Below are 72,089 nucleotides of genomic sequence, written 5' to 3'. Positions count from 1 at the left end.
AAAGTTGGTAAAAATTGATTTTCGACTCAAATATCTTTTCAAAAATTTGTAATATTGGCTTTAAACTAATTTTATCTTATAAGAAATAGTGTTTTCAACATTCGGTAAAATTTTGAAAGAAATCGAATTGACAGTTTTTTTACAAAAAATAAATCTCTAAAAAAAACAATACAAAAACTTGGTAAAAATGTACTTTCGACTCAAATAGTTTTTCAAAAATTAAAAATATTGGCTCCAAAATTATTTTATTTCACAGAAAATATTGTTTTCGATATGCAGAAATTTTTGTATAAAAATCCAACAGTCCGTTTTTTCATAAAAAATAAAATCTACAAAAAATAGTACGCAAATTTAGTAAAAATTGATACGAGTACATATAGACAAACTTTTAAGCAAGACAAATCGACAGACAGGATGGGGAGTTATCAGTGTGGGTCGCATCCCAGCCTCATTTTTCATTTTGGTAACGGTGGCATTTGTAATCTGTCAAAATTAGCTGCCATTTGAAGGGTCATATATAAAGCTGATTTTTTCATTTACGATAACCGTTCACTTAATAATCGAACAGTGTCGAATGTCATTAAAGCTTTCTACAAAAGTTGTGATTTAAACGTGGGCACTTTTCACGCAGATTCAAAGAGAGTGGAAGTGATGTCGTAAGGATTATGCATCACGTAATACACGCTCAGTCGAAAATATTGCTGCTACATGTGCCAGTGTTGCTGATAAAAAATAAATTGGGTGGCGAAACAGTCCGTTGAGAACTAGGGCCTAGTGACTTACAACTCTCAATCTTCTTTCCTGTTTGCGAGTACTGTTGTCAGGGAGGGGGGAACCTACATTTTTAGGCCGAATACGAACCGCAAATTTGAGAAACCACTTTTTCATGACAAGAATTACTCTTGGAGAATTCGTCAATTCTTCGCAAGAGGCAGTACCGGTGAAAAAACTTTAGATGGCATAGGCAGCGATCGAACCCAAGACCTCTGGCATGACAGTCCGACGAACTAACTATCATGCCACGGGTACTACAGTGTTGCTGATAATCCGGATAAATCGATTTCCCGTTGGATTTCGAGGAAAATTGTGCGTGTTTGTCATATGGATGATGACTTGAAAGATATTTGGTTCCGGTAAGAAGTTAGATTAACTTCTGTAGAGTTACGCAACTCTCGTGGCATTTAATCAAAAATGTTCGAATTATGTACGAGATAGAGCCCGAAATAGGCTTAAAAATCGTTTGGACAACGTACAGAAATTGAGCACTTTTTACATCAATTTTAGGAATATTCATCAAAGTATCGAAAAGTAAAAATACAATATTTCAACCTGCGTTCCTTAGAAATCATTACACAACAGTACTGACCTAGTTAAGTTTTACCTGAAGAGCAGTTGCATGCGACATTGTCATACACCTTACTACACTTTGTCCTAAAATTTTAGACATCAACAAACAATCGTTTGTTGCATTACCTAGAGTTCAAAAGGGTTGAAAAATTGAGTCATACAAAGCGTGTTTCCGGCAGAAATCCAAATATAAACAAAACTCGCACCCTGATACTTTTATAGTTAGAACTTTTCTTTTATTTATTCTGAAGAATTTTTAAGGACAACCGGAAGATAGGAAACATCAAGAGCTATAAACAAAAAAGGGAATACAGGACAAAAATATAGGAGTGCCAAGTTGTGCACTTGCTCGGTAGTTGGAGTTGGAGTACACATAACAACGCTTGATAAAATCGGGACATCTGGTATATTTTTATACTCAAACTGTTACTTTCGGCAGCGTTGGAGTCGTAAGCGGTATTTCGTGTTAAGCATTGAACAAAATCCTGTGAGATCCCTTTTTTAATATTTAACCACAGGTTGGGTGAGGACAAACATATAGGTAAACAAATAAGTTCAAACCACTTCAAATAAAACATTTCTTTCTTCTGGATTTGTCATTAATTAAAACTGATTCTAAAAAAAGAAGATAGAATCACTCCAAGAAACTAATTATGATCCATCATCCTATAGATACTCTACAAAAGCAGAGATTAGGAAAAAAATTAACATCTTACTAACATTTTTATTTGTTGCATACTTTTATGATGTGTGTACAAAGCATCATTGTTTTCTAAAGGGTGACACAAAAAAAATATGTATGTAATAAAAATAGCACAATGAAATTATATTTTTCCAAAGGTTTTTGGTGGCTTGAGTACCAATCCGTCCTCAGAATCACTCTATCAGGTCCAAAACTTTCAAGATACTACCTTTTAAAACTAGAAAAAGTATCTCATTAGGCTTTTTGATACTATGTTAATTAATTAAATACTTTTTTTTTTAATAAAAATTGTTGTTAGTTTCTAATTATAAAATACCTCCTTAAAGCATTTTCCTTTCAGTATCTTGTAATTACTTTTAGAAAAATCGTCATTAATTGTTAGCGTTCACCTATCTTACGTAAACCTTAAAGTAACTCTGAGATATTTTTTGTTAAAACGGGTTTTAACACAAAATTGTATAGAAGTACTTTTCTGTTCTTGTGACGAATTCCGAATTGTTCGGTTTAACGAGGTTATTAGATCAATTCAAGTTTTTGAAAAAAATTGAGCACCAAAGATAGGTGAAAAACGTATAATGTAAACTATAAGTGTGTACCTACAAGGCAAAGGTTTCGTCGGTCCAAAGAGTTATTGAAATTAGAAATAACCGTGTTTCATGGATTGATAGCCACTAAGATCAACTTTAGTCATTTTTATTATTAATCTGAAAATGTCGAAATCGGTGTTTTGAGAAAACACTTTCCAAGACAAGAACTACTATTGGAAGTGCTTTAGATGTTAAGTACAGTCAAGGACAGTCTTACGAACCAACCATCACGCCTCGGGTAATACTTAAGGATTACATCCGTATTAAATTGTGTCATTACAGCTGCTGTATTACCTGTAAGGTGCTGGTTAGTGCGTTGGACTGTCATGTCATGGGTTAAATCCCTGCCTGCGCCATATAAATTTTAATTTCACGGGCACTGCCTCTTGCTAGGAACTGACAATCCTCCAAGAGTAGTTCTTGTCATTAATATTGCTTTCTCAAATTAGCCGTTCGGATTCGGCTCAAAACTGTAGTTAACTAACATCCATGATAACATTACTTGAACTTATTAATGGTTGAGAGTTGTAAGTCACTAGGCTCTATTACTCAATGGACTGTTTCGGCGCCTAGTTTTATATTTTGTAAGGATTGAATTGGCTATGTCATAGAGCCGCATCGAACAAAAAAAATAATCAAACCATTTTCTTTTATAAGTTGAAAGTCTAACATTAACGAAAATGGATCAATTAACTTTCGAACAGCACAAACAAAATGGTTCAAACCTACTACAAAAAAGGGGATTCTCCCACACCCATATATCATGCTTTAAGACAAGATTATCGTTTACATAATCGTCAAGAAATTTAAAGAGACTGATGTTTTTTCAGGTAAAATTTAAACTCTTGAGCACTTCAAAACCAATATTCGTCAAGTTATGGCTGAGATACCGCCCAATATCTGTCAAAAAGTGGTTGAAAATTACTAATGATAAATTTATACCTTTTTCGTTGACTTGAAAGCTGAATTTGATACAATTGATAGAAAAACGCTGTTCTATAAACTTTACAACTAGGGTGTTCATCCAAGTTTGTTAAAGCACTAGAAAAACTTTACAACAAAACGACAGCTAGCGTTCATAATAGATGTAGCAAACCAAAAGAGATCCAAATAAATCGAGGACTACGTCAAGGATGTAATCTCGGCCCATTGTTATTTGCGTTATTTCTTGATGACTTTGGTTGATTGGCTTCCTTGTGGAGTGGAGTTTGAAAGCTTAAAAATAAAAGTAATCATGCTGATGACATTGTCATTTTGGCAGATTCTCCAGCTTCACTGCAGCTTATGATCAATAGGCTAAATGATTATTGTAAAAAATGGGGACTGGAAGTAAATTCTGCAAAATCTAAGATAATGGTATTCCAAAATGGTGCAGGTCGGGGACTGGAAGTAAATTCTGCAAAATCTAAGATAATGGTATTCCAAAATGGTGCAGGTCGGACCGCAAGAGGAGAAAACTGGAGATATGATGGAGAAAGATTGGAAGTAGTTAAGGATTATGTTTATTTGGGAATGACTCTCACGTTTAATTTGAATATGGACAAACACCTTAAAGCCAAGGATATTTGCTCGAACTGGAAGAAAATTTTAAAAAATAACAACATATCAACAAACGCCAAATATGAAGTTTTCAAGGCAACTGCAAAAGCAGTTCTAATTTATGGAGCACAGATCTGGGGTGTTCGGAAATACGAAATTGTTGAAAATTTGCTTCGATTCTTCCTTAGAAAAGTATTTCTTCTCCCTCTTAGTACGCCTAAGTAAATGTATCATTTTGAAACAGGGCTTTCGACACTCTTTGTATTAACATTGAAGCTGAGTGCAGACTATTTGATACAGGTGATTAATATGGACCGAAAGCGATTTCCAAATATTATGTTAAGAAGTGTCATGCGTCGAAAAACTGGATTCTACAAGGATTGGATTGATCTTGCTGCAAATTGTGGTATTATTTTAGAACTGGAACTATTTTTAAAGTAAGAGATGAACTTCTTAACCTTAATTGTATGCCACACAGAAACGATTTGGATAATATTTGCTACTTTTGCAATATGGGACATAGGAGTGAACAAAAACACTATCCACTTCATCGGTGTATGTCCAATATTAAAGGAGCTAAGGAGACTCTTTTTTCGAAAAAGCTATCTTAGCCACAATGAAAAAGTAAGTTACCTAAATGGAGAAGATTGGTTGCTGATCCAAAAATATACCACCGAGGCGTTGACCTATAGAAGAAGAAGCATAGATAAACATTTTTAAACTACCTTTTTTGTATTTTTTCTTTAAATTTTGTAAACAAATTTAAAGTAAGCAATTTTAGTTTTCCAGTAAAAGTAATTTTGTTTCGACTAAACTTAAAGTCACAACCAATCTCCTTTTAATTGTTTGTTTGAATTAAAAGTTAATTTTGCTGCAAGTCAATAAGTAACTATTATTTGAAAAAACTAAAAATTATATGATTTTAAATTGAATATAAAATTAAGCAGACGACATTTTTGTCATGGCTTATTATTTATTCCTTAAACCAAAAAATGTATGTAACAAGAAACTTAAAATTATTGAATAAAAATATTTATCTATCTATCATATTCGTTGGTAGCTCTCATGTGAATAGTCCCTTAGAGATACTTGTGAGCGAGATTCTTCGAATACCCACCTCATACATTTCTTTGTGGTGCCTTCGAAAAATATAGAAAAAAAATAATGTCATTGCTTAATACCGAATTACTCATTATACAAAGGTTTTTAATCTTTAAAATGGGCTACATTTGTTTAAAACCTAGTATTTATATGGTATTGACACTGTGCATTTAAATACCTCTAGTTTTAAAGCATCTTTCACATGAGCTACGAACTGCGAACTGTTAGTATATTTTGACTTTTCTTTGACATGAGCTTTATTTCTATTTGCAGAAAGCGACGAATTGTCAATTTTGTATCCATATTTTCCTCAGCCGTGAATTTTCACATAAAAAACAAGAGTGTTATAATTTTGAGATTAAGTTGCGCACGATGGTATGTGAAACTTCAATACAGTTTGACAGTTAGTAGCAACCATGAATTGCAACGTTACTACCAAATTCTTTACATAAAAATATCTTGTCTTAGAGAACAAAATGCAAATTTTATCATCCTAACATTAGTGTCAATTGGTTTCTTATAATTTAAATGTGTTTTTGTTTGAAATTGACTTTTTAAAATGTCTAAAATTACGTTTGTTCGTGCTTAATAAAAGCCATGAAACAAGTTTTAAAAGCATTATTCACATGAGCACCACCAACTACCAACGAATTAACGAATATGCGTCGATTTTGACATTTCTTTCACATGAGAGTTTTTAATTCGTCGCGAATGAAGTCTGAAAAGGAACCACAGCCAAACAGTCAAACACTATTCACCACCGAAACCAAAACAAAACAGGTCAAGTACGCGTGATTATTTTATTCGTTGCGAGTGTGGATAATGTCGAACGCGAATAAAGTTTGACAGTTCGTATCAACTTTTATTTTTCTCCTCGACGAATAAATTAGTTTTCTCAAATTTATTAATATATGATATTGAAAAGTAAAAGTATGCATCATAAATGAAATAGAAACTATATTGCTATCGTTTTGTTAAGGATTTGTGTGGAAATATGTCTTCAAACGTATATGAACTCACATTTTGTAAGTCAGTCGTCGTTCATTTGTCCCGCTCATGTGAATACTGCTATAAGATACTTGCGTTTGCAAATTTAAAAAAATGTTTGTATGTTATTTAACAATGATGTTATTAATATACGAAGGTGTTTCATCGGTAGAATTAAAAATACTCCATTTACCAAGATGGGAATCTTTCCTTCGTTTCACTCTCCAAAATCAATTTGTTAACATTGTTGTATTTGTAATTTAGACAATTAGTCGACAAATAGATGCGAAAACAAACAAAAACGATGCCGTTGGTTAGCGGCACTTTGCAAAGCAAAAACAAAATGGAGAGGTTAATACGTTTTTTCAATTTTTTTTCTTTTTAACTTCCCATAGGAAGTTATTGTAATGGGTCCGATTTCTCAAATTGAAAATTTTGACATTTCTCCATGTTTCAAGTTCCCTAGAGTCGAAATAAAAGATTTTTAGAAAGATTTCTGTGCATGCGTGTGTACGTACGTTCGTACGTCCGTACGTTCGCGACGTTTTTTTCGTCGTCAATAGCTCAAGAACCAGAAGAGATATCAATTTTAAATAAATTTTGTTATACAAATAATAAGACAGAAAGATGCAGAAAGGGCTCTCAAGAAAATTGCTTGGGTGGTTTTTTTACCATAGCAGTTTGAAAAAAAGGTAAAAAAATTGGTTTACCCTAAATATCTTACGAACCAAAAACGCTAGGGACTTGAATTGAATTTTATATAATATATTGTAACGTGATATCAAAGAAGTATATTTTTTTGGAAAAAAATCCATTTAACGTTTTTTTTATAAATCAAAAAAGCTGAAAAAAAATGTGTCACCTCCAAAATTTTACGACTAAAATATGATTTCATATCCAAAACAAGTTTTTGCAAAAAAGAATAATGGTTTTGAAAAATCTAAAAAAACATTACTCAAAGTTCGTTAAAATTGAATATCGATTCAAATATCTTTTCAAAAACTTGAAATTTAGGCTTCAAACTTATTTTATCTTATAAGTAATGTTGTTTTCAACATTCTGAAAAATGTTGAGAAAAATCGAATTCATAGTTTTTTTGGCAGAAAATAAAAACCTAAACAAAATTAATAAAAGTTGTTTTTTTCATAAAAAATAAAATCTACAAAAAATTGTACGCAAATTTGGTAAAAATTGATAGGATACATATAGAAAAACTTTTAAGCAAGACAAATCAACGGACTGGATAGGAAGTTATCAGTGTGGGCGCATCCAAGCCTCTTTGTACCTTTTTCGATGAAAGCCAATAATAATTAAGGTTTGTTCATTAAAGAAATTTCCGCTTTAGCTAACCTTCATCAACTTTTTAGAAAAAAATAAGCATTGAAAGCAGCCAATTATTTGATAGCATATTTAATTGTTAACATTTTAAAATGTCTAGAAATGTTCGTATGTTACAAAATGCGAAATTTTATGCATAAGCATAGAAGATACAATTTTTTAGGCAAGAAGTATGCATTTTGGAGCGTTCACAGATTTATTTTCTATTGAGTGTTCGGTTTCCCCATACTGGAATAAAAAAGTTAACTAAATCTCTTTTAGTTGGTATTGTAACCATATTGCCTATTTCTATTCCTTAAAGATGCTTTACACAAAGCAACTTATTTTTAAAATGTTGTTCCCTCTAATTTGTATTCCAAAATCTAACTACAAACAAAATTCTAACTCTAACATAGTCCCTCAAAAAGAAATTTTCAGGAATATTTCTGCAACAAAACTAAAATTTGGTCTTGCAATTATCGAACTGCTTATAGATAATAAAAATACTAATCTAATTGAAGAACCTGAACTAGCTTAAGTGGGAAATCGAACTTCACAAGTATGTTTCTCCTAGCATTCTCTGTACGAAAAAAAAATACAGAGGTAGGTAGGTTGAAATGGCGATCTCAGGGCAACCTAGCCTGAGATCCAATTAGCGCTGTAGTGCGCCGTTTTGATAGCAAAAACACGTTTGACCTTTGATTGAAAGGGATAGATTGATAGAGAAGCTTCATAGCGATTATGTAAGAGCCATTTTGTCGCATTGAGAAAAAAGATTAGGTCTCTAATCCTTGTATCAGATAGCTCATCGAGAAGATCGTTTGTACGGGTTTTGTTATAGGTGGGCCATATCTTCCTAGATATAATGCAGTTGGGTAAATTGCTCCATCTTCGGTTTGATTCAGTTTGGTACATACATAGAAAAGATTTTACCCTTCATAGCACCAAGAGGAATGTTAACCATTTCCGCAAGCGAGTTATGAAGGGCCGATCCTTGCCTATCTAGCTCGTCAGCCCGTTCATTTCCCACGATACCACTATGGCCCGGAACCCAGATCAGGGTGACACTGAGGTTAATATTCAGGTTTGCAAGCTCATCGCGACATTGCTGGAACAATTTAGATGAGGATATGGCCGAGTTAATGGCTTTGACAGCTGCCTGACTGTCTGTAAATATAGCCACATTTCGGTTTTGGTTTTGTTTAAGTATCTTACATGCCTCCCTTATTGCCAGCAGTTCAGCCTGAAAAACGCTAGCAAAATCAGGAAGCCTAAAGGATTTGGCTACATTTAGGGACTCAGAAAAGATCCCAGAACCAACTCCGCACTCCATCTTTGAGCCGTCAGTAAAGATGGTTGTGTCGAAACCTATCGACATGATATCATCCTCCCAATCTTCTCTCGATGGAAAATAACCTTAAAACCCTTACTAAGGTTTAAAGTAGGAGTGCAGTAGTCAGTGTCTACCGAGATAATATCTGAGGGAATCAATTTTGTTGTGTTGCTGTTACCGTAAGGTTTTGACGACCAGCTATTTGATTCCTTCAGCCTAATAGCGCTGCAGGAAACTATGTATTTAATAAAAAGGTCGATTGGTAGAAGATTCAAAATAACGTTTAAGGCGTCCGTTGGGAAAAAAAATACGGAGACACCCGTCTATTGTTTCCACCTAAACTTCTAACGCCGCAAAAAAAATGCTCTAAGCAATCTACAGCTGATAAAATTTGTCTGTTTTCTGTTTAAAAAAGTATTGAGTTAAACTTTTGTCCATTTACAATTATACTTAACCAGTTCCAGCGCATATTGCGTTCGTTAATAATTTAAGTGAACAAAATACAGCACTAAAAAATCATTAAATATGTATTTGGTCAATTTTATTTAAATTAATTAACATTTACAACATTTATTTGGATTGAAATTTAAAAGCTATACAAATCTTCCAATTTAAGACCATGTCAGCACTTCAGATTCCGTTGATTAGGATTGTTTCGTTTTTTGAACGAAATCCAAAATGAAGCATTTAGATGTGTCTGAGGACTAAAATGAAGCATTTGGCATCATTTAACGCACACTTTCTCACATTTAGTGTGCAGTTAGCTTGTAGGCAAACAGAAATGTCAGTCTGCGATTCCCATCTTGTTAAATGGAGTATTTTTGTTTACAATGGACTATATTTGTTTAAAATCAAGTATTCAGATGGTGTTCACACCGCGTATTTTAAAGCCCTCTAATTTTAATCAAAGAAATGGCGCACAATTTCAGACGATTTACTGAAATGTTAGCGTCATTTTTAGCAATTTACTAAGCTTAAAAGATGATTTATCAAATTTGAAACGATTTTAATATCTTACTATCTCGTAACAATTTATTGAAGTTAAAATCACGTACAATTATTTTATAAGAGAAGTGGTCGAGTCAATAGTTGGGAATTCCAATGAATAGGTCCGCTTAAGCGTATTTGCTTTGTTTATTTTCACGAACTGTCTTTTTGAGACATCTGTGGATGCTCGTTTTGTAATAAAAGGCAACTAGCAATTTACTAGTTAGCAAAATGGAAAGAAAGGTTTAAAATTCTGGACTACTCTAATAAACTGCTAAATATTAAGCCAATTGCTAACCAGTAAACAGTTAAATCATCAATAAGAGGTTGTTTAAAATTTTGCGCCAATGTACTTAAACGTCATGCTGTATATCTATTACAAAACGCTAATGGCAACACTTCCCAAGTATTTCATTTAGTTTCTTATGCTGAATAAAAGTTTTACCACATTGTATTTATAAAGTGACGTCACATTCATCTGTTTCTCTTTCGAGAGAAAATACAAATTTTCATTTAATTTGATAGTTTTTCCAAGTTTTTATTTTTTCCATATTCTTTTCACTTTAAAACTCTTATTCCTAATGCGTAATTTTGAAATATAGTTCTTAGTATAAGTAAAAAATAATAATAAATTATGATTGTGACGTCACTGAAATACCAATATGGCTACTTGAGTGTACATGCCAAACACTACCTGTATATCTCTTTTCTGTTCATCGAAGAGTTAATTCACCCCTAATGGTCTTTCTCGCTCTCACCTTAATAACAAACACCGTTTATCTCGCTCTCTCAATGAATATGTCAGCACAAATCGAGAGCCAAACGAAAAATCCATCGTCTTCAATTTTCAAACACAATTTGCCTACTATTTTGCCTGCTAGCCTATGAATTGACGCGCGCCCTGGTACAACACCGCGACGATGTTGCCGCATTCTACAGATAAGTGCAGGAACAAAAACCAATACAAAAAAGCGGATCCGATTGTTGGCGGCAAGGCAGATACCGCTGCTTCTGGGTTCTGGTTGGCATCGCACAGCGCAGCTGATTTCTTGATTCTTGGGATTCGGAAAAGGGGATGACGCAGTCAAAGCGCGAAGCATGTTTTGGCTCTTCGTTGTCGTTGATATGAATTGGCCTTGGCAAGCAGCTGAAACTTGAGCATTCAGAAAAAAATTGTACTGTAAATAAATTGCTGTGGGGTTGAAATAGTTCACTATACGAAAATAAAAACAAGCACTTTTATTGATTTGATTCTTTTTTAAATAATTATGTTAATTCGAAAACGACGCCATTAACTGGAACAAAGGAATTATGAAGACTGACTGCTGAGCAAAATTCTGTAGTGATTTCAGTGAAAATGTGCACTTTTCTTACACTTCATTCACAATAAAAATTGGATTCTGAAGAATGCTGGAAAAGTTAAAAACCAAAGATATTATTAAAATAAATATTAAATAATTATTTGAGTTGGAATTTAGGAGACTGATATGCAAGTGAATATCTAATCACGTTTTGGCTTTGGCTGGCTTTTTCTAGAATTTCCGCTTACATGACAATCTATTGACAATCAATTGCCCATGGGAATGTGGGGCTGCGCTTTACTTGTGTTAAGTGATGCCACTTTCGAGTTCGAATTTTATATTTGGCGCGAAAATGAAAAAGTCTCATTTATTCCATACGCCATAGGTAGGTATATTGTGTTCGATTGAATGACGGTTAGCGTGCGGATCCAAAGTGGCTTAGTTTCTTTTAGAACTTTTTTTGTAAAGAATAATTTTCATAATTTCTGAAAGTGTAATCGAATTTTGTTCTTAACTCTTTCTCATAATCTCCTTGTTGTTTTTCGTTTGACACTATGATCTGTTCCATTTCATGAGTGCAGACGGAGAGTAAAATAAAGTGGGGTTTTCCTGGGATTTCTGTCAAAAGTTGATATTTTATCGTGGCTCATGGAACACGATTTGAATTGATTTTTTTGTCTTTTGTGTAACTTCGAACTGTCAAATTTTAAGCTTAACTTTTTTCACAATTGTGAACCATATAGATTGAGATCAAAAATATATTAATTTATTTTGCCAATGGAAAACCTTATTAAACTACATAAATTCTAATTCGCATAATTTTGATATTTGTGTGTTAACAAGCAACGTTATTTTCGCATAAGAATGGAGATGAGAAATATGTCAGCGATTTTTATAGTCTGGGTATAAATTTCCCGATTTTGTGAAAAGTCGAGGGATACATTTTCTGAAGGATTTTTGTCAATAAGTCCGTATATGCACTTTTTACCTTTTGTTTTAAGTGAGAAAAAAGGCTAGTTTGTTCACAGTGGGTAAGAATTTTAAGAAAACTTTCAAAAGGTTTAGGTTTAATGGCATTATAGTAAACGAAGTAGTCTCGTTAGCTTAATCAAGAATTAAATTAATTTTTAAACTTTGGATTTTGGATAACAAGTGTAACAAATGACCTGCTATGACTGTGATCAAACTAGTCCTTGGGTAGGAAACCAATAAAGGACTTTCGTCTATTACATATAACATATAAAAAATGAGTTGATTTGAGACTTGAGAGTCTTATATCTGAATTACCATTTTAGCAAAAGCAATTAAAAGGTGAAACAAATTGCCACATTTGATTGAGCTCAGTTGCATCATTTGTAGATATCTGATAATTAAGATAGCGGATTTTAATTCCAGACAAATATGTATGGACCGAATTTGGATTGGATCCAGCAAAGCTTGCTTGTGTTAGCCAGCGTATCACTGTTTTTAAGGATATATTATTATAATTTTAGTGAATTATGTTATTTTAAAACTATTTTGCAGCATCCTTTCTAAAATCGATATTAAAGGCCCAACTATAATAGGCATAAGCTAGCATATGCGCGCATAAGTAAACGTGCGAATACAAAGAATCTCAATACGAGTGAACATAATGGATTCTAGCTCTGTTTCGTTCAATTTTCCTCTATATAATACTACTATAACTACTATAATAGACTTAACCATAAGTAAGCTAATGTCAAAAGCTAACGAATAGTTATCAGAAGTTATCGTCAAAACAAAAAGTAACCATAATGGATTCAAGTAAATTAAGCAAATTTGACGTTTGCTTAAGCTCAAGCCATTTAAATGGCTCTTGCGTAATTGCGCTAAAGTTAACGAAACTGAGCAGAACGTCTATTATGGTTAGTGACATATAAGGCTGCGTATTGGTTCGTTCCTTTAAGCTGGCTTAAGCTCGGTTTAGTCTATTAAAGTTGGCCTTTAAGCAAGAGCGATCCCAGGCGCTCGCCGCACAAGTAAAATCTGACATGTAGATACATGAGCAAAATTGCATTATAGCTATCCGCAGTAATTTCACAAACATAAGTGAATTTTCGTTGGGTTTTTGACATAAGCTTATGTTCGCTTATGCCTATTATAGTTGAGCCTTAATAATGAGTGTTAAATTAAAACTATTCAAAGCTTCGATTGCAGCATTTAGTTTAATTAAATTCATGATAATAGTTGTAGTATTGTATAAGATAAATTGAGGGAAAATAAAAAGTGTTTACATGCCCATATTATGTTTCTTTTAATGAAAACTTCATATGGTGCGATCATATCCTTGCATTAAGAAAAGCGTTGTTAACCTTCGGTCACATGGGCACGTTTTTCGAAAACATACAAACTTAAGCAACTTTATTTCCTGGCACCTGGCATGAGATATGGCGATGGCAGTAAAAGATTAAGGTAAAAGGTGAGTATTCAGGCATTTCTTTTTACCTTAACATTTTAGTATTTTTTTAATTGACGCAATAAGAAAAATAACTCCTATCATTTATATATATTATAGAAAGGAATTTGGCATGCACTGTACCACTGTACTTTACCAACATGGATCAAATGAAGGTTATTTAATTTACGGTCTCATTTAAAAAAAAATATTAATTTTGAAATAACAGAACAGAATTCTAAACAAAAACTTTAAATTTTTGTTTGCAAATCGATAAATCTATGGAAACCGCTACTATTAAATAGAGACAACTGAAGGTAGACTTCTTAACGGAAGAGCTGGACAACGTGAAAATAGTAGATTTTACATCATCCAAATTTAAAATAATGAAATAGTTTTTTAATTTGTAAATCCTGAACACACTTTTTCTAATTGAAGGAAAATGGAGTAAAAGTGTAAAACCTGACATAAACCGTGACTGCTTAATGTAAACTCTGCCAAAAATATATTTCTGACATTTAATGACAGCTGCCAAAGGTGGCGTTGGAAGTTCTATACACGAAAGTTCAGGCAAAAAACTGCACAAACTGCTACCCTAGGTGTTGCCGCTATGGTAGTACCATAGATTTTATACACAAAGATGACAGTGTTAAGAAAATTAAATTTAAGTCTCCTTCACACCGTTCAAACTGTTTAACTTACCAATAAAAACAAAAAGTACAAAAATAAAAGTAAATGAGCTTACACTTTAAATCTTTGACAGCTAGCTTGTCAACTAGCATACGTTTTCGAGTACAGTTTAAGAACAGCTGTAGGTATGTAATTTAGCAAACTAACTAATGAGTCTGGTCCAATTTAAAATCTCGTAAACTTTAATCTTGACATTGGCTGCAGACTTCTAACTGTTTTCAAAATACCAATGTTTAGGTAATGAAAAAAATTATTTTGTTTTCATTTCCCAATCATGTACATTTATTAGTGCAGGCATATCTTTAAAGCACAAAATAATTGTAACACTCATATCTAACTCGAAAGTTTGTGTGCACTACCTCTGTTAACAAGAATAGCTCAAAATTCAGGAACACCCATTCCTTCATTTTATTTCAAAGGAACTTAAACAATGTCTCTAGCTTTGAAAGAAAGAACCATGTTTAGCACAGCTAAGTTCCAAAAAAAACAGTTGAAAGAATTTACACGCCGTCTAGACTGGCCATAAATTCATCGCAATAGCAAACACAGAAATCAGACAGCAAAAGAACTGTCAAATTTTGTAGGGTGGCTAAGCATTTCATTAGATACCATTTTTAGTACTTATAGTGAAGAATGTAAATGACAATAGGAATTAAACTTCTCATAATAAAATAAATTAGGACTGTAAATGAAACTAGTTGATGAGTCACAGTTCTTGAAACTGTTAACTTTTCTTTTTTTAGAAACGCAAGCGTTCCTTAAATACCTACTTAAATCTCATCTATGCTCCCTCCATATTCATCGGATAGTTGAATCCATGTATTTTTCTTCAAATCGAGTCTTTAATATTCTAGTCACCATGACTTCAAATTGAGAATAATTATTAACATTTTTATTACTTCGTCCTGAGTTATTTTCCAATCAATCATTAATCAAAAATATAAAATGTTAGCGAATTTGCGCTCGAAAAATCAAATTCAGAAACATCTATCAAAATGACAATTCTTCTTGCTATTCTATGAAAACATACTTTTTATCGCATCCACTGAAAATATAGCTGCGATGGCGGTCTAAACATATCTGCGATAGTGAAAGCATGCTTTAAAGTTTCCTCTGGATTCATCGCTAGTGGAAAACCACATGTTATGATTTTATTGGAAGTTTTTAACTAACTAAAGCAGTATTCACATAAGCGCGACCAACGAACGACGACTGAATTACAAAATGTGAGTTTATATACGTTTGAAGACATATTTCCACACAAGTTTTTAACAAAACGGTAGCACTATAGTTTCTATTTGATTTATGATGCATACTTTTACTCTTCAATATGATATATTAATAAATTTAAGAAAACTAATTTATTCTTCGAGAAACTTGATACGAACTGTCAAACTTTATTCGCGTTCCACATTATCCACACTCGCAACGAATAAAATAATCGTGCGTACTTAACCTAAAAAAATCATTCTTGTTTTGGTTTCGGTGGTGAATGGTGTTTGTCTGTGGTCAAAGTCAAACTTCATTCGCGACAAATTAAAAACTATCATGTGAATGAAATGTCAAAATCGAAGAATATTCGTTCATTCGTTGGCCGTTGGTCGTTGGTCGTGCTCATGTGAATAGTGCTTACCTCAACACTTTAGTACTTTTTGACATTTGTTCAAGTTAACAAAATCAAATGGCCATCTTATCTAGTTATTACAATCAGTAGGAAATTAGTATATCTACTTATGTGTCACAAAAGCGGTGAATATGAAGTTTATATTCTAATTATTTTGAGTATTATTAGCCGTGTTTTATTTGCATTATTTCGGTTAGATCAATTTTGTTGATCAAAAAATTAGTTTTTCTATTTCACACTAGGTAACAATTTGTCTAATAAGGTTTGGTATCACTTCCAACTTTTTCATGAAAACAGTGTTTCCACGTTACCATACAATAATTTTTAAGTATATAAAGAAAAGCTTAATATTTGTTTATTTTGTATGTAATCGATAAAATAGTTGAAATTAAAATATATAAAAATATAATTTAGTGAAATTAAAACTAACAATTGCTAACAAATGTATTTTTCCCTAAAAAAGGAGCAACAAATCTTCGTTGAAAAAAACTATCGAGGGTTAACTCCGGCTTTAACGTCCAATAATATAATTAAAGTTTGATAATCAAAACTGTTTTATTTTCTTCATCTGATCTGGATTGGATCATTGTAATAAAAAAAGAGGCTGGAATGCGACCCACACTGATAACTTCCCATCCCGTCTGTCGATTTGTCTTGCTTAAAAGTTTGTCTATATGCACTCGTATCAATTTTTACCAAATTTGCGTACTATTTTTTGTAGGTTTTATTTTTTATGAAAAAACGGACTGTTCGATTTTTATATCAAAATTACTTAATATCGGAAACAATATTTTATCTGAAATAAGTTTGAAGCCAATATTTTTAATGTTTGAAAAGATATTTGAGTCGAAAGTAAATTTTTACCAAGGATTTGTATTGTTGTTTTTAAGATATTTATTTCTTGTAAAAAAACTGTCAATTCGATTTTTTTTTTAAATTTTATTGAATGTTGAAAACAATATTTCTTATAAGATAAAATTAGTTTAAAGATAATATTTCAAATTTTTGAAAAGATATTTGAGTCGAAAATCATTTTACCAACTTTTGTTATTTTGTTTCCGTTTTTAATTATTTGTAAAAAAATTGTCTATTCGATTTTTTTCAAAATTTTACTGAATGTTGACAACAATATTTAAAAAAAAGAACGTAAATTAAAGCCAATATCCCAAAGTTTTAAAAAGCTATTTGAGTCAAAAATCAATTTTTACCAACTTTAATACATTTTTTTTTAGGTTTTTTATTTTTTGTAAAAAAAACTGTCAATTCGATTTTTCTCACCATTTTCAGAATGTTGAAAACAATATTTCTTATAATATAAAATAAGGTTAAAGCCTAAATTTCAAGTTTTTGAAAAGATATTTGAATCGATATTTAATTTTTACCAACTTTGAGTAATATTTTTTTCGATTTTTATTTTTTTATAAAAAAAAACTGTCACTTTGATCTTCCTCAAAATTTTATCAGTGTTCAAAAACGTTATTCTTCGTTTTACAAAATTGTTTTGAAGATGAAATCATATTTTAGTAGTAAAATTTTCGAGGTGACAAATTTTGTTTTCAGTTTTTTTGATTTATAAAAAAAAACTGTTATATTGATTTTTTTCAAAAAAATATAATTCTTTGATATCACATTACAATTTATTATATAAAATTTAATTCAAGTCTCTAGTGTTTTTGGTTCGTAAGATATTTAGGGTTAACCAAAATGTTCACCTTTTTTTTCAAACTGCTATGGTAAAAAAAACCACCCACGGAATTATAACAAAATTTATTTGAAATCGATATCTCTTCTGGTTCTTGAGCTATGGAGGACGAAAAAACGTCGCGAACGTACGGATGTACGTACACACGCACGCACATACATCTTTCTAAAAATCTTTTATTTCGACTCTAGGGACCTTGAAACGTCGAGAAATGTCAAAATTTTCAATTTGACAAATCGGACCCATTACAATAACTACCTATGGGAAGTTAATAACGCAACTATTAATACACCAAAAGGTTTAAAGCACCATATTAAAGAAGGGCGATCATAAACTATCAAAATAATAAAAACGATACGAAATACGTTACGATACACTACAAAATAGCATGATTCTAATACTCAAATATCTTTAGGCTCTTTCACATGTTTTCTTATTTTTATCAAAATTATGTATGCATAGAGAAAAAACGATTATTTTCATTTCTATAAAGTGTCAACATTGCTTTTTTCCATCTACATTCACCTTCCACTTTCACCCTTCCACTAAAAATATTATTTACTTTTGCCTTAATTCGAATAACATGCCATCTCATTTCAACCCAGCCCATCGTCTTCTATTTAAGACTTGAATACGAACAAACTATATTCTGTTCATATACATTCTCTGCACCCCTCTTTGTCAAAAAGAAGACACATATTATAACGTAAAACAACAAATACAACAAGTATTGTATTTTTTACTCTTCCGCTTAAAGTGCGCAGCGCAGAGCACCGCATCAGCAATTTTTGTATTTCTACTGATTGTGTATTATGTTTGTTGTTTTTGATTCTGATTGCCCGATTTGACAACAACAAAATAGTTGGGGTGCGCGCCTAAAATAACAAAACAACACCAACAAAAATACAATAATAATGACAAAGAAAATGATGATAATAACAACAACAGCAACAGGACACCAACGATAAACGCTGATGCCCTGATACCCGAATTGTGGCATTCGACCAACACAAAACACTGTTTTCGAACATGAAAGGAAAAATGATGCCATGGGGAATGCCTATTTGGTATTATTTTATTGTAGTTGTACGACCTAGAATTTGTTTCTATTAATTAATAATAATCCGCTTTAACCACTTTACAATTTTACATCCTGTTGCCACATTGAAATACATAAGTTTTGAAAAACGTCTAATAATGAATTGTGGTACATTCAATTATTTTTAATTAGATGTTGTTAATTTGATATCAGTCAAGCTTTGTTTGATTTAACGATATAGTCGTATTTATACAGAGCTTCTACCCCTTTTAAAGTAGAATCCGATCCACACTGACAACCTTCTATTGGTGCCCTAAGAAACTTGCAACTAATATTTGGTTTGTAATAACTCAAATTGTAATTTAAAGAACTTCGAAAAGTATGCAATTAATCGCTTAGGTCTCTGCAAATTTGCGTCGAGATATTCGAGATTTTAGGGCAATTTTCTACTATTTTTTGTATAATTTTTTTTTCTGGAGATAATCTGTCAATTGCTTTTTTCAATACAATTTTTATTAAACGTCAAACATATATTTCTTCAATTTATAACATTGTTTTGGAAGTTTTCTTTTTCTTGTTCTTAAAATATCTGTTTCTTTTTAATTTCAGTTCATTATTGTTGTTTGAGAATTGAATTTCTAACTTCTTTTAAATCCATTTTACAGGCTTGTTTTTCTAAATAACAATTTTCTAGATATTGAAAAATTAACTTAGGGATTCCAAAATTTTACAGTTTTCTTTTCGTTTTTCTAAAAAGTAAGTTGTTGATTCATTTTTATTTAAAAAACAAAAAAAAACAAGCATCCGAACATGTACCAGCAGTGACAGTTCGTAAAAATAAACAAGGAAAACCAGACTTAAACGGACCTTTTTATTGGAATTCCCAATTCTAGGCTGGATTTTTCTATCCATTGTCAACTGTAAGATTAATTGACAGATGTCATATGAACTTAGCAAATTGCTTAACGTTAAAGTAGCAATTTCATGGTCTCAACTTAGCAAAATGTTAAGAAATACATAGTAAGATGTTTAAATCGTAGACTGATCTTTTAAATTACTAAAGATGCACATGAGCTACGAACTGCTAACTGTGGATGTTCGCATATTTTGACTTTTCTTTCACATGAGCTTTGTTTCTATTCACAGACTGCAACGAACTGTCAATTTATAATTACACTTTTCAACAAACAAAATAAGAGAGATATAATTTTGAGTTTAAGTTGAGCGCGAACAATTTATTGTTTGCAGTGTGGATTGTATGTGAAACGCGAATAGAGTTTGACAGTTCGTATCAACCACTTTGCAATTCGTTGCCAACAAATTGTTTTTACAAAATTGTCTTGTTTTAGAGAACAAAATGCAAATTTTATTATCCTAACATAAGTGTCAATTGGTTTCTTATAATTTAATTTTATTTTTGTTTGAAATTGACTTTTTGAAACGTGTAAAATTAAGTTTGTTCGTCCATTCGTTCAATCGTTGTTTGCTCTCATGTGCAAGGCTCTTAAAAGTGGTTTTAACTTTTTACAAAATCTATTTAAAAGTTGCTCAATTGTAGTTCCTATACAACACGAGAACGCAACCATATTTCCTTCTAAAAACAATTCTGAAAAATTTTAAAATTTTACAAGTTACCAATATTTTTAATATTTACAATTTATCTGTTCTAAAATTGAAAGCTTTTTGCTAACAAAGAGAACTGAACTGCATATGAACACGTCTAAACAGCGTTAGTTGGAAAGTTCGTCAAAAGAAAAAACAAAATAGACAAACCTCAACTTAAAAACGGACTTGTGAATTTATAATGTCAGCAGCTCAGAAGTTATATGAATGTTATTAAATAAGTCTGTAGAGAATTAGGACGAGTCATTTCAGGGATAGAAGGGACCTACAGTTTTTATGTCGAATCCGAACGTCAAATTTAAGACAGCACTTTTTATGAAAAGAATTACTATTGGAGGATTTTTCAATTTCTTGCCAATCTAGAGACGGTTTCCATAGAAATTTTTTTTGGTATTGCTTTGAAAATTTGACTCAATTGTTACAAAATTACATCAATGAACTTGGGATCTTGAACCGTCGAGAAATGTCAACATATTCCATTCAACAAATCTGGCTTATTAACATAATTTCCTTCATCTGAATATTTTATCGAGTTGAAAAGAGGGTAATATTAGATACAACACGTAAAATAAATTGCTGATAGATTTTAACTCATTGTTTGACGTTTTTACAATGGTGTAAATGTCAAAATAGACATTATGTTCTGTTGGCAGCCTGACCGGGTTTTCCAATCAGTGTCATTATTTTCTATCCTTGATTTTCAGTTGCATTTTATTAAAAAAGAAGTAAACTTATTTTTAAAGAATTTGAATAATTTGTAACTAAGCATGGAGTTGATCATACTGTCAGGATCTGTTTGCTGTCAAAAATTAATATCAAATGGGTAAATGTCATCTATGGCTGAAACACAAACACGCTTTACGAATTCAGCCATAGGAATTCAATGCATGCTATCACAATAAAGTTTCGACCTCACGTTTCATTTGACAATCGTAAGGAAAAGAACGTAATGTAACGTAATGTGACTCCAACCAGAAGCTCTAGTTCAATGATCTGAATATATGCTTTATCAACAGCTTTAAAAAATTTCAACAAACAAAATCTTTACTCTTTGGAGGATTCAAAGCAGCCTCGAAGCAAGGCAACCGTAACGTAGACGAAGCTGAAGCGTGTTTGTGTTTCAGCCATAAATGACATTTACCCATTTGATATTAATTTTTGACAGCAAACAGATCCTGACTCAAGGTCCCTAGAGTCGAAATAAAAGATTTTTAGAAAGATGTCTGTGCGTGCGTGTGTACGTGAGATATCAACTTCCAAAAAATTTTGTTATACAGATAATAAGGCAGAAAGATGCAGAAAGGGCTCTCAAGAAAATTGCGTGGGTGGTTTTTTTTACCATAGCAGTTCGTAAAAATTGAATATCGATTCAAATATCTTTTTAAAAACTTGAAATTTAGGCTTCAAGCTTATTTTATCTTATAAGAAATATTGTTTTCAACATTTTGAAAAATGTTGAGAAAAATCAAATTGACAGTTTTTTACAAAAAATTAAAAAATGAAAACAATATTAACAAAAGTTGATAAAAAATGATTTTCGGCTCAAATATCTTTTAAAAACTTTGAGATAATACCTTCTAACTAATTTTTTCTTATAAGAAATATTTCAATATTAGGACAAATTTTGAGAAAAATCGAATTGAAAGTTTTTTTTACAAAAAATAAAAACCTAAAAAAAATTTATAAAAGTTGGTAAAAATTGATTTTCGACTTAAATATCTCTTCAAAAATTTTAAATATTGGCTTCAAACTAATTTTATCTTATAAGAAATATTGTTTTCAACATTCAGTAATTTTTAAAAATCCAACAGTCCGTTTTTTCATAAAAAATAAAATCTACAAAAAATAGTACGCAATTTGGTAAAAATTGATACGAGTACATATAGGAAAACTTTTAAGCAAGACAAATCGACAGACGGGATGGGAAGTTATCAGTGTGGGTCGCACCCAGCCTTTTTTTATAGAAATGTCATTCAAAGCAACCTCGAAGCAGGCCCATCGTAACGCAGACGAATCCGAAACTGAAGCGTGTTTGTGTTTCAGCCATTATAGTGGCAACTCTTACGATTCTTTTAAAGATGTCGTGTCATTTGCGTTTCAAAGACAAAACGCTGGGAATTGTAACAACGCCTTTCATACAAACCACTTATTTCAGGAAATTATTATGAAGCGCTACAATATCCACATACCTCTCTACACGTCGCATCGTCATATCGAAAGTGTAGTGTATAAACTTCAAACTAAAAGCAAATTTCAACTTTCTGCTATATTACACTACACCATAGTCAATACTTCTCGAAGCCAACGCTCAACCAGTTCTACTCGGCGCGACGCCCGCGCCCATCGTCGCGGTCGTCGGTCCAAAATATCCACATTTTTAATAAAACAACACGTTACGTTTCAAATTTGAAGTCAGAGAAGAAAAATATCATCTCTTTCTTTGCACTTGCATTAATGTTTTTCTCTTTCTACAATCTACATTTCCAAATTAACAAACCACTCCATCTCCTACTAAAATGAGAACGGCACTACTTGCTACCTGCAATGTAGCGTAGAGTGCGGCACGGCAACAGAACGACTAGAATACCTACTTAATTTTCTTATATCCCATCATAAATATCGGTAACGCTGTGCAGCAACGCTGAACGTAAGGTCTATGCGGTACTTGCCGGTATAAGAAATGCTGCCATTTTGGTCGATTTAGTTCTCTACTACTCGCTGCTTCGCCGGTGCTATCATGACATTTCATTATTTCATAATACAAATACGTAAGAGCGGCGGCCGGCGGCGGTGTTACCTTACCGGCTTCACTTCACGTTGAAGTTGTTGCTTGTGCTGATGGTGGCTCGTTGAAAAGCTGAAAGTCCATGACCATGACCACGAAATAATATCATACAACAGCGGCACTCACATTACCAACTCACCTCACTGCCAGGCCTTCTTATTTTTCATCAATAAGACTACCACTAACAAAATACTTACCAACTAAATTTTCTGAACGCCTAATAGCGCTGTCAGAAATTTGTTTCACTTTTCTTGGGCTACAACTTTTTCGGAAGCATTCTTTTTCTTTTCCAAACACACATTGGAACTGGCATCGGCATGGACTGGGACTCAATATCGATGGGACAAAAGTGGGAAAGTTAGATAAAATCCGTGGAACCGTAACGTTCACATCTCACTCTGTCACTTTGACTCGACAATTCAATTCCACAAAGGCAAAACAGGAACGTACCTTTAGAGAAGTTGTGAAATGTGGAAAGCTCTTCATTCGGAGAATACCTACCTGTTAAATAATATTTTTTAATTTCACTTTTCTTTGTAAAGTTTATTCAACCTTCTTCATATTTTTATATAAAAAGTAATGGTGAAATTGGGAAAAATTCTTTCCCGCCTTTTAAAATCTTGTCTCTGCTGAGTTAACAAAATTACCAAAAGGGTCATGAGCATGACTCATGAGTTAAAAGGAAAAAGGGAGATAGAATAATAACGCATGTGCAATACATACAAATTTCTTAAAACCAGGAGTGAATTCGTCAATAGATTACATCAAATGACTTTCATGGGCGCATTTTCATTTGAACAATATTTTTAATATTTTGTTTTCTACGCCAGACATTTTAACTAATTAAGGTTGGAGATATTAGACTTGTGAAGATGTACTGTGGAGCATTCACTTGTCTTAAATCAAAGTTTGCATCATTTAAAATGTTGGTTACTCTCTTGGAATGCAATGATTTCAAAATGAGTCCCAATACAAAAAAAAAATAAAGAACTATAAGATAAGTTGACATGTCAAAAATGAAACTTCACACTTTGGAGAAAACGCAGAATCGGAAATCAACAATTTGAGAAACTTCATGCAATTTCTTTTACGTAAGCTAAATTTCTGAACTTAGCTTTTTTGTCATAAAAAAGATGTGAAATTTCATTTTGTTAGTAAATGTCAAACTGGCTGAAGTGTCATTGTCTAAGTATTGACAGATTTGTGTGAATATTTATTGTCTCCAAAAAGTAATTCAGCCGTGTGAAAATGTTACAAGTGACAGCCAACACTTTGGAGAAAACGCAGAATCGGAAATCAGCAATTTGAGAAACTTCATGGAATTACTTTTACGTTAACTTAAATTCTGTACTTACCTTTTTTATCATAAGAAATATGTGAAATGTCATTTTGTTAGTAAATGTCAAACTGGCTGAAGTGTCATTATCGAAGTGTTGGCTGCAAGAATTCGTCGTATGTTCTTTTTTAGCCTACCTCTGACAGATTTGTGTGAATATTTATTGTCTCCAAAAAGTAATTCGGCCGTGTGAAAATGTCACAAGTGACAGCCAATATTTGGGAGAGTTATAATTTCATGCAAATTTATTTTATGGTAACTAAAACTTTTCATAAAAATAATGTAATATGTCATTTTGTTAATAAATGTCAAACTTCAATGTCTAGCTAAAGTATCATTATGGAGTTGTTGTGTCCAAGAATTCGTCTGATGCTATTTTGTATACTACCCCTGTCGGAGAATACCTGTGCATTCGTCTATTGATTACATCAAATGACATTCAAGGGCCTTAACACTCTTTAGCGCAATTCCAATTAAGTCAACGTGTCAAAAATGACACATAACTCTTTGGAGAAAACGCAGAATCGGAAATCAACAATTTGAGAAACTTCATGAAATTTCTTTTACGTAAACTTAAATTCAGTACTTAGCTTTTTTGTAATAAAAAAGTTGTGAAATGTCATTTTGTTGGTAAATGTCCAACTGGCTGAAGTGTCATTATCGAAGTGTTGGCTTCAAGAATTCGTCGTATGTTCTTTTCTAGACTAATACTGACTGATTTGTATGAATATTTATTGTCTCCAAAAAGCAATTCGGCTGTGTGAAAATGTCACAAGTGACAGCCAACACTTTGGAGATAAAACAGATTCGTGAAGTTATAATTTCATGGAATTTATTTTATGTAAACTAAAACTTAACTTACCATAAAACAAAAATTTCAAAACGTCATTTTGTTGGTAAATGTCAGCTAGACATTAGCTGAAGTATCATTATCCAATTGGAGCCACCAAGAATTCGTCTTATGCCATTTTGTATTCTACCCTTGACAGATACCTCATTGCCAGCAAAATGCAAACCGGCCGTGCCCTCGCCCTAACTTCTCAAGAATCTAAAGTGCTATAATATTATGTATATGTATATTCTTCTACATCATACATGTATCAGCGCCACTCTAACTCAGCACTCAGCACTTTGCCTTTGCTTTGTCATATCTCCGCGCCATGCTAGTCCACTCAAAACTTATGAATATTATCGTACTTCAAACTGGGTATTTGCCTGCTAAAACTTCTGAGCACCTGGTAGTTATAAACTCGGCAACGTTGCACTAGGTAAGTGCTCAGAGTTAAAAAACACTTAAGCAACTCTTCAAAGTCCCAGTTCCCACTTGAAAGTTCAAACAAAAAAAACCTACAATGACACACCAGCAGACACCACTTCAAACCTACCAAAGCCTTTCAGTCCTCTAGTAGAACAGAGGAGAAGAGAGCTACCTTCATACCAAGAGTGTGAAGTATACGTCACATTTTTCTTGGCGCTTTTTTAGGGGGAAATGTATCAATCAATAGAACGAGAAGAGCGAGTCTCTTGTCGATGTCACTACATTCTAATTTTGCTGGTTGCCTGGTGTTAAAAAAAGTTATTTGTCTCGAACGAAAACAAATTTTGTTGTTTTAACAATTCGACTGTTGAGTTCGAGGTTTTGTCGTATGGACGATGATGGCGCGATGATGACAATTATTTTTAAGAAGTATTGGGTTCGAGTATTTGATAAACTAGAGCACAGGGATGTTATTTGAAATTGTAATTCTTATAAAAATGCACTTTTTTATTGCAGAATTTGTTTAAATGAAAAAAAATAATTTTGATGTTTGCATTCAATGAAAATACCAATGTGCGTTCATTTAAGGTGAATTACCGACTGCGTTCAGAAATAAAAGACATTAGGCATTAAAATTAACAACAAATGATTACCCTGGTCGACAATGTAGTGTATGTGGTAATCAAACTATACTTTTTGTAGGGTTTTTACTTGCTATAGTTCGAATCCTACTTCAGAATCAATCTATCACGTCAGATTCTGAGATACAGCCTTTTATAATTTAAAAATAAACCTCACATTATGCTTTTTGAGGCTATGTTAATTCGTGAAGTATTTTTTTCAATGCAATTTGTAATGGTTTTCGAAATCTCCAATCCCTTAATGAATTTGTTCAGTATCTTACTTACTTTTCAAAAAAATCATCATTAATTGTAAGCCTTCACGTGTCATATGTACATGTATCATAAAAGAACGCATTTTTGCTAGAAGGGTTCTTAATAGAAAAGCGTTTAAAAGCAATTTTTGATATTGCTACGAATTCGTAAGCTCATAACATGAAGTTTTTGGAATATATTAAAGATAATGTTGAAAACGGGTATTTCTATGTCTGCGCACATATAGCATACATCGGAGTTTGGATTTGGGATCTGCACTAAAACTAAAAAAGGTTCTAAGTTTTGATAACTCAGAACAGATATATTGCTGTCATTGAGGTTTGAAATATTTGACATTTTCTAATTCAAATAACTCAACAATAAGTAATAAGAACTGATTAATTGTTTGCTTTTATATTCTGAGATATCGGTTCTGGAATTTCAACATTGTGGGTGACTGAGGTAAAACTTTTTAGTCTAAAAAGGTATTTCTTTAAAAGAATTAAATGAATGTTTATTTCATTGTAAAGTGGAAGTACCATTTACAATGGAAAACGTCAGCCAAATGAAGCCATTTTTTCTGTCTTGAATTTAATTATTTTTTTTGTCCTTGAATTTAATTAATTGTGGTGTATTGTCATCATTCTTCACGTGCCTCTAAAGAAAAAGTCTAAGACTCACAAATCACAAGATTGGTCACCTCTTTTAGATATATATGTAACATAAAATTGGCAAAAACCTCATTTAAAAATAAGTAAGGGCCAATAAGACCGCCATCTCGAACCCAAAAACCACACAAAACATGGAAAATGTCTTTTTTGAAATGACTTATTCTAAAGCGATTGAAAAACTTGTGGAACAGCAGCTAATAATCTCAATTGTTCTTGAACCACGCGAACGGTTTTAACAGCTTAAAATTGTCTATCGATTTCACTACTCTTTAATTTTTAAAAACTGTGATTTTTAAGATTTGCAATGTATTTAAAAATAAAAATAATTTTTCAAATGTCAAAACATGACAGTTACCTAAAAAGCATCTTATTCTAACTGTCACTCTTTTTTTTCTTGAGAAACACTTTACCTAAAAAATTATTTTGTATGATAAATTAAAGAAAATCAACGATTTCTGAGCCAAGTTTTGTAACTTCACACTTGCGTTCAAGTTCATACCATTCTGTGTTCTTAAGATAATTTAGTCGAAAATCGTTTTTGATAAGTTTTGAAGTGGTTCATTTTTTGTCAAAAAAGTAGTTAGTTTAATATTTCACTATTATTTCGCACATGACATCAAATATTGAAAGCAAGTATTTGATTTTGTTCCTGAGATTTTTAAGTCGATAACTAATTTCTACCAAATACTTACCTTTATTTGTTCTCGAGATATTCCAATTCAAAAACTGTTTTACCAACCTTAAGTAGATTTTCTCTTAGATTTTTATTTCTTGTAAACAAAAAACTGTTACTTCAATATTTCTGAAAATTTTACCAGATGCCGAAAACGTTATTCTTTGATGAATACAATTGTTTATTAGTTTTGTATAATTAATTGTTAGCAAATATTCGAGGTGACAAATATTTTGTTGTGAAGCTGGAGAACATTTTAAGCTATTTTTAAGTTACATAAATATCCCAGCTTATTGGAGCAAATCCGCCGCTAACACTTATGGGGTTTTCCATTAGTAACTTCAGATTTCCTTAAAAAATGTTTTTTTTTTTATTGTGGTGCGTGGAAAACAATTGAAACTATCGAGTGCGGTAGAGATGTCAAAGTCCCAGCTTAGCATATTTTAAAAGTTGTAAAAGTATTGGTGCATTGAAGGGTAAATCTTCCGAAAAATCCGGATCTGTAGATTTGATCTTGAGTCTTGATGTTGTTTTTCCATTAGTGTTACTTCTTTTACGTAGTATCGAGTGCGGTAGAGATGTCAAATTCCCAGCTTAGCTTATTTTAAAAGTTGTAAAAGTATTGGTGCATTGAAGGGTATACGAGTATCTTCCGAAAAATCCGCATCTGTAGATTTGATATTGAATAAAAAATAAATCAATTTATTTTGGCCCATGGAATGCAAAAATAGGGAACATTTGTGTTTTGACAAATCCAGATATAGATCAAGAATAAATTGATTTATTTTACCAATGGGAAACCCTATTATAGAAAGAAATTCGATAATTTTTCTTTAAAATGCTTCCAGCCCTTGGCTTTGCAAATCTAAAGGAAATTTGAAAGTTGCGTGAGCAGTTTTTCCATTCTGTGGCAATGTTGCACAATCACAGATGACGCTACTGCTAATGCAATTTTTCCTTGCATTCTAAATTTAGCAAGCTGGACTTATCATCGTTGCTGATATTTAGGCAGTTCTTCTATTCTTTAGTGGGTTGGTTACAGATTACCTCCATACCTTATTTCCTATTAAAAGTAGGAGTTCGTCGAGAGCTATGTCACACTATCGGAAGACTTTTTAATAGTAAATAGTCATTCTGAACTTATTGAAACTGGTTCGCTTCTGTCAAAGGGTGATCTTAGCACCGAGAAACGATGTTGTTTTGAAAATAAATTCAAACAAATTGGTTGAAGTGAAAGAAGATATGAAGGAGTATTTGACAATAGACGTATAGTCATGGAATCAGAACAGAACACTTAATACCCAGTAGAGTTTCTTAACTGACTTGAGCTGTCCGGTGGTGTGCCCTCACATAAGCCAATAATAAGCGTGTCAATAATGCTTATGCGAAATTTAGATGGACCTCGATTATGTAACCATTTGAGACTTCGTGGCAAAAACCTTGGGCGAAACATTATTATTTCGAATATCTTAAACGCTGGCGTTGGAAATGGAATACATTTAGTTATTTCTCCAATCCTAATAACCACTCAAAAGGCTTCAATTTCCCATCGATGTTAGCTTAGACAGTTAATAAGATCATGGCAGCTATGTATAAGTTGCGTGTTTACTCGTGTTCAATGTCTAGAATCTATCCATTCTTTCACCTAATAAAAAACATTTAATATAGTTTATAAATTCATAATAAAACAATAAGTTAATTTTAATAAATATTTTATTTAATTAAAACTATTTGTTGATATATTTTTAGATACAATTTATTACTTTACCAATAGACAGCGGTACTTTTGGTTCCTCTTTGTTCTTTAGATTGTGTTAAGCTTACCTTATACCATTTCTGGACAAAGATGCGGTAACGGTTACTATTATTAGTTTGGGAGTTTTTTGGGGTAAGAAAATGTGTTCCTTTGTTTATATATTGCAAGTCTCTTCTGCATCTTTTGATGTTATTATTTTGTAAGACAACATTTTTTTGAAGTCTCTGATATCTCTAAAGTTTTTTAAGATACCGCCGAAGAAAAAAGGAATCCCAAATGTACGCTAACAACAATGTTCTTTTGATTGGAGATTTGAATGCCACAATTGGAAAAGAATATGGTTCCGTTAATATAGCTGAAGGAAAAGAACGCCAATCTAAGGATTGTACTAGTAATTGCAGAGGATTGAAGTTACTAGATTTGTGTAACACATTTGGACTGCGAATTCTTAATGGCACTACTTCATCAGACTACTTCATCAGACACTACTTCATTCAGTGAGTGAATGAATTGTTCATGTCAAGGATTTCAAAATTGACCTTGTTTCATATTCTGATCATCTTCCTATCACTACAACGGTACAACTGGAACAACCTTTTGATGAAGGGGTTAGGAATATGGAGTTGCTGCCAAAACTTAAATGGAGAGACTCGAATGCAGATAGGTATCGAAGACGATTGGACTTAGCACTCTCAGAGCAGCAGGTATCTGATCTAACAGGGATAAAAGACGCTATAAAAATTTCGTATCCAAGTAAAACATCCAGAAGCAATAAAATTGCTAAATCTGAATGGTTTAATAAGGAATGTGAAATGGCGAGGAAAGCATCCTTTTCATATTTAAAAGCATTCCGTGACTCAAATGAATTGCATAACAAAACTCAGTATCTTGAAGCAAACGCAAAGTACAAGTTTCTATGTAAACAAAAAAAGAGAAACATTATGAAGCAGAAGCCAGACGATTAGGAAATTGCAGGAATGGAGCAGATTTTTGGACTTTAGTGAGGAAACTTAATGGGAAGTCTTACGTAATCAATCAAGAGCTAAAACCAAATGTACTGCTAACACATTTTAAAAAGTTACTGGACGCTTCGGGAAATACTAGTTCAATTCTGTACGCTGCACCAAACAATGATAATGAAATCATTGATGGAATGTTCACATTATATGAGGTAAATGATGCGTTGAAAAGGTTAAAAGACAAAAAAGCAGCAGGATCGGATGGAATTCCCGCGGAATTGTACAAATATGGAACTCAGGATCTTATTAGTAATCTTGTAACAATCTTTAATAACATAATGGAAGATGGGTGTATCAGAATCCTTGATCTTTCCTATCTACAAAAAAGGAAGTACAACAGATCCGGCAAATTATAGGGGCATATCCTTTTTGAACGCTTCATATCAGATTTTTACAACCGTCCTGCAGCATCGTCTCAATGTATGGATCAGGAACAATAATCTAATTGGGGAGTGTCAAGCTGGTTTCAGATCAGGCTATTCTACAGTTGACCACATTTTCGTCTTGAGAAGTATTGCAGAATCATTTATGAATAAAGGAGCAAAATTATATGCATTATTTGTTGACTTTAAGTCAGCATTTGATTCGTTGTTTGCCTTCTTTATTGAAGATCTCGTAGAATGCCTACCTTGTGGTATTGAGTACGCCGGAAAAGCTATCAAAGCACTGATGCTCGCCGACGATATTGTCATTCTCGCATACTCGCCAGAATCTCTCCAATTAATGATAAACCGCTTGTGTGACTTCGGCAAAATATGGAACTTAACTGTGAATTTAGAAAAGTCAAAAGTCATGATATTCAGGAAAGGGGCCGGGCGTAACCGTAACAGTCAGAAATGGTGGTATAATGGAGAGACAATCGAAGTTGTCAACGAGTACAGGTACCTAGGGATACTAATGACTAAGAACCTGAATATGGAGAACCACTTTAAGGATAAGCTTGCAAAGGCTAAGACCGCAATCGCTGCCACGTGGAACAGGTGTTTTTCGAACAAAAATATTAGACATAGTGCCAAATTTCGAGTTTTTGAAGCAGTTTCAGAAGCCATCATGTTATATTCGGCTCAGTTGTGAGGCTACAAGCAGTATGAAACGGTGGAAAAATTTCTGAGATATTATATTAAAAGAATCTTTCATATTCCGTCCAACGCCCCGAATTATCTGGTCATGCTGGAAACTGGACTTCCACCTCTGTTTATATGGACCCTTAAGCTACATATAGATTATATTCTTAAGGCTATCAATATGTCTAATGAAAGACTTCCAAAGATAGTAGCGCTTCATATAATAAGGAGAAATACAGGCTGGATGGAAAAATGGCAGGAACTAAGTCAATGGTGCGGGATGCCACTTAACCTCAATTGCGATAACTTAAGCGAATGGAAATCAAGGCTGTACGAACTAATAGCAAATGTGGATCGTAAGTGTAGAAAAGGATATGTGATGGAAGCAACAGGCTCAGTTCATAGAACCCTATACAGCAGTTTGAACCATAATCTTAATGGAAGGAATTATTTTCGAGATGAATATAGTGTTGACGAAATATCCATGATGGGAAGATTAAGAGGTGAACTTCTTTGCCTCAACTACATGCCACATAGAGACGATCTACCGTTAATTTGTGATCTATGTAACATGCAAGAAAGAGAGGACACCTTACATTTCATAGGCCGGTGTCCGGTCTTAGCGGAAACCAGGAGATATTACCTAGGTGCCAATATCTTATCGGTTATCCAGATAATAGATCTCGTCAATGAGATGAACGTCCCAAATTTATTTAAGATATCGACAAAGAATAATAGATCAAGACTTTTAATCTTTGCGTAAAGGTAGTCATGCTAATTACAAGTTATTCAGTTCAGATATTGTTGACATAAAATTCATAGACCTTAGCAAAATCCAAAAAGTTTCAATATCCAAGATGAGTGTATTTTTCCATTTTCTTGAATACAGAATCCTTAAAACCTCCATTTTTCTTTTCAAATCTATATCTTCAGTGTCAATATTCATTAAAATACTGAAATTTAGTTTCGGAAGCGAGGCATACAAAACGGCGCTGCACAAAAGGACTAGAGCTGCTCGCCAGCTCTACGAGCAGAAGAGGAGAGAGGAACATCGGCTTCTTAGATGCAAAAAAAAAAAAGAGAGCATGAGAAGCGCGCGATCGAGGAGATAGAGGGATGTCACAACAGAAATGAGGTTCGTAAATTTTACCAAAAGGTAAAAAAAACCTCCCAAGGGTACCAAGCCACGAACCGATGCCTGTAAAGACGATCAGGGGAACATCGTAGTAGAACCGCCGTCCATGCTGAGAATATGGAAAGATCACTTCTCCAAATTATATAACGGCGATGACAAACTGAATTCCACTGTAAGAGAGATAGAACCACTCAACCTAGGGGAAGCAGATCAACAATTCCGCCTATTCCACCTTGACGAAGTGAAGATAGCTATATCTAAACTGAAGTCAAACAAAGCTGCTGGAGCTGACGGCATCGCTGCCGAACTATTCAAAGCAGCAGGCGATTACTTGGTACGGAGCATGCACCAACTCATCTGCAAAATATGGTCGGAAGAAAGCATGCCCGATGAGTGGAATCTCAGCATTGTGTGCCCGATACATATGAAAGGAGACCCTCTAAACTGCGCCAACTACAGAGGCATCAGTCTCCTTAACATTGCGTATAAGATCCTCTCTGCCGTATTATGTGAACGTCTGAAGCCATTCGTCAACAACCTGATTGGTCCTTATCAGTGTGGCTTCAGACCAGGAAAGTCCACTATATTCACACGAATTGTGCAAAACTCAACCGTCAACACTAGAGGCACAATCTTCCAAAGATCCATCCAATTACTCGGATACGCAGATGATATTGACATAATTGGAAGATCAAATCGTGATGTCAGTGCAGGGTTTTTGAGCATTGCGACGGAAGCGAAGAAGATGGGTTTAGTGGTCAATGAGGGCAAGACCAAGTATATGCTGTCATCAAAAAAGGACACTGAACGACGACGTCTTGGACAAAACGTCACCATGGACAGCTACAACTTTGAGGTAGTTAAGGACTTTGTCTACATAGGCACCGCTATTAACACAGACAACGATACCAGCGCTGAAATCAAACGAAGAATAACTCTTGCAAATCGCTGCTTCTTTGGACTTAGAAGGAAATTGGGAAGTAAAGTCCTCTCTCGAGCATCTAAAATCACCATTCTCATTTATGGCGCTGAGGCCTGGATCCTGTCAAAGAAAGATGAGAACGTCTTAGGATGCTTCGAGAGAAAAATTCTTCGGGTGATTTTTGGTCCCGTACGCATAGATGGAGAATGGAGGAGAAGATATAACGACGAACTGTACGGGCTGTACAGCGACACTGACCTAGTTAGCAGAATTAAAGTCAAACGGCTTAGATGGCTAGGTCATGTAGAATGGATGGACATCAACGCTCCAGCCCGGAAGGTCTTCGAATCCAATCCCGAGGGACGGTGCAGTAGAGGAAGACCGCGACTCAGGTGGCGCACGCAGGTGGGAGAGGACCTCAACCAACTTGGCGTGCGAAACTGGAGACAGCTAGCTAGGGACCGAGCTGGCTGGAGACGCTTGTTGGTTGAGGCCCAGGTCCGCCCCGGACTGTAGCGCCACCTTAAGTAAGTAAGTAAGTTTCAGAAGCAACAAAACCTAGAATTTACTTCCACTCAATACTAAACCTGTCATCCATTAATTTTCTAGTTCCTTTTTTCTGTTGATCATGTTTTTGAAAACACCACTTCTTCAATTATTTTCTCAATCGAAAATCAGTCCCTGGCAAGTGGTCTGGTCATTATGATCATTTTGTGAAGAAAAACATGCGCTCTCAATACCTTACCTTCATCGAGAGGAGCTAATGGGTTTTCTTGTGAGAAAAGATATCAACGTCATACTTAACAACAAACTCATGTTTTTTTTCAAAGGCCAAAAACAAAAACAAAAAGAAAAACATGATATTGGGGTTCACATTTTTAATCCACAAGTAGATTCATTGTTGCATTGATTGATATAAATAGATACGGTACATAAGAATTGTTCTTGTTTTTGTTTTTGTATTTATTGCGCAATCTCTGCATAGTAAAAGCAGACACAGTTGTTGGATATTCTCGTAGAGGATTTTTAAGTTGACAAAAATTTGGAATTCTATTTTTAAACAAATAATTTGTTAGAAAAAAATATCTTTCACCTATAAGTATATTTATATCTATAGAAGACTAATTGTTGTTGGGTGCTTTGAACACAATTAGGTGTGTGGGATTTATTTAAATAATTTCTGGTATAAATGAAAGCGGAAAAAACGATCGAAACGAAATGTTTGTTTTTGAATCAGAGGGCATTTTCGACATTTTATCGTGTGGGTATAAAAACAGGGCTGACATGTTTTGAAAACATTTATATAAATTTAATTGCACACACCGCTCAATTCGGTCACGTTTAATGAATACGAAATGATTGGTACCTTTTTTTCAGTTTTGATGTCTTACACCTACAATTTTTAGTTCAAATATGATTTCAATACTTACTTTTTATGTTTGAAAATGGAAGGTAACTAAAATAGTGGTAGTAAAATGTGATAGTGACATAAATAAATTCGAATTTTGTTTTTGAATTTTTAGTGTCAAAGGTGAAGTTGTCAACTTTCTTTTTTTGAGAGGACGATACCTTTAAGTATTAACTTACTTTGATTCAGATTGAAAAAGGTACATTGACATAGAAGACCCAACATTTTTTTCAATCTCCATTTGTTGTTTTGTTGCATTGTGCGCGGCTTCTTAAGCACCCTTCTGAAAGTATAAAAACGTTATACATAAATACATTAAAGTTGTTGTTGTAATACTTTCGCAATAGCTTTAAGACCATCAGCTTTATAAGTAGTGGATCTTGTCTCGTACATTTAAGATATTCTTCAATTAGGAATTGGTATGACTATGCAGCCGCTGATACAGCGTGTTTTTAAACGATTTCTGTTAATATTTCAACTTGAAGCCACGATCTCTAATACCAGGTGGAATTTACTATTTTTCACGAATGACTTTGTCTCCTAATTTTTGGATAGGTTTATCATTTGTTTTCTTTGAACAGCTCCATAGTTGAATGCCATAGAGTCAGAGTTCTTTCTTTAATATTCACCAAAGCATTCTTCTGTTAAGCTCTTTTATTTTGTACGTGCTCTTTCCAATCAAGCATTGCACCCAAGATGTTTGGAAGTAAGGAACCTTTGAATTTTTGGCAAAAACTGTGAAAGCGTTGATATCTACTACAATATCCTTTAAATTTATATTCTATTCCCATAAAAGGCGAATCTTCCTCACCCTCTAGCTACCGACCGATTGCATTTACGTCAATTCTTTCCAAGGTCATGGAAACGCTGATTGCACTTGATATTTCAAAAGCATTTGATAGAGTTTGGCATCAGGCTCTCTTATCGAAAATGCGTGCTTTCGGTTTTCATGAATCGCTGCCTTATTGGATTAGTAATAACCTTTTGGATCGTTCAATACAAGTAGTATTGGATGGATTCAAATCTGAAAACCATAAAATAAATGTTGGTGTGCCCCAGGGCTTTGTTTTATCTCCAACACTCTTTCTCATTTTTATTAATGATCTTCTGTCTGCAAACATCTAATCCAATACATTGTTTCGCTGACGATGGTACTTTTAGTTTTTATATTCGTTTTCAGACTCACATCCCTCTTTTTCGGTTGTGGAACTGCAATGACAAAATATGATAAGCCCATTAAATTCCGACCTAAACAGCAGAGTGGAATTTAATGCTTCGAAAACGCAATATATAAATAAATAAATACTTAAGCCTCTTGGATAGTATTGAACGTAGAACATTTAAATTGATAATGATAATATCATCATAAGTTCATTTACTTCGCTTGAACATCGTCGTAAGGTCTCTTGTCTGACCCTTTTTTACCGTTATTTTAAAGGCTTATGCTCTAGTGAAATTGCCAGTTGCATTCCTCCCCTTAAATAGTTCAACAGTAATAATCGCACTTCTAGGAATGCTCATCTGTATACCCTCGAGCCCAACTTCGGTCGTACTGTCAAATACAGAGATTAGTTTTTTAGCCGTACTACGCGAATGTGGAATGCCTTACCACATTCTGTCTTTCCTAGTCATTGCAATATTCAGGAATTCAGAACCAATGTAATCGAAAATTTTTACGAATGCTGGGTGAGAAGTTCCTTATGCAGTTTGTATTCAAGTCCAAAGTGCTTCAGGAACATCTAAGAATAAGGCCGAACATACTTTTTTTTCCAATTCCCTTTTCCACCACATCCACCAATCCAAACTGATGGTTCGGAATTAGTCTTCTTGCTTCTATTGATTTGCTGAGCTTTTGAAGAGTAGTTCTTCGAAAATGTTTGCCATGATTGTATGAACGTTATTGGTCTGTAAGATGGTACTTCTGTTGGTGGCTTACCTTGTTAAGGTATAATAATGAATTTTGGAATTTTCCAATGATATGGTAAATATCTTAGTTAAGGGGCCTTACGCCTTATTATAAATAGGAGTGTTTTTGAAAACTTGAGCAGTGAAGTAATAAGATCTTACCCTGGTAGATTCCTATTAGATAACTTTTTGTTGACCCATGTCTCTGATTTTGTTTTTAATTAAAGTCTCACTAGACTCGTGAAGACTGAGTAATGACGTAATACTTCTTAAAAATTACATACGATCAGTATGCAATCGGTCCAGATTTTCTGTATACGATGGCAACGAGATTCGAAGCATCTCAATTCCTCCCTCATTTTGATTGTGACTGACTTCAACTTGTGCATTCAGTCTCTGCTTATCGGAATTAACAATTGTCTTGAGATTCAATAATTCTGTCTCACAACTGCTCAGAGTCTCACAAGTGGAAGAAATCTTCGATTTAGTCCTATCCAATTCGGCCATAATCTCTTCGGCTCTATTGATGATACATTTGGGTGATAAGTGATTAGGGTCACATGCGTCCATGGAAAAGCATGAACTTAGTTCTTTTTGGCTCTCTTCCTGAGCTAGGCTCGACTCGAGCTTATTTATTTTGCATATTAGCTCAGTGTTTCTCACATTGAATTGTATTGATTGTACTGTTGCAGCGCGATTGAATACTGTGTTCATGGTTTTCGGCAGCTTGTAAACGACTCTGAAGAGATCCACTCAAAGCTGATTGGCGGGCTGCCTGAGCCCTAAGGGATTCACGTTCTGATTCTTTGGAAACTTAGGCACTTTTTGATTCAGCAAGCTACAAAGTTATGAATGAATTTTAATATTATAATTTTATTTCAATATTTTTGAGTAAACTTCATTACCTCGATCACGTTTACAGCAAATCGCAGCTAACTCACTCCGTAAAGTTGTTGCCAGATTTAAGTGATTTCACACGTGATCAAGAGCTGCAGGAACACTTGCATAATTCGTATCAATCTAAAATAAATGACAAATTGATAATTCTTAATGATAGAAGATAAAAATTGGAATACGGAATTTTCTACTGAATATTTTTTTTTAAATTTTACTAAATCAACTTTGCTCCCCATCCTTGGAGTTATACTTACGATCTGGCCCTCCAAGTTGGGGGTTGTGCCGTCGGGGTGACTTTCTGGCCACGTAAAAGCTTTCATAGTTACGAAGACGGATTTACTGTTGACAACCTACGCAAATGAATTCAGGACAACGAACTTCGGATATGCACGTGGAATGTTAGGTCCCTTAAAAGACCACGTGTGGCCAAGGAATTAGCGGAGGCCCTAGACCGCATTAAAGCAGACATCACCGCCATCCAGGAAATACGATGGGATGGGCCGGGCAAACAGAGGATGAAAAACTGCGATATTTAATATGGTGACTGCTACCACGAAAACCAACAGCGCTTATTTAGATGCGGCTTCGTCATTGGAGCCAGACTTGAGCAAGAAGTTCTGAGCTATAGGTGAGCCTCATGACCATACGCATCAAGGCTAAATTCGGCAACATTAGTCTGATATGCACGCACCCCCCCACAGAAGAGAAAGACGACAACACCAAATATATGTTCTTCGAGCTCTTAGACAAAACATATGAGCAGTGTCCTAGCTACGATATTAAAATAGTACTGGGCGATTTTAATGCCAAGCTAAAAGCAGCACCCTGCACGACAACACTTCGGAATACGCATTCAGACTCATAGATTTTGCTGTGGGGCGAAACGTCATGGTAGCTTGTACGCGTTTTCCACACCTCCAACGTAAAACAGGGAGTTGCTGGGAGAAGGTACAACGTCGAACGGCTTCAATCGCAAGAGATCGCCAAATCCTTTGCCGACCGAGTTACAAGTAATCTCTCTCGAAGTTCTGTGCCGCCAACACAATGTATCGAAAACCAGTAGCAAAATTGCCAAGATACAATCAGAGAAGCTGCCTCTGATGTGCTGGGTTTCAAGCAGCCACCAACAAGTAACCCCTGGTTTGATGAAGAATGTAGGCAGGCAAATGCAGCCAAACAACAGGCACGCAAAGCAATGCTGCATAAAAGGACGAGAGCTTCTATCTATTACCAAAAGAGGCGAGAGGAACGCCGACTTCTCAGAAGGAAAAAAAGAGCATGAGAAGCGTGCGGTCGAAGATGTTGAGAGGTTTAAAGGCAGAAGTGAAGTTTGAAAGTTTTATGAACAGGTGAAACGAAATTCACAGGTACATAAACCTGAACCGAAGGCTTCAAAGATGAAAGTGGAAACATCATAGTGGAACCGCAGTCAATGCTGAGGATAATAGAAGGACCACTTCTGCAGACTGTATAACGGCGACGACGAACTGAAATCGACAAGCTGATGCGCTGTCATGCGATTTTTTACTTGAAAGAATAGAGCAGTGCTCCCACGTCAACTCTAGAGGCACTATCTTTCAAAAGTCTATCCAATTACTAGCATATGCTGATGACATTGACATAATCGGAAGAACTCAGAGGTAGAGCCGGCAAAAATGGGTTTAACGGTTAATGAGGGCAAAACAAAGTACATGCTGTCGTCAAGAAAAGACATACAACACCGTCTTGGTCAAATCGTCACCATCGACAGACGTAACATTGAAGCAGTCAAGGACTTCGTCTGCCTAGGCTCCGCTGTAAACGCAGAAAACAACACCAGGGCTGAGATCAAACGCAGAATAACTCTTGCTAATCGCTGTTTCTTTAAACGAAAAAAGCAATTGAGTGGTAAAGTCCTATCTCGAGGGACCAAAGAGTTACTATATAAGACCCTTATCATCCCCGACCTGCTATACGGTGCAGAAGCATGGACTATGACAAAAGCGGATGAAAGCACCTTGGGTCGGTTCGAGAGAAAAGTTCTTCGTGTGGTTTACGGTCCCGTATGCATCGAAGGAGGTGAAGATGGAACGACGAGCTGTACGGGCTGTACAGCGAGGTAGACTTAGCCAGAAGGGTAAAAGTCAAACGACTAAGATGGCTGGGGCACGTAGAGCGCATGGAAACCAATGCTCCGGGCCGGAAAGTCTTCGAATCCACACCCACAGGACAGCGCAGTAGAGGAAGACCGAGGATCAGGTGGCGCGCACAAGTGGAAGGTGACCTCACCCAACTTGGAACGCAAAATTGGAGACATCTAGCTAGGGACCGAGCTAGGCGGAGAATATTGTTGGGTGAGGCCTTATTTCACAGGGGACTGTAGCGCCACCTTAAGTAAGAGTAAGTAATGTTTTTAAAAACGTCTTTGACAGGACAATCATTTGAAAATTAAATAAAGAGACTTTATAACAAACTCAAAGAATTTTTGAACTGACAGTTTAACTTTTGACAACAGGACTTAATATAGATTTGAAAATACATAAAACTAAAAACCGTAGTTCAATGGTGTGAATTATGGCTCAAAAAGCGGAAATGGTTCTGATATTGGCCTGTATGACTATCGACAGTATTGGGAAATTGGGAGTTCATTGAGGAGAAAAACAATTTGATTCAAGACAATGAAAAGTTCGCTTTTCGTTCAAACATGAAAACGAACCAAAAAACATATTAGGAACATCCGGTGCATCACATTATTTGAATATGTTAGAAAATTAGCCATTTTGGAAACACGTAATATACTACGCAAAAGTTTAAAGATGTCACTAAAGTTTATTAACTTTTGGTTACTTCTGATCATCTTGTATCAAGAAGGGTGGGTAAAATACACCGAATAGTTGAGGCAACAAATAAATTATATGACTTTTAAAGAACAAGCCTGTAGCTGATAAACAAGCCTGCTACATTTTTCTAGTTTCAGAACGAACCCTTTAAAGTTTTAGAAAAGAAAACAAGACCAAGCATATACAAAGTATAGTTCATGAAAGTTTGAGATCAATGGCTAATTGATGTTCTTGATTTGAGTCTCATTTTCTAGAAAACAGTAGCCTCATTCTAGCACCATATTATGACGATGTGGAGCATAATAGTCTTACGATGCTTGCTAAATTTCCCCCAAAACTTCTTTAAAAAAACGCTCGGTTTTGGGTTACTCTGCACTTTCTTCGAAAATAAGTTGTCAGTGATTCTCAACGTTGTTCGAGCTTTAAAAACAAATCGTTCTGTGAAAGTATGATACTGACTTGTTCTCAAAGTTTGAACCGGGAAACAGCTGTCAGTGTCAAACTAATCCATGCCTTAAAAAGAGAACGAGATTGTACCGACATTATCTTTGCCTTCTTGCGAACTTTGGTGGTAAACGGTTTTGTATGAAAAAACAGCGTTTCTCCCCAAGTCCTTTAAGCACACTGAATCTCCAATCTGTCGCAAAAGAATGACTCACGTTTAGTTCAAAAGTGACATACAATTTTAAATTTTAAAAAGAGGTTTCTACCAATTTGACATATATTTTTTTTCAAACAGCAGAAAATCTCAAAAACTTTGACAACTCAAAGTTGCTTGTTTTGAACAAAATTGGTGATGTGTATTTATTTGTCTGCACCTCTCACTGAAACACAATATTTTCGAAAAAAAAGCACTCTGTCTGTCTAAAAGACGCCATCATCACTATAGAAGAAGAAACCGTCAAATTAGATACACATACAAATTCTCACTCTCATCATTTGTGACGAAAGCAGAATCTATGTTTCTATAGCTTCCCCAAAAAAACAGCTCCCACGAGATTTTACACATCTTTCAAAAGATCTTCTTCTAGCTCCTTAGATCTATATAAATTGAATAGAAGGTGGGTAAGCTCTCAGCCTCAGCCTCAGGCAAAGAAAAAACAAATCTCCCAAATAAATTTTCAAACGAGAAAAAAATAAATGTTTCTCAATGTTCATTTCGATTAAGTTTTTCGAGTTGAAAAGACCGATAGTTTTCCGGTGTAGTGTGGCAGTATTGTAAAATTCAATTAACCTTTTTAAAGTTTGACAAAACAAAAAACCTTGGCGGTGCGATCGAATTTTCTGAAATAAATTTTACAAAAAAAAGTTGATCTTTTCGCCTAATGTGAAAATTTATAGTTTTAAAGTTGAACTGTGGTCCTTCAATTAAAACAACGAAAGCAAAATTCATCCATAAGTTAACGAAGGTGTGTTTTTTGATGATTTAATGGTTTTTTAAAACTTTATAGTTTAAATTCAAAATATGAACAAATTTTAGTAAAGTAAAAACATGTTGCGTAATTAGATGACTAAAAAACATGACAACATGAATATTCTGTTTTTCCATCTACAAAATGTGTCCTTCTAGTTTGCCCACTACTTTTTATTTTAGAATTTTTGAAAATATTGTGTTTTTGTCAGTGGGAGAAATTTCAGAAAGGCGCATGCCTCCTCTCCTCGAATCTCTCTACTCTCAAATTATTTTATTTTTATTTAAATGATTTTTTTTTTAACAAAGTAGTGTCCAAACATGAAAAACACTTTTGTCATGTTTTTCAAACATGAGATGCGAGGCATTTAAAAAATATATCCTCATAAGAAGCGCATTGGGTGTCAATTTTTTCTTCAAGTAGTCAAGTAGCGTTAATGTGAGTGTGATATTTATGTTTTTTTCTTAATTTTGAAAAAAGAAAGTTTTTTTATTTGACATTCCAGAAGTTATATATTTATTTTGAAAAATCCATTGGCCCATTTATTTATGTGTAAAAAAGTGAAAAAAGAAACACGTATTCTCGTTTTCTTGTTTCAAATTAAGTTAGGACGTGAATGTCAAACTGTAAATACATAGAAGCCGTCAACTGTCAGTTTTAAGTTGAAGGTAATTTAGGTTCAGTTAGAATCTAAAAATATACATACGCTTTGAATGGTGGCTGCGGTGTTATGGTGCCACGGGGGTGTTGTGATTAAATTTCTGTAGATGCAATCGAAGGCTTTGAACTATCATAGATTTCACAATGTATTTGAATATGGTGGAAACGTATAAGTATAGGGTCTTCCAATAAGAAGTTTTAGTATTTCGTATGTGAAATCAGTGAAAGCCTATTCTATTTTTTGTTTTTAGTAATGGTCTTGATACAAATCTAATGTCAAAAATTACAAATAAGGGGCTATTCAAAATATAATCTTTTATCAAAAAAGCCGATAGAATTGTTATCCTTTAACGGATTTGATTAACTCGATTTTTAATTGAAGTTGTACAACTACCTATTTTTGTATGTTGAGGTTTTATTTGTATTATTTATACGGAAATATTCAAATTAATTCTAAACACTACTCATTTCTTGATTTACAATTTAGACACTAGCCATTAAAAGATAAAAAGACACGAGGAGTTGAAAAAATCTCCAGATATCTTACTAAGATATATAAATGATATTCATCCTTTAGAAACTACTCTTCTTTTTTAAAACTATTTTTCAAATAAATTAAAACCTTGTTCCCTAAAACTGCAAAATTTTATTTAGATTTATGTTTTCAATATATATTTACTATATATTTGACACCTATCAAAGTGCCGTGAAACAAGGCCAAGTGAAATAAGGCGATTTTTTAGCAGTTATTCTTATTGCACTTTTACAAAGTGAAAAAGGCCGTATTTGATTTCTTAGTTTTAATTCATTAGAGTTGCAAAACAATCAATTTCAGAAATAAATTAATTTAAATGTTGTAAATTTATTTCCAAATCAGACTTAAAAAAAATCATTTGTTTATTGTATATCAAAATAACTCGTAAGAAAACAAAACTACGAGTAAAAAAAAGGATCAATACATTTATGCATCACAGAATAGGGTTTTTATTCTTAATACACTTTTCTGTCATTATTTAAAATAATTATACGAATAATGAAATTTCAAATTTGAGTTAAGAAAATAGCCTAGTGACTTACAACACTCAACCATTCCTGTGTGCGAATAATGTTGTCATGGAGTGGAGGGCACCTACAGTTTTAAGCCGAGTCCTAACCACTTACTTGAGAAAGCACTTTTCATGACAAGACCTCTGCCATGACTGTTCAACGGCTACTAAAGAGTGTCCCAAAATTAACGCAAGATTTGAATTAAATAGAAAACACCGTTTTTAGTCTTTTGATAGTTATGTTTTTATTGACTCGTAAAGTACATAGGATAGGGTTATGTATGGAATAACACATCGGACAAATGGCCTCCACGGCTTTGCATGCACATGCGCACTCTTTTGTTGAAATTTTCCATGACCATTCTGCATAAATTTGGCTGAATTTCGTTGATGCAGCGTTGAATCTCTTGACATAGACTTGTGATTTCAAATAACCCCATACAAAGAAGTCTAATGGTGTTAAATCACACGATCTAGGAGGCCAATTTTGATCACCGAAACGAGAGAGTACACAACCTGGAAATGTCTCATGCAGTAATTGAATTGTTTCACAGGCTGTATGACATGTGGCACCGTCTTGTTGAAACCACATATTGCACATCCAATTTTGGTAGAAAGAACTTTGTAATCATGTTGCGATATCCAGCACCAGTAACAGTCACTGCTTGACCAGCATCATTTTCAAAAAAATATGGCCCAATTATGCCTCCAGCCCAAAATCCACACCATACAGTCACGCGTTGTGGATGCATTTGTTTTTCGACAAGCACATGTGGGTTCTCCGAATCCCAAATGCGGCAATTTTGGCGATTGACAAAACCATCAAGATGAAAATGTGCTTCATCGCTTAGGATGATTTTGCTCGAAAAATCAGGGTCCATTTGTTTATGTTCAATAATCCATTCAACGATCTCTCTTCTCTGTCCATGTACATTAGGCTTCAATTGTTGTGTTAATTGAATTTTGTAAGCATGAAGACAAAGATCTTTGGTGAGTATACGCTGTAGAGAGGTTCTTGAAATTTGCAATTCTTGTCCACGACGTCGAATTGAGGTTCCTGGATTATCAGCAACACTCTCACGCACTGCTTCGACATTCACATTTGAACGGCTTGTTTTTGGACGACCAGTGTGTTTGGCGTCTCCAACGGATCCAGTCTCCATGAATTTTTCAATTAATCTCTTCACAGTTGACGAAGTTAAAACACCATATTTTGTATGAAATTTTCCAACTGCAGCCGCCAAGCTTTCACTATTTTTGAAATATCCTTTAATAATGAAGACACGTTGTTCTATCGTTGTTTTTAATAACCCTATACTGTTAGCTGCTAATTGCTTTTTTTTCAGGGTTGCCAACACTTCACTGCACAAATGGCGGCAAATTCAAATCTTGCGTTAATTTTGGGACACCCTTTAAAAAGGGTTTGAAATCGGGAAACATTTATTACACTACGATTTTATAAGGTTTTTCTTTATAATTTAAATACACTTTCGCATCGACTGTTTGCAAAATATGTATATCGAAGTTTTCAAAACTAAAATAATAAAATTTTGAAAAATATTTTTATATTTCAAAGCCAAATGTACAACTCGAAAGCTTAATAAATATATTCAGGGCACACCTTTAAAAAAATTATTTTTAACTTCCCCTTGGGAGTTATTGTAATGGGTCCAATTTTTGAAATTGAAAATTTTGAGATTTCTCGACGTTTCGAGGTCCCTAGAGTCGAAATAAAATTTTTTTAGAAAGATGTCTGTGCGTGCGTGTGTACGTTTGTTCGCGACGTTTTTTTCGTCGTCCATAGCTCAAGAACCAGAAGAGATATCGACTTCAAATGCATTTTGCTATACAGATAATAAGGCAGAAAGATGCAGAAAGGGCTCTAAAACAAATTTCGACGGTGGTTTTTTTACGATAGCGGTTTGAAAAAAAGGTGAAAATTTTGGTTACCGCTAAATATCTTACGAACCAAAAACGCTAGAGACTTGAATTATTTCACCACCAAAATCTTACGACTAAAATATGATTTCATCTCCAAGACAATTTTGTGCAACGAACAATAATGTTTTTGACATCTGATAAAATTTTGAGAAAAATTAAAAAAAAAACATTACTCAAAATTGGTAAAAATTGAATATCGATTCAAATATCTTTTCAAAAACTTGAAATTTAGGCTAAACATTTATTTTTTCTTATAAGAAATATTGTTTATTGAAAAATCGAATTGACTGTTTTCTTACAAAAAATAAAAACCGAAAAAAAATTAACAAAAGTTGATAAAAAATGTTTTCGACTTAAATATCTTTTCAAAAACTTTAAATTATGGCTTTAAACTAATTTTATCTTTGAAAAAATATTGTTTTCATTCGATAAAATTTTTAAAAAAATCGAATTGACAGTTTTCGTACAAAAAATAAAACTCTAAAACAAAAAAAATTCTAAAACTTGGTAAAAATTTACTTTCGATTCAAATAGCTTTTCAAAAATTAAAAATATTGGCTTCAAACTTATTTTTATTTCACAGAAAGTATTGTTTTCCATATTCGGTAATTTTTATATAAAAATCCAACAGCTCGTTTTTTCATAAAAAATAAAATCTAAAAAAAAGTACGCAAATTTGGTTTAAATTGATACGAGTACATATAGACAAACTTTTAAGCAAGACAAATCGACAAACGGGATGGGAAGTTATCAGTGTGGGTCGCATCCCAGCCTCTTTTGTTTTAATAAAAATTTAAATTTTAGCGCTTAAACTTGAATAATTTTTCTATAAATCTCTTAAAATTTGTATTAAGATCGTTTGAAATCGCTTAAAATTCATACAATTAAGAAAAAGTTTACTTTTATTTGATGTTATAAAAATTTTACTAACAACTTTTCAAAACTCCGAGGCCATTCATATAATTTTTTGAATTTTTCAAAATATAAGTCTTCTAATTTACTATTTAAAAAAAGGTTATAAATCTCTAAATTTAAACAGAAATCTTTAAATAAAGTTTAAATAACTGCTTAAAGCAGCAACTACGTCCAACTTTGAATGTGCCATCTTTTAAAAAGTAACGTTCAGCTGTGTCGGGTAAACCTCCAATCAATTTTAGAGGAAATAAAAAATTAATATGTAAAATCATTTTTTAACACTGTTGTGCGATAGACATAGATACGGCGTTCCAAAATCAGACATGACATTTTCAATTTAAAAAAATGTCTGAAACATCTTTGGAACTTTAAGGAGCTTTAGGAAATGATCGATTTTGAATAGAATTAAATGTGTCGGAACTTTCCTTAAGTAAACTACGAACTTCTAACTTGATTTGCCGAAACTTAACATTTTAAGGAAAGAAACTATAAGTTCAAAACTTACCACTGATAAATATGATTTAAAATCACGTAAATAAATATAAACCAGCATAAAAGTGCCCCGATGTAATGGTTGGGCTCATCAGAAAATGTCCAGACCATTACACCTTGTATTGAAGCATATTGTCCCGAATAAATCGAGATTCCATACAATTCAAGCTACAAAGAACAACTGCGAATTATATACCATTGATGGTAATTGGTCTTATTATAATTGTTAAAGCCTTTTAAAATCGATACCACACGATGTTGTCTAATAATATCCCATTTATTTGGCCTGCAGCGTTTAAAGATAATTATTTGGACGGTATGTGGTATGAAGAAGACGTTTCAACAAGGCACACTATACGATCAATAATAGCCTTATTGCGTTTGGCAATATCAACTTCAGTAATAGTCGATGTTACTCCCAAAAGTGGTTAAAAGTTACCCCAAAAACTGTCATGCTGCGAAATTTTTAAAGTCGGTTTTTCGAATTAACAGTGAATTAAAAGTTGTATCAAAAATATATATTTTCGAAACAGAAGAATGAATGACCCTACATTATGTTTTTTGAGGCTTAAAAGTAATCGAGGAACCATTTAACGATACAAAGGGTTCAAAACGCAAAATAGCTTAAAAATAATTTTGTGTGGTTATAACGAATCCATTCTTGCCTAAACAACTCAATCTCATGAAGTTTTTGAAATATAGTTGAATATTTTAAATGTTAGTAGAAGACTTAATTCGAAGCAAACTCTTAGGAACATGTTGAAAAACCTTCCAAGCATAAGATTCAAGGTTTTAGGGCAAACGAAAATTAGTTTATCTCAGAACTATGAATAGAATTTTCGGAATCTAAGTGATATTTTTAAATGTTTGTAAATTGATGTAAGGTTCTGTGAAACTGGAAGAACTTATTTGTGAAAATTTATTTTTTTGATTTCATATTTCGATATTCACATTAGTGTGTATTTAGTGCAGTTAAAATTAGTCAATTTTTATTTATTTATTAGAAAATTATTGTTATATTTTACTTATAAATCAATATTTCCTTTCTAGCAATGGAGAAAACAATAAACACAATAATTGAAAAACCAACCCGTCCAGTGCGTAATCGACGCCATAGTAGGTTCGTCATGGATTGTTGTGTGGCCAGATTTTACATATTTGAAAAACTTATCCAAAAAGCAAACATTTAAAACTGTTTGGTAATAAAACAAAGTCATTTATACTAATAATAGTTTTTAAATTGAATTAAAACAAATCTCTTTAAAATTAATAATTTACCAGCATGCTTAACCGAATCATTCATGTTTTTTGATTTTGTGTTCTAGCATTTCTTCAGTTGATTATATTTCCTTACCAACATTTCTTTTTTAGACGAGCATGGCCACCGGATGACACACATCGCCCCTTGAAACGACTTTTCACACCCGACATTAAACGAATGCTCAAGGACTGGCTGATACGCCGAAGAGACAATCCATACCCCAGCCGAGATGAAAAGCGAACCCTTGCAATAGAAACTGGCCTAACTTATACTCAAATTTGCAACTGGTTTGCCAACTGGCGACGAAAGCTGAAGAATTCCAAGCGCGAACGGTCAAAGAAATCCTGGGGGCACCTGATAAAGAACTACAATACAAACGCCAGAGGGAATGTGGAACAATTTAGCATATCCTCGGCGGATAGTATTTGGGAAGATGATGGCCACGAAACCGAAAACTCGATTCTGTTCTCATCGAGCGATGAAGACATGGAATCCCATCAAGGAAATCGCAACAACAACAACTCCATACACAGTTCAAACAGAAACATCACATATGTTCCGAGCGGATTTTACCTTGAGGCCCCATTCAAATACCCCGCCAAACAACAGTGCTTCCAAATAAGTTCAACGACTGAGGACTCGCAGCGGTCCGATAAATTAATGTCCACAAATCCAGCATTTGCCCCCAGCCCCAAGTACAAGCAACAAATCATGGAAAAGTACCTGCGCGATACAACGACCGAAGATAAACCATCATCACCTTCGGCAGCGACAAGCTGCAGTCCTGAGCTTTCGAAATGGCTTGAGAGTGCTGCCAAATTTACACCGAATAAAAATAATTATTTTATTGAGTGGAATGGTAAAAAGTAAGTTTTTCTGAATTTTTATTTGATTAGGAGCTTCTGATGAGTGATCGATTTTTTCTTGCAGATGTAAGGCTGATAAAAATAGTTCTAGAGAAGCTAAGATCCATCATGTTTACGATACAATCCATCAGAAGGATGAAATCGATGCGGCTGAAGCTTTAGCAAATTTGGCATTTAATTGCCGTCAAAGAATGATGGAGACGAGCCAGCAACGGGTCGCACCAAATTGTTGATACTGAGATGATAGGGATAAGATCATTCCAGGTCGTGACCAGAGTTAGAAAAATATAACGGATTTACATGCCTATATTATGTATAGATATATTTGATTGGTGCTAAACTTGATTGTTTAAGGAAATATTTTGTGCCGAGTTAAAATAAAGAAAATATATCTTTTATTAAATAATTTAATAGGGACTTAAAAAAATTGGTCAAAATCACCAAAACGTGCTTCAGTTGTGTGAACTGTGAAAGTCAAATTTTGGACATTCTTAAAGTGCATTTCAACAATTCATATGCATTTTTGAAGCGTGTATTGTTCCATTTTTAGTAATGGAATAGTTCTACTTGTCAAATCGCAAAAGATGCTATAGCTTCAAAAGTAACAGCTCCCCGAATAGCCAACAACTTTAATGGAAAACATTTTTTTTCAGATCTTTGTGATTCAAGAATTTCCAAACCAAAAAATGTGCTCATCACTTAATATGAAATAAAATAAACTACAATAACAATGTCTTGAAAAGTGATTTTCCAAATGAAGGCTGCGATAGAAGCTGCATTTAAAGAAGCTTCATCCGATGTTCATAAGGTGACAATATTTAGGGATCACACGCTATCATTTTCTTTTGTTTTTGTAGAAACGACTCTATTCTAATATGTTTATAGCGAGAACAAAAAATTAGGATCCCGAAATTCCTCTTGACGGAGTTCTATAGGGTATTTGAGAACTTATAAACAAACTTTCGGTATTACTTTTTAAGCTTCTGAGAAACTATTTAAACCGTAGAAATAGACAAAGGCGAGCCGAGATTGCCGGTAGAACATATGACGAGAAAAAAGCTAGACCGAGAAAAGACCGAAACCGATACCGAGACGAGACTTCCATTTTTCAATTTTGGCGAGACCAGCAAAGTCTCCTATATTGTCTTAGTTCAAATAAGGAAAAAAATTATGTGGGACATGGTAATTATTTATATTCGATATTCAATCACTGCCGAGCTTGATGTGTTAGATAAGAAACTAAATCAAGTTTTCGATTTAAAACCAACAATATCTAATTGGATATTGGATGATGTTTTCTAAACCTCTGGCAAAATAACAAAAAAAAGTCATAGACTGGGAATAAATTGTCAACAATTGTCAACCTATTTTCTATTAAAAAATTACTTATTATTTGGATAAAATCAGTCAACTGTCAATTTTCACTTGATAGAAAGTTGGCAACTGGCACCTTATTGGATTCTCTCTCGGTCAATATTACAAGATCTTCCAAAAGTAAGAGTCGTTTTTTGGTGTCACTAATGTACATATGGGATTTAAAAAATACCTAAAAGAAGAATATTGTTCCCCAAACCATCGATGACCATGATATTATCAAAAGCAAGAGAGAATTCAACAAAAACCGAAGTCGGGCTTTTTTGAGGAATTTTCAGTTTCTGGTTAAAATGGAATATAACAGCAGTTTGAATTTACTTTATCCAAATGATGGAATTTCCTGAAAATTAAAAACCCTTGATAAAAAAACTTCCATGTCTAAAATCTTTCACTATCTCATTTTTTTTTCAAACAAATGATGCCATGGCTCCCCTTCAATTCTGTATAGGTTAAGACCGTGATGGCCAAACTGAAAACTAACATAGTTCCAGGCAGGGCTGGATTTAGGGGAGGACAACCGGGGCTGAAGTTCTGGGGCCTTCACAAACGGGGGGCCCACAAAAGAAAGAAAGTTTTAAATTCCGAATCACTACCCGTCTTGAGGGAATAACCCAATCGGTTAATGACTGAAAAAGCTCAGCGACACTTGTTGGACTTGTCGAGCTGAAGCTATACGAAAGTCTTAGTCAACGGCTATTAAAAAATCGAAAAAGCTTTAACTAGCATTATATGTTCCAATTAAGAGCAAAAAGACATCGAGTGGAATGAAGCAACGCAATTTCTACAGAAGATGAATGGTCTCGAAACCGCTTTGTTTGCAACATTTTGGAAAGATCTCTTGGAGCGATTCGACGCTACAAACAAGATGTTGCAAGACCCGAAAATGATTCTTGAATCGGCAATGCATGCACTAGAATCATTGAAATCATTCGTGGAATCCAAATGATTTTGATAAATACGAGGAAGCAGCCAACAAAAATATCCCATACTGGTATAAAATATGTACAATCACGCACCCGCACCAGAACGAGAAATGTGAGGTTGAATCCGCTCGATTACGGAAAAGCACAAGACGCAAATCTGTCACCCAAGGAAAAATACAAAGTATCCGCCTTCGTACGAGTTATTGACCAGCTATCCGTTTCTCTTACTGAAAGATTTCATGCCTATGAAGTTGTACGTCCTGAAGATGGATGCTGTAAATTTGCACGCTGCAAGAGAAGCATTGGTGAAAGTGTATCCGGATGATTTAGAGCCTAGTATTTTTTTTAATGAATTGGTTCAATTTATTGTCTTTGGTTGACTCATACAAAAGGGAAAATGACTATGGAACAGATCAATCGCCGGAACTTTTTTACTACCAAATTCTCGAAAATCAAAATTTCAGAGCTACATTCCCAAACCTTGAAATTGTATTGAGAATGCATTTTATTTTGATGGTAACAAATTGCACTAGAAAGCGCTCATTTTCAAGAGTGAAAACTATAAAAAATAAGCTTCGAACCACGATTGGACAAAACCGTCTATCGAAGCTAAGAATTGAAAGCGATTTACTCCGAGAGCTGGATTTCAACGAAATCTTCAACGAATTTTCGGAGAAAATGGCTCCAAAAGTTCCGTTCGTTAACCTTGAAAATTAACTTCAGATAATTCTTAAATTACATTTATTTTTAAATGTGTTTGTTCAATACTAAAGAAATCTACTTTCACAATAAATTATTGTTAGACTTCAAAGCATTGAGGACATTTCTATCAAAACCAAATAGAATTTGTATACTTTTTTTTTCGGTTTTGAAGCAGAAAAGCTCTGATGCTTAGCCTTTCCAAAATAGGCGTCCCTAAGAAATTTGGATGCATTTTGAAAACATTTTATGAAAATAAAACTTCTACGCTCGCATTCAACAATTATGTAGTGGAGCCATACGAGGTGGAAATCGTTGTATTACAAGTTTGCAACCTAAGCTCCTTTCTGTTTGCTGTTTTAAATGATGGCATTGAGGACGTTCTAAAGGGTGGAATAATCCTTGAAATTCGCTGAAGATATCGTGATATTTGTTGAAGAGCCCGAAAGTTTCCAACAAACGAAGGCCTTAGTATATCAAAGGCTTTGATCTGTCGTGACGGTAGAGAGCCAAACTTTTTAAGTGACGGGCCGGAGGTTTGACAATAAGGAAATTGAAGCAGTAAGTTATTACAATTACCTAGGCTTCAAAATATCAAGAAACATAGATCTGAAAAACCATATGGCAAAACAACTGGCAAAATAAAAAAGGGCTCTTAATTTAACGTAAAGGTCTATTATGAATAACGAGGACGTCAAATTTCAATTAAAAGTTACGCCTTTTTGAGACAACAGCTAAGGCTGTTTTGTGCTATACCGCCCAAGTATCCTTTTTAGCTAGTTCACTGGATTTATGAAAAGAGTAGTCTCCCAGATTAAGTTTGCGTCTTAGTGAAAGAGCAGGGCAAGTGCAGCGAAGGTGATGGATTGTTTCCTCTTCTTCCTCGTCCTTACAGGTCCTGCAGAAGTCATTTGAGGCTACACCAAGTCGTTTAGCGTGTCTGCCTATAAGACAGTGCCCCGTAAGGACACCTATAAGGGAGCTAATATGAAGTCTGCTTTGAGATAACAAGTCTTTAGAGCGCTTTAGGTTCAGTGAAGGTCATATGAGTTTTGTTACTGCGCATGTTGGTAAATTGTGCCACCTAGAGTTTGCTATCGCAAAAGCTGTTTCTTTTAGCATAAATTTGCATGGAGCTATCGGTATACCTACCTTCTCACTTTCAGGTGAAATACGTACGACGGTCCCATTTTTAGCGAGTTTATCGGGTCTACAATTCCCCGTGATGTCTCTGTGGCCCGGCACCCAACATATTTGAATGTTAAATTGCTGCGCAATTTCCAAAAGAGACGATCGACAATCGAGGGCCGTTTGAGTTTTGGTTGAGACAACGTCTCTGACAGCCTGACTGTCAGAGAAGATACGGATATCAGAAGTTAATATCGCGTTTTCTCTTAGCCAGGAGAGAACCTCCTTGATCGTTAAAATTTCCGCTTGGAAGATGCTACAATGATTAGGGAGGCGGAATGAGGTGCTTAGATTAAGCTTTTCTGAGTACACACCACTACCAACTCCCTCATTTGTCTTGGATCCATCTTTATAAAAATTAATGCTTTTGTCATCCAGGAGATTTTTGTCTTCCCATTCTTCTCTGGATGGAATGGATACCTGGAAGTTTTTTTTTCCAAATTGGGGTTTTGGAATAGTGTAGTCTATGTACTTTGGTATAGAACTAAAGAGGTTCAAAATGATGGAGTGCCCCACATTGTTGTTGGTCTATTGATGAGGCGTTGAGTCTTATATCTGTACTCGCTGCCACTTGTTTGCTGAAGATGTCAAGGGGTTTCAGATGCAGAAGAGTGTCTAACGTTGCTGAGGGTGTGGTTATCTATGCCCCACTTATGCAGAGACATGCAGTGCGTTGGACTCTGCTTAGTTTGTCGTAGTATGTGACCTTTTCCAGTAGAGTCCACCATACTGCAACCCCGTACATAAGTATTGGTCGGATGACCCATTGAAAACCCCATTTACTAGAGCTACTGTAGCTTTTTTAACTCTTTCATGAATATTAGGTTTCCAACTTAATTTTTTGTCCAATATCAGACCAAGATATTTGGCTTCATTTGTAAAAATTAGTGGTACACCTTTTACTGAAGGATGTACAATTACTGGGGTCTTTAATTTCCGTGTAAAAAGGACGATGCCTGTTTTTTGAGGATTAATACTAAGTCCGCAGTAATCAGCCCATTTAGTGAGCATTTAGTGTGCGTTTTGGAGGAGGTCTCTCAGAGTATTAGGATGTTTCCCTGTGACGGCGATATCAACATCATCGGCATATGCAACCACTCTGTAGCCTTCCCTTTCAAGGGATATTAGTAGTTCGTTAACCACTGTGTTCCACAGGAGAGGGGTCAGAACACCACCTTGCGGAGTGCCTCTACCGACAGACCTTTTCATACAAAAATCCTCCATCTTAGAGTTGATGATCCTGCTTTTAAGCATTAGATTAACCAACTCACAGAGTGAGTATTCGACGTTTAGGGTCGCCATAGCAGAAGTGATAGCGGATGTGTCAACGTTGTTGAAAGCTCCCTCAATATCCAGGAAGGCCACCATAGTATATTCCTTTTGCTCTAGGGAGTATTCGATAGTTTTTACCAGAATGTCCAAGGCTGTTTCTACCGATTTCCCTTTGCAGTAAGCATGCTTGGAAATTGATAGTCTCTTATCAATGCTATTACGAACATGGATATCAATCAATCGTTCCAGGGTTTTGAGAATAAATGATGATAGGCTAATAGGTCTCAGATCATTAGGGTTGTCATACGAACATTTGCCCGCCTCGGGACAGAAAACTACCATACTTCTCTTACTTAGATAAGAACATGCTGCCTAAAGAACTTATTATGGTAATTTTAAGAAAGAAAACCTCTGGGGCCGTTAACTTATTTACTCTTTTTGAAAATAGACAAGACCTATAGAAAACTGAAGTCTATTATAATATCAGTTAGGTTAGGTTAGGTTATAGTGGCTGTCCAAGATCGAAACGGACACACTTAGGCCAGTTTAATGGCCCATTGTGATACCACATGAATCTTGAGGCTTCCTCCTAAGCTCAATGTAACCAGTCCCTTACGAAACGTGAGAGGCCTATGATACCGATATGATTTAGATCGTTTAGATCGTTAAAGAAGAATTCTCCTAGGTAATTCTTGCGTTTTCGAGCTAGAGCAGGGCATGTGCAGAGAAGATGAAGAACCGTTTCTTCCTCTTCCTCGTCCATACAGCTTCTGCAAAAATCATTTGAGAATACGCCTAGTCTCGTGGCGTGCTTTCCTATTAGACAGTGTCCGGTTATGACACCTTTTATCGAGCTTATATGCTCTCTGCTTAGAGAGAGCAAGCACCTTGAACGTTTTAAATCCAGTGTTGGCCAGATGTTTTTTTGTGACTTGACACGAGGTGATGTTGTTCCTTCTATTGCCTGGCTGATTGGTATGCCAGTACTGGCGAGTTCATCTGCCTTACAGTTACATGGAATGCCTCTATGGCCCGGCACCCAGCAAAGGTGAATATTTAACTGTTGCGCCATCTCCATTAGAGATGATCGACAGTTATGGACTGTTAAAGAGTTTATAGAGACAGAGTCCAGAGATTTGATAGCGGCCTGGCTATCTAAGAAAATACGGATATCAGATGTCGATATCACGTTTTCTTTAAGCCAGGGCAAGACTTCCTTTATCGCCAAAAGTTCCGCTTGGAACACGCTACAATGATTGGGAAGGCGGAATGAGAGAACTAATTTCAGTCGGTCAGAGTACACACCTCCACCAACCCCTTCTTTGGTTTTTGACCCATCTGTGTAAAAATGGATTGACTTATCCTCCAAGAATGTCCTATCCTCCCAAAAAGATCTGGTAGGTATAGAAATCTGGAAATTTCTGTCGAATTGTAGTTGGGGGATGGTGTGTAGTCTGTGTGCTTTGGAATTGATTCTAAGTACCTTAGAATTACGGAGTGGCCAATGTTGTTGTTAGTCCACTGCGACGAAGCATTGAGGCGAATAGCAGAGCTTGCAGCTATTTTTTTGCTAAATATGTCAAGAGGTGTAAGGTAGAGCAAGGTGTCCCAGTTCACACCAATCAGCCCAAAGTATTAGTATGTCCAAGGCATTTTGTAAGAGCTCTTTTAGGATATTAAGATGCTTTCCTGAAACTGCTATAGCAACGCGTCGTCCGCATAGGCTAACACTCTGAAACCCTCCGCATCCAGACTAGTTAGGATTTCATTCAACACTAGGTTCCAGAGGAGAGGGGATAGAACACCACCTTGCGGTGTCCCTCTACTAACGAATCGTCTGCTAGAAGAGTTGACCAGTTTTGAGTTAATTATTCTGCTAGTAAGCATTAAATGAATTAACTCCCAAAGCGAACTCTCTACATTTAGAGATGTCAGTGCAGAAGTGATTGCAGATGTGTCCACGTTGTTAAAGGCACCTTCGATGTCAAGGAAAGCAAGAGATGATTGATGATGAGTGCAGGAAATGAAAAAAGGGTTGAGTTTGTAACAAGAGTCAAAGATTCCACAAGTAGGTGTACCTACTCATTGGTTGACTACAACTTTTCATCTAAGATCTACTAAAAAGGTACCCAACCGTCTTCATGTCGCTTGTTTTAAAAACAAGAGGAAAACTGAAGTTTGTGCAACCAAGAAGAAAAGGAAAATAACTACTACTTCCTTTGTAGATGCCTAATTTTATGGGAACACGAAAGATCGTTTTCGGAAAGAGTTTACTCAGTGAATTGGTTAAGACGAAAAGATTAGTATTATCAACGGAGCGAATTGGAAAGTTTTGATTTAATTTGTCAAACTTACGCTTACCTACGGAAAGCAAATAATGGAAACATTTTAACTTAAGAACTAAAATTATAAAATATTACCTGTAAGTTTTAGTTGACAGACAGCTTAGGACAAACCGAACGTTTGAAAATTGCAATGGATTCTGTAAGACACAAAGAAAAATAAAGTTATTAATAATTAAAAAATCGAATATAAATCTTACCCACGTGTTAGTACAATATTAAGGTTTAGTTGTAAAAATTTTAGAACTAAAATTAGTAAATTTAAATTACTCATTTAAATATAAATAAATGTTTTATTAGTAAAATAAGTATACACAAAATTATATTCATTCATGTTATTAAAAACTGTATTTACGTACATAACAAATATTTGTTTTTTGTTTTAAACTTTTTTTTATATATATTGTTATATAAATTTTGTTTATATTTTAAAATTGTTTTTTTTTTTTTTTTTTTTTTCGCTACCAATAAATAGAGGTAAATAATGACTTTGATGTAAGACGTTTTACATTTATAGTTTTAGTAAAATTTGTTTATAACTCGTAAAAGCTTTTAATTTGAGTATCTTAGAATATTTTTTGGATTTCTTAAAACTTTTGAATATACATTTTTTTTAAGTTCAAAATAGTTATGTATTTTTTTACGAATACAATACACAATAAGCAGTCCACCAATTTTCACATTGTTTATAAATGTATATAGTTATTTGAAGAATACAGATTAAAAAATATAAATATTTTAATAATTTTATAAGTTTCTTTTTAAATATTATTTCATGAGCTCAAAAGTATGGCTCCACTTAACAAAGAAACTTTAAAAAACAAAAAAAATCTTCACTTAATTGTAAGCTTTTTATATAAACATTATTTTAATAATTCTTATAATTTTCTTTATATAGGTTAAGGTACAATGGACATTTACGTTATAATAATTGTAATAAGTTCGTTACACAATTTTTATTTATGTGTAACTTTATTTATATAAAAAATGTATATTTTTTGTAGATTGACAATATTTTAATAGTTTTGTTTTTTTATATGACAACAATAATTGTAAATAGTCTTACAATAGATTTCTCCAAATACATTACCCATAGGTCCAAATTTTTACGATTTTGATTATTATAATTTTCTAAGGATTTATTATTACAAAAGAATATTTAAACATTTAATACAATAGAAAACAAAATGTTTCTTAATTTTTGAAATAACATGATTTTCAGCAATGGAATATTCTTCGGTGGGTTTTCTTTATTTCAAAACAATTCCAGCATTTAAAATTTATTTTAATTCATTATTAAAAAAAAGTTTGGTAAATATAACGGTTATGATACAATTCATTAAATTTAGCTTTAATCAAATAAATTGCAAGAATCATAAAACTTGACAAATTTGTTTTATTGACAAACATATGATTTAAACTTACTTAATTCACTAATATTTAAAATTAAAGAAAAAGTAAGAATAAAATTAGTAAAACTTATTCAAATCTTTATGTTTTCAATTAATGATGAACCCAATTTTTAATGCAATCGTTGATATATTTGAAGTTTATTGTCCAAATCAATCATTAATAAAATATTGTGCTGAATTTGCTTACCAGGATTCCTGTAACATTATGCATATCAATTTATTTTTTTTATTTTTTTAACACTTAGATTATGTAATCTAAAAACCATTTTAAAAAAATTTATCAAAAGATGCATGGATAAAGTTAATCAGCAATGAAGCTGATGACTTTAATTGAATTTTATTGTTATCAGTTCAAAAAATGCTTTTTTACTTGCAACATATAGAAAGTATATGGGAAGTTTTACATTCATAAAAGATTAGAAGTCGAAAAAAAAGGATTCACAATTCCGCTTGTCTGTCGTCGTCCCTAAGGGCCGAACCATTGATTCGATTGACTTGAAAATTGGTTATTAAAAGTAACAGCGGTCCCCATACATACATTTTTGGTCAAAAACCAAGAATTTGAATTCTTTCAAAAACGAATTGCTAGATTCTTATGAAATTTTCTCTATTTTTTTTTTCTTAACTTGGCTTCTTTTATTAAGGAAAATATATTTTTGTTTACTCCAAGAGGGTACTTTCTATAGAACCCATATTTTGTTTTTATACTCCCACTTCTCACATGACTCATGAACCGATTTCATTAATATTTTTTTTGTTCAGGCTCTAAAATTGTTTAAATAATATTTAGTAGTCAAAAATGCCAAAATTTTTTTATTTAAAAAAAAAAGAGGCTGGGGTGCGACCCACACTGATAACTTCCCATCCCGCCTGTCGATTTGTCTTGCTTAAAAGTTTGTCTATAAACGATTTGTTGGATTTTTATAAATAAATTACTAAATATCGAAAACAATATTTTCTGTGAAATAAAATAAGTTTGAAGCCAACATTTCAAAGTCGAAAATCATTTTTTACTAACTTTTACCAATTTTTTTAAAGTTTTTTTTTTTGTAAAAAAAACTGTCAGTTCGATTTTTCTCACCATTTTTCAGAATGTTGAAAACAATATTTATAATAATATAAAATAAGTTTGAAGCCTCTATTTCAAGTTTTTGAATCGATATTCAATTTTACCGACTTTGAGCAATGTTTTTTTTTTAGATTTTTATTTTTTATAAATAAAACAGTCAACTCAATTTTTCTCAAAAACTTTATTCTTCGTTGCACAAAATTGTTTTGGAGATAAATTCATATTTTAGTCGGTAAATTTTGGAGGTGACAATTTTTTTTCAGTTTTTTTTGATTTATAAAAAAAAACAGTTGAATGGAATTTTTTAAAAAATATACCTCTTTGATATCACGTTACAATATATAATATAAAATTTAATTCAAGTCCCTAGCGTTTTTATTTCGTAAGATATTTAGGGTTTACCAAATTTTTCACCTTTTTCAAACTGGTATGGTAAAAAAAACACCCACGCAATTTTCTTGAGAGCCCTTTCTGCTTTAGTATTTGCATAACAAAATTTATTTGAAATCGATATCTATTCTGGTTCTTGAGCTATGGACGACGAAAAAAACGTCGCGAACGTACATACACACGCACGCACAGAAATATTTCTAAAAATATTTTATTTCGAATCTAGGGACCTTGAAACGTAGAGAAATGTCAAAATTTTCAATTTGACAAATCGGACCCATTACAAGTTAAAAATATTACACTTAATTTTTTTAAATTCGCGTTATCTCAAAAACGGGTCAAAAGTTTTTTAGGGTCGTCTTTCCATTACCGCAGCTCGAATTTCCTTCTAATTTTTTTTTACATATTATTGCGGCCGGCGGCGGCGACATGCCGCTGCGTACTAACAACTAGACCCCCCTGATTGGGTCACTATAGGATTTAGGGTGGGTGCGAGGTTGGGCACATGGAAAGTACTTTTTGTATTTAAGCATTAAAATCAAGTAAATCCCCAAAAAAAAAACAAATATGGCAACTCTGACAAAAAAACAGGGACGAAATATCAAAATCAACCATTTTTGCGTGTTTTGTATGTGAAAAAGTGAACTTTGAAAATTAGTGTAAAATAGAAATAAATGTTTCCTCGCTCTTATTTATTATTTATTATTTATTTGCAAATATCTCTCAAATAAAAAAAGCACGTATTGAAATATGTGCTGCGTTAATTTAAAGTTGAGCCGTTTTTTAAGAAAACCATATTTAAAATATGTTTTGGTAGGTTGTAAACAAAAACAGACAAATTTTGTATATACAAAATGAGTTTAAAATACTCACTCTACGGATTTTCTAACAAAAATTTTGAAAGGCTTTTTTCGAGAAACAAAATGGCATTAAAATTTTTGAAGGCAAGCTTATTTAAGAGGTATATTTTTAAATCTTAAGTTATAGATACTATTTTAAATTAAAATCTATTTTTTTGAATTAATTTTGAAAGAGGCTTGTTTGATCCAGTCGTGCATTTTATTTTTGTACGCTTAAATTATTTTTGATGTATTTCAAAACTAATATTCATTTACGTCCTTTATGAAGCTATTTTAATCGGTCCAATTTTTAAAACTAAAAACTTTGACATTTTTGCAGATATTTAAACTCTCTTAAATATTTATAAAAAGTTTTAAAAAAATGTCTATGTGTGCCTGTTCGTACTTCCGTACGTTGCCTTTTTTTGTCGGCCATATCTCATGAACTATCAGAGATATCAACTTCAAATCAAATTTATATTACAGATAATAACATCAAACGACTTTCAAAAAAATTGAGAATGTTACTAATTTAATTATAAATAAATAAATTGGGTGGTGCAACAGTCCGTTTGAGAACTAGGGCCTAGTGACTGACAACTCTCAACCATTCCTGTGTGCGAATACTGTTGTCAGGGATGGAAGGGGCCTACAGTTTTAAGCCAAATCCGAACGGCTAATTTGAGAAAGTACTTTTCATGACAAGAATTACTCTTGGAGTATTTGTCAATTCCTCGCAAGAGGCAGTACCCTTGAAAAAAAATTTAGGTTGCGTAAAGACAGGGATCAAACCCAAGACCTGTCGCATGACAGTCCAACGCACTAAACATCATGCCACGGGTACTACACTAACTAACTAATTAAATTGAGTAAAAATAAATTGCACGACTGGGTCGCACAATCTTCGTTCTTGTATCCAAAGTGTCTGGGGAACAATAGTGCCCAAAATTTAAGATTTAAAAATATACCTGGAAAATAATTTTTTGCAGGTTTTTTTCGTCGTCCATAGCTCAAGAACCAGAAGAGATATCGATTTCAAATAAATCGTGTTACACATAAAAAGGCAGAAAGATGATGACATGCAGAAAGGGCTCTCAAGATTGCGTGGGTGGTTTTTTTACCATAGAAGTTTGAAAAAAGGTGAACATTTTGGTTAACCCTAAATATCTTACGAACCAAAAACGCTAGAGACTAGAATTAAATTTTATATAATATATTGTAACGTGATATCAAAGAAGTATATTTTTTGAAAAAAAATCAATTTAACGGTTTTTTTATAAATCAAAAAAACTGAAAAAAATGTGTCTCCTCCAAAATTTTACGACTTAAATATGATTAAATATGATTTCATCTCCAAAATTATTTTGTGCAACGAAAAATAAAGTTTTTGACATCAGATAAAATTTTAAGAAAAGACGAATGGACAGTTTTTTTTTTAATAAAAAATAAAAATCTAAAAAAACATTGCTCAAAGTTGGTAAAAATTGAATATCGATTCAAATATCTTTTCAAAAACTTAAAATTTAGGCTTCGGACTTATTTTATCTTAGAAGAAATATTGTTTCCAAAATTCTGAAAAATGTTGAAATAAATCGAATTGACAGCTTTTTTACAAAAAATAAAAATCTAAACAAAAAAAATTAATGAAGGTTGGTAAAAATTAATTTTCGACTGAAATATCTTTTCAAAACTTTGAGATATTAGCTTTAATTTACTTTTATCTTTCAAAAAATATTGTTGTCAAAATTCAGTAAAATTTTGAGGAAAATCAAATTGACTGTTTTTTTTACAAACAATTGAAAACCGAAATAAAATTAACAAAAGTTGGTAAAAATGATTTTCGACTCAAATAGCTTTTCAAAAATTTGAGTTTATAGCTTCTAACTAGTTTTATCTTATAAGAAATATTGTTTTCAACATTAGGACAAATTTTGAGAAAAATCGAATTGACAGTTTTTTTACAAAAAATAAAAACCTAAAAAAGAAATGAATAAAAGTTGGCAAAAATCTATTTTCGACTCAAATATCTTTTCAAAAATTTTAAATATTGGCTTCGAACTTATTTTATTTCACAGAAAATATTGTTTTCGATATTCAGTAATTTTTATATCAGTGTGGGTCGCATCCCAGCCTCTTTTTTTTTTAGTTTTTGTTTATTTAGAATATTTTCATATACATTTAAAGTTTTGTTTTCGAAAAAAATTTTGACCCCTTTTTGAGATATCTAATTTTGAAACAAAAAAGTTTCATATTTTTTTTTAAATTCGAAAACAATCGGTGACATTTTTGATCATCAACTATTACTTAGACAATATAAGAGCTTGTGCAGAAAAAATATTATCGAATTCTTTTCATAAGTTCCTGCAAAACTATAAAAATAAAATATCGGTTCTATGAAGAGAACGCTTTTTGAGCAAAACAAAAATACATATTTCTTATTGAAAGAAACGAAGTTATGTAAGTAAAAGAATTTGGGAAAACTTTATAACCGATTCGTTTTGAGTAAGCTCGAATTCTCAATTTTTGAACCATACAAATTTATGAAGACTCCTGTTATTTAAATTTAATAAATGACTCACTTAAAAACTCCCAAGTTTGAAGTCAATTGGCTTAATGGTTTTAGTTGTAGGGCCGAGGACAGACAGCAGACAGACGGTCTGTATCACGTGAACCACTGGTTTGACTTTTCTACCATCATATTCTCATGTTTGACTGAAATCTCGAGTTTAAAAATGTTTACGAATGCAAAACTTGCGTATAGTTCCTATAAGTCGCAATTAAAACAAGTTACTGGCAATGACGGATCCAGAGGGGAGGTCGTAGGGGTCATGACCCCCCCAGGGAGATATTTTTTTTTTTTGTAGGAACTCCCTTTATGCCTTTAAAGCTTAAACCACTGTGTCGATTGAACCTAAGCCCATTAGCTCAAGGCGTTTTTTTTCATGTTTTAATACTAAATATAACAGCTGTCACCATACAAATTTGTTGGTGTAAATTCGAAAATTCTATTTTTTCGGAAATGAATCGATAGATTTTTTAGAAATTACTCTAATTTTTTCATAATTCGGCCTCTTTTTACAAGAAAAACACATTTTGGTATTGCTCCAGAAGAGTAACCATCATAAAGCCGTTGTTTTGTTTTTAAATTTTCTCAAGAACTTAATCAGATTTCAATAATCTTGTCTTTCAATGCAAACTCTTGTCGATGGTCAAATTTTCAAACTGATGATGATTTTTGATGAACGAAAATGTCATTATTTTTTAATGGTATTTAAATTTTTGAGAAGTTTTTTTTTTGCAGGTATTGCATTTTATTTATTTTAATATTGATTTTCTGTTGAATACATTTTTTAAGGTCGTAGCAAATTAAAGAAATCTACATTTAGAGGAGAATTCGCTTTACGAGTAGATGTTCTAGAACTGAGATTTAAACATGAATTTCAAGAATTTAAATGCCCAAACACATCAAAAGTGACACTTTTGTTAATCTAATGGCTAATTGAAAAACACAATGCACGTTTCATATCTATTAATATAAAAGCTTTAAATCTCTTGAGAACTGAAGTGAAAAAAATCTGAAACGTGTAATTTGTGACTGCTACTCAAAAGTTTCTTTCCAGCATATTTGGTTTTATTTTATATTCATTGAAATTATGTACTTAAATCTTCATAATTTCTTAAATTCAAGAACCAACAATTTTTCTCTCTACAATTTTAAAGTTTTGTTGACTCCTTTAAGATGAAGCATCCCCTCGAATCTATGAGTAAGCAGACTGGTAGCGATATACGTTAAAAAAAAACGAAAATTCTTGATATCAGATTCTTTCTCATTTTCTGGGTTTTTGGAATCGCAACAAAAAAGAATATATTTTTTTGTTGGAAGAAAGCAAAGTTTCAAAACAATTTCATACATTTCTCTATGAAAGCAATAAAAACCCTCTAAACGATTGTTTTTTTTTTGTTTTGCCTTTACGAATCATAAAAACTGAACAATAAAATTATTGTCACCTTGAATATTTTGTGAAAAAAAATTAAAATACTTATACAATAATTTTGTGCATCAAAGATTAACGTTTTTCACATATGGTCAAATTTTCACAAAAATCGCAGAAATATTTTTAATGCAAAAAAACAAAAGTACACTTCAAAAAAATGGTAAAAAACTGATGTTCGGCTCAAATTTCTCCAGAATTAATGAAGATTTTGACATACAAATTATTTAATTCTATTGAAAATAGTGTTTTTATGAAAAGATAGTTTTCTTAAAAAATCCAATCAGAATTTTAATAAAAATTTAGTAAAATTTGGGAAAAAATTGGTAATAGACTAATTCTTTTTTGAAATAAGTCACGTTTAACTGTAATGTGGAGTTCAAAAATGTTTAAAAATGCAAAACTTGCCATATAGATCCTATAACTCGCAAGTCAAACAAGTTACTGGTTAACCTCAAATATCTCTCGAATCCAGTAAAGCTAGCGACTTTAATCCAGTAAAGCTAGCGACTTCAATTTTTACAATTCAAAAAAAATTAAACTAAAGCTTTTTATTATGAATCATAAAAACTGAACATAAAAATTATTTTAACCTTGAATATTTTATGGGAAAAAAAAATTAAAATACTTCCACAATAATTTTGTGCATCAAAGATTAATATTTTTGACATATGGTCAACTTTTCACAAAAATTGCAGAAATAGTTTCAATACAAAAAACAAAAGTACATTTCTAAAAAATGGTGGAAAATTGATGTTCGGCTCAAATTTCTCGAGAATTAATGAAGATTTTGCCATAAAAACTATTTAATTCTATTGAAAATAGTGTTTTTATGAAAAAATAATTTTCTTTAAAAATTCAATCATTATTTTTTTTTAATAAAATTAGTAAAAATTGGTAAAAATTGGTAAAAATTGGTAAAAATTGGTATTTGAATAAAATTTTCTGCAACAAGAAAAGATATTCAGCCCTAAATAATTCTTTTAAAAAAAAGCTCATTGAAAGTCTCAAAATTGTACTAGATAAACATTATCAGCCATCTTTTATTTTTAGTTCGACAGCCGAATTACTGTTAGTATTTTGTTGTAAAAAAATGTGTAATGAGTACCGCAGCAACAAATTTTTTTTTTAACTAAATTATACAAATTTTTTGTCAAACGTTTTTAAATAAAAAAGATAAGGTCCTTGAACCCAAAATTCGACGAAATAATTTATCCGTTTTTTAAAAAAATGCCACTAACACACGTTTTTTATTAGGAATTCTGAATTAAGAGCTGTATTAGGGTTTTTTTGTGTTTATTGGTAGAGGTGTTTGAAACTTCAAAAACTTATTTTATCATAAGACAAAATGTAGTTTTAAAATTTAATTCAGAACTTTTTTAAAAAGATAAGCCCCTACAAAACGAAAATAAACTGAGAACAAAGAAAGTTATTGATTTTAACCTTTGTTTGTCCAATATAAAATGTTGTTACTAATATTTTGTAAAACTTTTAGAAATACCAACAGACAAAAGTTTTCAGTGTCTGGCGCATTCCAGTCTCTTTTTTTATTTATTTAAAAAGCAACTTTTTCAATAGCTTGGAGTACAGTTTTCAAACCGTTTTTTTTCTTCAATTTTTTGTATTCAAAAAGTATTTTAACATAAATGGTTCAGTGTTTCTTTGGTGCTTTTTTGTAAAGTAAATTAGATACTGAAAATATTTAAACTGAATATTGAAGAAAATGATTACATATTATTTAGTAGGCAATCCAATCTTACCTTTTATAAGGTTTTTGAATGCTTTTGTATGAACTCGACTTCAAAATCAATTGAAAATACGAAAAATACTACATTTTACTTTTAGAGGTTATGTTAATTTATTAATTAATTCCGTTTAAACATTTTCAACATCGTACTTTATTTTTAGTGGTAAAGTTTCCTTGCCATGCATTAATCTTAAAAGAACGCTGAAATATTTATGCTAAAGCGGTTCTTTAAAGAAAATGCCAAATGGTATAAAAGCAAGTTTTGATCTTATAACGAAATCGTGGTAATAAGGTATTTAAAAAAATGTTTAAAACGGGTATTTTTGAGTTTAAACACGGAGTACTAAAAATTGATTTAAATAAGAATTATTCCAGAACATAATGACTTTATATGTAAGGTTTTTTAAAACTTTACATTAAGAGACAAATGAAGGCTCACAAGTCATCTCATAACCTATGAGAAGTTAGGAAAACTAAGTGAGATACTAAAAAATGATATAAAGTGTTTTTAAAAGGTTAAGATTTGAACTTCATAATCATAAAATTTATTGTTTTAATTGTATACTTAGAAAACAACTATTTTTAGTTTTCTTTATCATTTTTAACTCATTTTTAATTCAAGGTTAATAATAAATTAAAATCGTCTCAAATTTGGTTTGCACCTGAATTTATAAATGATTAAATAAAAAAAGATAACCACAGATAATTGAAAATAGTGAAACTTTAAACGAATTAAATAAATTAATTGTTTGAAGTTATATAAAATTCAAATGAAGTTAGGAAATGATTCTTGAATTTAATTTAGGTAGTTATATAAAAAAGGTTAAACGTTTTTAGCTATAGGTTGTAAATGTTTCGATAAAATGTATTTAAAAAAATATCTAATTTTTGCATGTTATCTGTCATAAAATTTGTTTAGTTTAATTGTTGTTTAAAATATGATCAATATTAGTCCTATTTGTTTCTTTCTTTATACTTAAAAATTCCCAAATCATTTTTGTTTTTTCAAATTGAAACCCATTGAAATCCTGGAGGTATCAATTTTATATGTAAAATTTCTTTCAAATTTATCAAATACCATACTTCAATTGATTTCCCTTTTTTAATCTACAAATTGGAAGCAGCTTTAATTTATTAATGTGTTTCAGGTCTTCTTTAAGTATACCCATTTGTGTAATGCAGCTCATCCAATTAGCTTTATCATTAATACATATATACGAGTAGGATAAGCTAAGTTTTCACATCAATATATATGCACTATAATTGAATTTTTCCTGTTAAAGTCCACATTGCATTTGCTTTAGCTAATGAATGTCTCTTAATATCCTTTTCCCTGTCCTTGGGATGATGAATTTGTTGATTGTCCTGCTGGTCTACCAATAACTTCCTGTAAAGGTACCCATTGAGCAGTTGCACTTTTCGAACGAAACATTTCATCGAAAAACATTTTCTCTTCTAAACGAACTTCTGGTGAATTTCCAATTATGGCACGTCCCAGAATTTCACTTGATCCTTTAAAAATAATGAAGAAAATGTAAGCCATTTGGAAAAAACAAAACAAAAAATCAATTATTTACCCAGAAGTCCATCATGAACTATAGTGAATTCTAGAATTGAATTTTTTAATAGATCCTTCGAAACGTCAAAAGTCAATGCCTCGTTAAAGACTGGATTCACGGTATTTCGAACTACACCTGTTTTGCGTTTTTTAATCTTCTTCCCACCACTGATTAGGGTCACTTTGACAAAAGGATCTGATGAGTTGCGAGTATCATCGACTACACGTAAATTTCGAGCCTTTATCATAACCACAGTTAGACGTTCGGCTGATGGGAGGTAGGCTAAGGAAAGCATCAAATCACCTAAGTCTATTTTCGAGTCCTGGAGGAATGTTAAAAAACAGATAAATTTCAATTATAAGAATAGAACAATATTCTAACTTACCTGCTCAGCACATGACCCCAATTGTGTCCAAAGTTGAACTTTGTCTGATAAATCCATGCTGGCCAAAGGAAGTTGAGCACCTCCAATGCAAACGTGACGAGAATATGCATCGAAATCATAGAGAAGAATTTCAATTGTTCTCTTCTCAATGACCGCTGGGTGTTCTTCGAAAACAAAATCTTCATCGAAAACTTAAATGGAATAAAAAAGTTAAGAGTTTTATAGTTGTTATATCATAATTATTTATATGGACTGCAAAGCAAAAATGGAAGCTAAGGAAAAGTTGGAAGTTTGTTTTTAAAGGGCGATTTTTTTAAAGCTAAAGGAAAGAAAATAACAATTTAATATTGAATAAAAGAACAGGAAGGTTAAGAAATTTAAAATTCAAAGATTTGATGAGCAATTAGAAGTGGAAATACGGAAAAGTTTTTACAGTAGTTTTAATGTCTCATATAATTTTTTAAATACAAACGAATGCTGAGATTTTCTGAAAATACGCGGGACATGGACACTTTCAAGATTATCTATTTATTGGAATATTGTGCTAGAAATAACACTAACAAATTGTCTGTCGATTGGAAAAAGAAATAAAATATTAATGCACAATAAACTAGAAATATTAGAAATCCAGTCAGGTGGTTTTAATAACGGATGGCAATATTCAAAAGATACTCGATAAGAGTTGAGTAGTTTGGAACTCTTACCGAACTAAGAGCACAGTTATAGTTATCATTGAAATCTTGTTGATAGGTTGGTTATAGCTTTCATTTAAAATGTTTGTCATTGCAATTAAATTTTATGATTTGAAGTTAAAGTTTATCCTTGAAAGTAAAACTGACAGATGGGAATACGAAGAAAATGGAATGCACTCAGTGGAACGATTTTGTTTTGAAATTTTAAATATTTTTGCTAAATATTCAGCAATTGAATACGGGAATCCAAAATTGAACACCTTTCGTTTTTTTTGCTAACTAGTAATTGCAAATTGTGTTAAAAAACAAACATCCAAACATGTCTAAAAAGTGACAGTTCGTGAAAATAAACGAAGCAAATACGCTTAAACGGACATATTAATTGGAATTCCCAGCTGTTGCCTGGACCATTCCATCCACTGCTCTAATAAGAATAATTTTCCAGATGTCATATGGATTTTTTTGATGTTCAAATGGTAGACATGTGCATTCAAGAGGAAACAAGCGTCCACAGGTTTTTCTCAAAACCCACCTCTGTCTATCAACTCCTACTCTCAACTCCCCGTGGTGAACATCGGATGCCTAGTACCTCAATTGGAGATTGGGTTCCAACCCCAGTGGAAAGTTGTTGGGGGCAGCAAACGGGAGAGGGGGGAGAGGTGTTTCCACTAAGGCACCTCTCCTTATCCAGACGGCAGCGGACGAATTCTCGAGATGGAATCAACGGAGGCGTCTACAGTTCCAGTAAGGTTAAACTACTTAGTGAACACTTTATAGGGCTTCTTCGACATATTCCAGCCTGTAAGGAGCGATTTATCCGGCTCCCCGTTCTTGGAGTTAAACTAAGGATCTGGCCCTCCAGGTTGGGGGTTGTGCCGTTGGGGTCACTTCCTGGCCACGGAAAGAATACCTTTAGTTGCGAAGCACCAACAAGCCTCGGATACGGACGGATTCACTCTTGACAACCCACGCAAACGAATTATAAGGACAACGAACTTCGGATATGCACATGGAATTTTAGGTCCCTTAACAGACCACGTGAAGCCGTACAATTAACAAAAGCCCTAAACTACTGCAAGGCAGATATAACCGTCATCCAAGAAGTGCGATGGGATGGACCGGACAAACGCAAACTAAAAGACTGAGATATATACTATGGCAACTGCTGCCGAGAACAAAGACAGCGTCTATTTGGGTGTGGATTTGTTGTTGGAACTAGACTCAGACAAAAAGTCTTGAGTTTCAACAGTGTGAGCGAGCGAATCACGACAATCCGTATAAAGGCTTAATTTGCCAACATAAGCCTAATATGCGCGCATGCCCCAACAGAGGAGAAAGATGAAGACACCAAAGACATATTCTTCGAGCTCTTGGACAAGACATATGAGCAGTGCCCTGGCTATGACATTAAAATTGCCTTAGGAGATTTTTATGCCAAGCTAGGAAAGAGAAGACATCTTTGGTGGCATAATCGGGAGACACAACCTGCACGACACTACCTCCGACAACGGATTCAGGCTGATCGATTTTGCTGCGGGGCGAGACATTCTGGTAGCTACTACGCAGTTAACACATCTCAATATCCACAAGGGGACATGGAAATCTCCTGATCAATCAACCGTCAACCAGATTGACCACATTGCGATCGACGCACGACACTTCTCCAGTATCCATGATATCCGAACATTCCGAGGGGCCAACATTGACTCGGACCACTACCTCGTTGTAGCCAAGGTACGGCTACGGATATCCCGATCCAAGCAAAAACAAGGAAGTACTGTGAGAAGATTCGACGTTAGAAGGCTACAATCGCAAGAGACTGCCATGTCCTTTTCCGATCGAGTCTCTAATAACCTCTTAAGGAGTCCTATGCTTCCTGCATTAAGCATTGAAAACCAGTGGCAACATTGCCTTGCAGCCATCAGAGATGTCGCCTCTGAAGTGCTAGGTTTCACACAGCCACCACAGCGAAACTCCTGGTTTGACGACGAATGCCGGCAAGCGCACGCAACGAAACAAGAGGCATACAAAACGGCGCTGCACAAAAGGACTAGAGCTGCTCTTGAGCTCTGCGAGCAGAAGAGGAGAGAGGAACACCGGCTTCTTAGACGGAAAAAAAAGAGCATGAGGTTCGAAAATTTTAGCAAGAGGTAAAAAAAACCTCCCTAGTGTACCAGCCACGAACCGAAGCCTGAAAAGATGGTCAGGGGAACATCGTACAACCGTAGTCGATGCTGAGAATATGAAAAGACCACACCTCCAAATTATATATGATGACGAACCGAATTCCGCTGTGAGGGAGATAGAACCACTCAACCTCGTCGACGCAGATCAACAATTCCGCCTACCCGACCTCGACGAAGTGAAGATAGCTATATGAGTGGAATCTGAGCACAGTGTGATCGATACATAAGAAAGGAGACCCTCTAAACTGCGCCAACTACAGATCCATCAGTCTTCTCAACATTGCATATGAGATCATCTCTGCCATATTATGTGAACGTCAGGCTTCAGACCAGGAAAGTCCACTATCGACATAAATACGAAATATTCACACTACGGCAGATCTTGGAAAAAACCCAGGAGCTTCAAATCGAAACACACCATCTCTTTATCGATTTTAAAGCCGCGTATGACAGCATCTATAGGGAAGAGCTCTACCGAGCAATGTCTAGTTTTGGCATCCCTGCCAAACTTATCCGTTTGTGCAGAATGACGATGGAGAATGCACGCTGCTCTATCAAGGTCGGAAAAGATCTCACCGATGCATTTGATGTCAAAAAAGGTTTTAGAC

The 72,089-nt window shown here is 33.6% G+C and overlaps 3 protein-coding genes across 4 annotated transcripts in view; 2 read left to right on the top strand and 1 right to left on the bottom strand.

Moving 5' to 3' along the window:
• The first annotated feature begins 30,954 nt into the window (after nucleotides 1–30,954).
• Nucleotides 30,955–31,743, top strand: LOC129950689 (uncharacterized). The gene has a single exon (XM_056062613.1). It carries the CDS (start codon nucleotides 30,955–30,957, stop codon nucleotides 31,741–31,743), a length of 789 nt encoding a protein of 262 aa, XP_055918588.1.
• A 10,161-nt stretch (nucleotides 31,744–41,904) lies between these two features.
• Nucleotides 41,905–49,823, top strand: LOC129950082 (homeobox protein Mohawk). Of its 2 annotated transcripts, XM_056061877.1 has the most exons (4): nucleotides 41,905–42,228; nucleotides 48,336–48,405; nucleotides 48,657–49,412; nucleotides 49,477–49,823. In XM_056061877.1, the coding sequence occupies exons 2-4, from the start codon at nucleotides 48,338–48,340 to the stop codon at nucleotides 49,643–49,645; spliced, it is 993 nt and encodes a 330-aa protein (XP_055917852.1). In that variant the 5' UTR covers nucleotides 41,905–42,228; nucleotides 48,336–48,337; the 3' UTR covers nucleotides 49,646–49,823. The 2 variants fall into 2 exon arrangements, with proteins under 2 accessions (XP_055917852.1, XP_055917853.1); XM_056061878.1 differs by lacking the exon at nucleotides 41,905–42,228 and having other exon boundaries at nucleotides 48,342–48,484.
• Nucleotides 49,824–67,622: 17,799 nt separating this feature from the next.
• LOC129951402 (synaptotagmin-1) overlaps nucleotides 67,623–72,089 on the bottom strand; it is a 7,719-nt gene continuing 3,252 nt past the window's right edge. Inside the window, exons 6-8 of the mRNA XM_056063527.1 lie at nucleotides 68,604–68,794; nucleotides 68,237–68,540; nucleotides 67,623–68,171 (exon numbers count right to left, since the gene is read on the bottom strand). Of these exons, the coding sequence (XP_055919502.1) occupies nucleotides 67,978–68,171; nucleotides 68,237–68,540; nucleotides 68,604–68,794 (689 nt within the window). The 3' untranslated portion in view covers nucleotides 67,623–67,977. The remainder of the gene's footprint in view (nucleotides 68,172–68,236; nucleotides 68,541–68,603; nucleotides 68,795–72,089) is intronic.

This window comes from Eupeodes corollae, chromosome 3 (assembly GCF_945859685.1).
Source record: "Eupeodes corollae chromosome 3, idEupCoro1.1, whole genome shotgun sequence".
NCBI lineage: Eukaryota > Metazoa > Arthropoda > Insecta > Diptera > Syrphidae > Eupeodes > Eupeodes corollae.
The sequence above is the reverse complement of the archived record's forward strand: the minus strand, read 5'-3'. Positions and strand labels throughout refer to the sequence as shown.

Excerpts from the sequence above, each read along its gene's own strand:
- LOC129950082 (XM_056061877.1), top strand. The coding sequence starts at position 48,338 with ATGGAGAAAACAATAAACACAATAATTGAAAAACCAACCCGTCCAGTG. Across the intron at positions 48,406-48,656 it reads CGTAATCGACGCCATAGTAG|ACGAGCATGGCCACCGGATG; the intron begins GTTCGTCATGGA and ends TTTCTTTTTTAG. Across the intron at positions 49,413-49,476 it reads ATTGAGTGGAATGGTAAAAA|ATGTAAGGCTGATAAAAATA; the intron begins GTAAGTTTTTCT and ends TTTTTCTTGCAG.
- LOC129950689 (XM_056062613.1), top strand. The coding sequence starts at position 30,955 with ATGGGTGTATCAGAATCCTTGATCTTTCCTATCTACAAAAAAGGAAGT.